Genomic DNA, 71,873 nt, shown 5'->3' with positions numbered 1-71,873 from the left:
TAGCAATTGATGTTAAAAAAAGAAAAAAACAATGGAAAACTAAGTATACTATTAATTTTTTTTAAAGAGAGATAAATTTTTAAATATTTATTTATTTATTTTTTAGTTTTCGGTGGACACAACATTTTTATTTTATTTTTATGTGGTGCTGAGAATCGAACCCAGCACACAGCATGCCAGGAGAGCACGTTACTGATTGAGCCATATCCCCAGCCCCCTATTAAATTTTTTAAAAACATTTATGAAATATATGAATGAAAGATAACTGGTAAAAAAATGATAATAGCAGTTGTATTAGAGGGTTACAGGTGATTTTCTTCCATATATAAATTTATTTATTTATTTTTTTAACACTCTGGGGCAGTTTTATTTTTTAATTAAAAATTGGACTGCAAGTGTAGATCAATGGTGGAGCAGCGATCAGCATGCCTGAGGCCCTGGGTTCAACCCTCAGAACATGCACACATCACATACACATGCACAATTTAAAATTCAATTCCTTGACAGGTGCAGTGGTACAAATCCCAGTGACTAGGGAGGCTGGCCTCAGCAACTTAGTGAGACTCCATCGCAAAATAAAAATGAAAAAGGGTTGGGGATGTAGCTTAGTGATAAAGTGCTCCTTTGTTAAATTCCCAGTACCAAAAATAAATATTTTAATTCCTTAAGCCCAGTATCCATATTTCAGGGGCTCAATAGCCAGATGTGGCTAGAGAAAACAATTGCAAATGTACAATATTTCCATTATCTGGTTGTATGGCACAGCCCTGCAAGGGGCTTACAGAGTGGTCAGTCTTTGGGCTCTGGATTCCCACAAGGTCTGGGTTCAAATCCTTTGTGGTTATTTCACAGCTGTAAAATTTGGCCAAGTAATTGACAATTCTTTGAGCCTCAGCTATAGAAGTAAGGAATTATACCATTGCTCCTCCTTAAGAGTTTTGGCAAGCATTCAAAGAGATAGCAGATATGAGGGACTTTGCTTGAAGGCATATTAAATTCTCAAAAGTCAGGAGCTTCAGTGTCTTAATAGGCCCAAATCCTGGATTCTGATTTCTCAGGGCTCCATCCAGAGTCAGCCTCTTCCTTGGGAAGTTGTTAGTCCTTCTCCAGCCCCTGCCTGGAGTATGCCTGGAAGTGCAGCTGTTTCTTCTTTTGTCTTTCTGTCTTCTCAGTCTTTGGGCACAGAGCTGCATCATCAGCGTTAGGAGACGCTAGATCCGATTCTCTGAGTATTTCCTTCCAGAGCATCAATTTTCTCCACTGGGCGGGCGCAAGGACCTCCTCTTCTTGTACTGGCGGGCGATCGGCGGGGGCGGCTGGGGTCTCAGCCCTTCCATTTCAGCTTTTCAGCTTCCCCGGTAGCTCGGGAGCGGCTCCAGCCTTAGAAACGCCGCCGGCCCCGGTTCCGGCTTCCCGGCTCTGCCTCCACGGAGCCCGGAGCTGCAGCGGCTCCTCCCGGGGCCTCTATAAATTTATTTAGGATGGAAAAATGATAATATATTTTGAGACTTCAGCCCGAATCATGGGGTCTGGGGGTCTACATTCATGGAAATAAATTTTTAGGTACATTTCTCTGCTTTTTAAAATAATATTTCAAGTCAGCATGGAATGTTAGTTAAGATAAGCCATAGGCATTGTAATCGTTAGAATTTGACTTCAGATGCTGATTCTGTCACTTTCTATGTGATCTTAGATGAGTTACTTCACCACTCTAAGCCTCTGTCTCTGTATCTGCAAAACAAAACCAAGAATCCTTATGTGATAGGATTATTTTGTTTGGAAAACTCCAAAATATACACCAAGACTGCTATTATGGGCAAACTATGACTTAAAAATAATAATGACTATCATAATGGCCCCTGGACTTTTTTGTGCTGTTACATAGTAACTTTCCAGTGTTTTTCTTGGCTCTCAAACTATCAGCTCTGTAGTTTTATTATTATGGCGCTTAACATTTGAACTCTTGAACAAAGAGTGTCATATGTTTAAAAAAATAAAAGGTATGTTTTGTATGTTCTCTTTTTAGTTACCTGGTCGCAGATGACTTGTTTGTAGTGAGTACCTTGACGGTGGACCACTCACTGATGTTGTAACCGAAACCTGCATGGATGAGGCGCAGATTGCTGCTGTGTGCAGAGAGGTGAGTTTGCTTTCTTTGAGATAAAGCACAGTGATGTGTGGTCAGTAAGAGATGAATTAAAGGAAAGTTTTTCTGCACAGGGAATTTTGGTTGTACACATCCTCTACAAGTTATCCCATATTGTTTCATCTCAGGTGAGCATTTCAGTCCTTCATGTGTAGGATACATTGGGAATGGGGTTTAGGCCCTTTTTTAATTTTTTTTTTTTTTTTTTTTTTGTGGAATTGGGATTGAATCCAGGGATGCTCCACCACTGAGCTACATCCCCAGTCCTATTTATTTATTTATTTATTTATTTATTTATTTAGAGACAATCTCAAAAGTTGCCTAGCTTGGCCTCGAACTTGTGATCCTCCTACTTCCACCTCTGGTGTAGCTGTGGTTACATGCATGCCTGGTTAAGGTCTTTGAAGAACTAAATTCATCTGCAATCTCCTTATAGTCATCATGATAATTTATCATCCAGACAGTGCACTTTTGAGAACAAAGTGGGGTGCTTTTAAAAAATATACCACTCAGCCAGGTGTGGTGGTAGAAGCCTGTAATCCCAGTGACTCAGGAGGCTGAGACAGGAGGATTTGCAAGTTCAAGGTCAACCTCAGCAATTTAGGGAGGCCCTAAGCAACTTAGTGAGACCCTGTCTCAAATGAAAGTGTAAAATGGCTGGAGATGTAGCTCAGTGGTAAAGTCTCTCCAGATTAAATCTCCAGTGTCCCTTTTCTGGCACCCACCCCTACCCGCACCTCTGCCCTCCCAAAATAAATTGGGAACTAGAACTGTCATAGACAAACAAGGCACATTTACCTTTAATATCAGTAAGTCTGCCTCTGGCTTTATTGAGCTCACGGAAGGTGAAGGAACTGGTGGTTTCTTTATGTTTTTTAATAAATTTCTTTTTGCTGAAGCTAGTAAAATTTTCCAAATTGCCTAAGTCTAAGCCAAAAACAAGTTCCATCTGTTTCTCCATAACTTGTTCTGTAGAGGAGACTGGGGATAATTGTTTGCTTATTGTCACTGAAACTGATGCTACTTTGTCCTGAGGTCACAGGATCATTGTCATAAATGACAAAATTGTAAAAGTTTATGATGGACTATAGTGTAAAACATAGTGAATTATAAACTTTGTATAATATTTTCATTAAGGTAACATTCTTTGAAAATTTAATTCTGAGTTGTATTAAGTACTGAAGTACTTAAAGGAAGGAAATCAGAACTCTTTCATAGTTCTGAATATCACATCCCTTTAAAAAGTTTATTTGGTCACTAGAAATCTAATCACATCTTAAGAATTTATCTATTTACACTTAATTGTTTTTCTTAATTTTTCATAGTTGATATTAAAATCTATTTTAGAAGTTCTAACTGTATTCACTTAGGTGTTCTTTTATGTGCCCCAAATTTAACTTGAGACTATAGTTTATTTCTACTTATTTGTATAAGTATTTTTCTGTGGCTTTAAAAAATCTTTCCAAGAATCTGATTAAATGCCTGGTAAATATAACATGATAATACCATTTATATGTTTTTTCTTTGTATAATAGTAAAATATTTGAATGGTATTTTTACTGGTTACAAATAATGTACAGACTTTGTTGTTCTACTCTGATGGGAATGAGAATAAAAATACAACTAACTTTTCCCAAGTGTATAATTTATCTTATCAGTTTGTATTCAAAAATCATGGAGCAAAGAAATTTTTTAAATCTCATTTTATTCTTGTTTTTAAGGAAGGGGGGGAATTTATCCTTACTTTTTAAAAATATTTTTAATTGTAGATGGACACAATAACGTTATTTTATTTATTTGTTTTTAATTGTGGTGGTTATTTTGTTTCTTTGTTTCGGCTCTGGGGATCAGACCTAGGACCTCAAACATGCTGAGCTCTACACTGAATTCTACCCCTAGCCATATATTTTCATGGTTGGTGTCAGGCTGTGGAGATAGCTTGACCTAAAATCTACCAGAGAAGAAATGAAGAGGACAGAACATTATATTGACGACCCCCCTCAATGCAACCAGACCACCCTCCATCTTGCCTGCTTCTCTCAGTGGCTCACATTGTTGAGACTTCTGAGTGCCTCAGGTTTCAAGTGCAAATAACCACAAGTTTATCCTCTACTGTGGAAATAATTTCTAAAGAATTTATGCTTGTTTACCAAGTGCTGTGTACTATTAGGCATTTAAACCTGAAAAGGCCTAGAAGGCAATATGGACTCATTCTTCATTTTATAAGAGACCATTGAAGACTAAGTTTTAAAAATCCATGGTAGAGACGGGGTGATGTAGCTCAGTTTGCCTAGCATACACAGTGTGCCAGGTTTGATTCACAGCACTGAAAAAGAAAAAAAAAAAAGAAGAAAGAAAAGGAAAATAATCGGTGGTGGATGCGTTGGGCACAAGGCAGGTGTCTGCAGTCTTAGCTGCACAGGAAGCTGAGGTAGGAGGATTGTTTGAGGCCAGCTTGGGCAACATAGAAAGGCCTTGTCTTAAAAAAAAAAAATCATTGGGAAAAAAAAGAGCTTAGTAAGACATTATTTAACAATGCCTCTAGATGAGATCAGAGTGTGGGAGGGGATCTTCTTACTAATTAAGGTATTATGTCTTCAGAACTTTGCATATGAGGGATGTTTTTCTTTATAAATGTTAAGTATTGCAGGGTCTTTGGCTGAAGACTACAGACAGCTCTCAGGCCACAACTTCTGCTGTAATGACTCTGTGTGAGCTAGTGAATGGAACTTTCCAGGACTGTTTCATTGATACGTGTTTTCTTGTGTTCAGTGCTTACAGGCATTGGAGTTTTTACATGCCAATTATGTGATTCACCTCGACATAAAAAGCGACAACGTACTTTTGGGGATGGAAGGATCCATCAAACTTAGTGAGTAACAAACGAAGGAAAAGCATTCATTGTTTATTTTTTATTATGCTTTCTTCCTTTTTAAATAAAAAACCCTTGTCTGTTAATATTTTTGAAAATTAAAATATGGAAGGGGCTAGAATCTAGTGGTAAAGACTGTGAGCTTGGAACTGAACTAGCAGAGGTGCTACGATTTGCTCAGTTGTGTGTCTTTTCTCATTTATTCACTGAGGAAGATAATAGAACCAATCTCAGGATTTTTTTGGAGGTTAAACATGTAAAGGGCTAAGAAGCAGTACCTGGGACTGTGCTAGTGTGGATGCTGCCTTAGAGATCAATGTGCATTTGTTTCCGCCGTCTGTTAGTTTTTCTCATGGTACTCTTCAGCATTCTCTGAGTTTCACTCAGGATAGCCTTTTCAGGAGAGGGCTGTATGACCCTGACTCAGGGATGACAAGGAAAACATCCAACTTTCCCAATGTTCTTCAGAAGGAGACACAGCAGAGTCATGCAAAACAAAGTGAACCTCTTTCCCCTGTGTCCATGCGTTTCTGGGTTTCTGCCATGCCCTCTGGAGGACTCAAGCAGAGCTTTTAAAGTACATCCTGTAAAAGTTACTCAATCAGGTCATCAAAATAAAAGATTCTACCTTTAAATTATCTTAGTGGGCAAGCTGGGAATAGATAATCACATACATTGTTGGTGGAGACATATGAAAATGGAATTAGATTTTTTTGGATCATGTTTTGTGGTGACTCTGCCACTTACTAGATGAATGATCTTAGGTGAATTAACTAAAAACATATATGCCTTGGTTCCCCTATTTGTAAATTAGAATAATTTAAATAGTAAGCATAGCTGGGGCTGGGTTTAGTGGAGCACGCTTGTACTACAGCGGTTTGGGAGGCTGGAGTAGGAGGATCACAAGTTCAAAGCCACCCTCAGCAGTTTAGCCAGGACTTCAAGCAACTTAGTGAGACTTTGTTTCAAAATAAAACATTTAAAAAACCTGGGGATGTGGCTCAGTGGTTAAGCACTAATACAAAATAAATAAATAAATTAAATTAAATTAAAAAAAAGGAAATTACCCAGAACAATTTTTTAAAAACTTACCCTATCTCAAAGGGTTATCATGAGGATTACATATTTTTACAAGATACTTGAATAGTACTTGAGTTTTATACACATTCTTTTTTGCCGCAGTCCGGCTGCAGCAGAATAACGGGGGGGGGGGGGGGGGGGGGGGGTGTGTGTGTGTGACAAATAACTTCTGTAGATTGATACAGCAGGAGAGGGAGCCTTTTATTGTAGGACAACAGAGCTATTTATACATTTTGCACAGCTTATCTTAATTAGCATAAACTAGATACATCAGCCAACCAATAAGGAATCTCCACACTTAATGGCTCGCTTTTGTTACTTTTCAAACCACTCCCTCTGGCATTTTTCCAGGCACCATCCAGACTTGTTTACGAACTCTAACATTTCTCTGGCAAAATACCAGGTGTTATTTTTGACTTGTTTACACACCTTAACACTTTTTCATTATAAATATTATTTTATGTAACAGTTGCTCTTTTCAGTATTCACTCCTATAGAATTACTAAATGTATGCACCATAATTAGTAAAAGGATATTCTATGCAACATGGTAAAGAAAAACTAAAACTATCTTTAATGTCAAACAGTAAAGGAATAATAATCTGGTATGTTAATACACCGTAATATATTATAGTTTTTAAAACAGGCAGATAAATGTATTAATACGGAAGGATCTCTTCTATAAACAGTTTACAAAATATCCTAGTTAGGTAAAACAAACCAAGCAGTTCATAGCTTAATATTGACTCTTATGCAAATATCAAACAGTCTAAAGCTTACAGACCTGATACCCATAGTTACATAAGTACTTGAATGGCTTTAACAATAGAAGGGAAGAAAAGATCATAAATTCTCATCTTGACCTTTCCACAAAATTAACATCAAGTACTAAAGTTTTCTGTTTCTTAGTTATAGTGGAGTTAGTTGGAGTAGATGAGGGCTAGTAAGTACTTTGTCAGTATAATTACACTCAAATGTGTTCGTTTTCTCAAGTCCCTGCTGACTTGTATGCTTAGTATAGCTTCTCTTTATTTCATTTAAAGTAGTTTCAGTGTCCTGATGTTTGCCTGATTCATTTCATTTGGGTTTGATGTCCACCTTCAGTGATTTTCTCCCCTTTTTGGATCTCTTTCAATTTTACTAAAACTTTTAGGATAAAATATGTATTACTGAGAATAAATGCCCACCTAATAATCTGCACTCTGTTGTAGGAAGAAGAAGCAAAAAGTGGCAGTATATAACATCACCAAAGTATTCTAATCCCAGTCTGGATAACCTTATTATTAAATTCTTTTAATAAAAATAAATAAGCCCAAATAGTCCAAATGCAATTATGTCATCTGAGGTGAACTCTTTAACAAAACCATATCTGGAAGCTATTAACTCTAGATGTTTTGTTTTTGTTTGTTTCTTAGCCGACTTTGGGTTTTGTGCTCATCTCACCTCTGAGCAGAATACATGCACTGGCATGCGTGGAACACCCTACTGGATGGCACCAGAAATGGTTATGGGGAAAGCTTATGGCCCTAAAATCGACATCTGGTCGCTAGGGATCATGGCCATTGAGATGCTGGAAGGAGAGCCTCCCTACATGAAAGAAGATCCCACACAGGTAAGACCAGTGTAACACCAGCTTCACTGCAAGAACAATACTTTCCCTTAAAGTGCAGTTGGAACTTCCCTTGTGTTGTTCATTGGCCAAGAATTTAGGATCAAAATTTGATAAAATCTAACCTCTGCCCTTACTTTGTATCTACAAGTCACACTGCTTCTGAGTTACAGAGCTGACCGTGTTAGCTAAAGAGTGTAGTTGTTTGTTAGTCGCTGTATGGTTTCCTGTTTGGGGTGTAAGTAAGCATGGACTCACCCTTCTACATAGTTGAAGTCTCCTAGGTATGTGCCTCTCTCTACACAGTGAAGGTACTTTTCTTACCCATTAAGTTATCCACTTTGAACTTCAGTCTCTGATCCCCAAGGTCCAGAAAAGAGAAAAGCAAGATGACTCCTCTGAGAAAGCTGTATCACTGACAGTGTTCAAGCCATTTCCAAACAGAGTAGACTTTGAACAAGTAAATATTCTTGCAACTGAGGTGAATTTCAACCATCCTCCCATCTCCTTTACAATGACCATGTGTGGCCCAACTCCATTAGTAATTAAGGAAATACAAATCAGAACCACAGGGTACCTCTTTACACCTAATGTCAGACAATAATCAGTGCTGGTAAGAATGTGGGAAAATTGGAATTGTTGGCCAGGCAACAGCTGTAATCCCAGGGATTTGGGAGGCTGAGTTAGGAGGATTGCAAGATTGAGGCCAGCCTGGGCAACTTCACCAAACTCTGTGTCAAAACAGAAAAACACCATGGATGTAACTTAGAGATAGAACACTTCTGAGTTCAATTCCTAGTACTATGGAAATAAAAATGAAAAAATGATTGGAACTCTCATATATTGCTGGTGGGAATGGAAAAGGTTGCACTGCTTTAGAAACAACTTCACAGTTCCTCAGAAAGTTAATATTGGGTTACCATATGACCTAGCAATTCTACTACTAGGTATATATCCAACAGAATTAAAAGCATATGTCCAAGGCTGGGATTGTGGATCTTGGTAGCGTGCTTGTCTTGCATGCATGGGGCATTGTGTTCGATCCTCAGCACCACATAAAAAAAAGAAAATTAAATAAAAGAAATTTTAAAAAAGCATCTGTCCATGGAGTGGGAGATGTAGCTCAATGGTAGAGTGCCCAGCAGGCCCTGGGTCAGTCCACAGCACTGCCAAAAGAAAAAAAAAAAGGCAATAAAAGCACATGTCTACACAAAACGTGCACAAAGTGTTCACAGCAGTGTTATTTAGAATAGGAAAAAGTGGAAACAACCCAATTATGTGTCATGTAATGAGCAGTAGAATATTATTTGGCCATAAAAGGGAAGGAAGTTCTGACACATGTACACATTGACCCTTGAAAGTATTATACTTAGGAAAACAGGCCAGAAAACAGAGGGAATTGGATTTGCATATTCTTTCCTGAATGTGTTTTGCCCCATTGCCAAAGAATCCAGTTGAAGTAAGCAGTTAAAATAGTTTTAATAGGAGATTTATTTAGAACACTTTTCAGAGCAATTTTCAAAACCCTTTCATTTCATATATTTATTTAGCCAATATTGAATTAAGTCCCTGCCTTGTGCTAGACACTGGTTTAAGTTGCTGCCTAGAGAACTCACAAAAATTCCTGCCCTATAGAACCTACATTCTAGTGGAAGGAGAGAAACAAGAAGGGAAAGTCTTTAAGTCCAGCACTTAAAGAGTCCATGACTAGCAGGAGAGAGAGCGTCAGGGGTTTGTTTTTAAAACGGTCCTTATGGAGGGCTTCACTGAGGTGACATTTGGACAGAGGATGTGAGAGTGGTGCTTATTTACCTAGGGAAGAGCATGGCAAGCAGAAGAGACAGCAAGTCCAAAAGCCCTGAGGCAGGAATGTTCCTGGAGCAGTGAAAGGTCCTGAAGGGCTTTAGCAGAGTCACAGTGCACTGAGCAAGCAGTAGGCGGTGAGGGTCAGTGAGGGGAGGCCCTGGGTATTGCTTTGTGGGGCTTCTGGCTTCCACAGAATGGGAAAACCAGTGGAAAGTTCTGAGCAGAGGCGTGAAATGGTGATACTTAAATTTTAAGAGGCTCACTCTGGTCAATTTGTTCAGAAGAGATTCTCAAGGAAGGCCAAGGCAGAAGCAGGAAGACCAATTAGGAAGCTGTTGCAATAATTCAGATGAAAAATGACAGTAATGTTGACAAGAATGGCATCAGTGGAGGTAATGAAAAAAAAACAGTTAGATTCTGGGTGTATTTTGAAAGGAGCATCTATGTAAAAGAGGAGTTGAGGAGAGTTCCAAGAGTTATGGCCTAAGAATGAGAATGATGAACTTGAAGCTTCCCTTAGTTGAGATGGGAAGGACTGACTGCAAGAAGGGTAGAGGGGTTAGGATGAAATTGGGAGTTCAGTTGACAACATTTTAACTTGTTTAAGACATGTAAAAGTGAAGACTAGACCTAGAAAGATGTTCAAGTGGATATGTTGATGAGGCTGTTGGGTATGCAAGTCCTGGATCCAGATTAGAGAGATAAAATTGAGGCTCCTTAGCTACAGATGTTTCCTACAGCTGCCAGGCAAGATGAGGTCACAGGGTCAAGTGGGTATAGATGGATAAATATTTACCTGGCTTCCTGACAGAGTCTACAACTAAGAGTTGATGAGGCAGAGCAGCAAGGAGACCAAGAAGGAATGGCAGGAAAGACAGGGAAATCTAGATAAAGATACGCCCTGAAATCTATAGGCAAGAAGTGAGGGAGAGATCAGCTTGGCAGAAACCACAGTTACACTGAGACTTGATCAGTTGAGATGTAATATTGGTGAAAACTTGATGAATGGGTAACAGGGACCAACTTAACCCTTTTTGCTGGAAGCGACACCAAGAAACTAGATTATATGAAACAGTGATTTTCAAGACACTACCAGATTTTGAATGAAGGACAGTGATGTCAAAAAGTGAGTATTAACTGAAGTGAACCCTACCACTGCCCCAGTTTCCAGGCCATGTACAGAGAGGAACAACCCAGATTGGGACATTGCTGGAAAAGCTGTGAAAGAGGAAAGATGGAGATGCTCGAGATCTTTGGAGGGCCCTCTTAAGCATTCAACAGAGATTGGTGTGAAGAGCCATTGTAAAGACTGAGGCGTTACAAATCTGATAAGATTGGCAAGAACTGGGCTGAGGTGTAGTTCAGTGGCAGAGTGCTTGCCTGGCCTGCACAAGGTCCTCGGTTCAATCTCCATCAGTAGGAATAAATCCTGGGGCTGAGCATGATGGTGCACAACCACAGTCCCAGCTAGTTGGAAGGTTGAGGATCACTCGAGCTCAAGTCTGGGCAACATGGTGAGACCCCCAGATCAGAAGAACAAGATTGGAAGGAACAGCACCTGCCACATGTGTAGACTTGGGAGTAGTGCCTGTTTCTACCAGCCACGGTGGAAAACCTTATCACTCACAAGATATTGTGTAGAAGACTGAAAAGAGTCTTGTCTCAATGATGGGAAATAACTACCCTTAAACACTGTTTCAGTCCCACCTAACAAATCTTACAAATAAGACCCAAATAGCTTAAAACTGTATCCCAGAACAAAGCTCAAGAATATTTTTAGGGCCACAACCACAACCATAGTTCTACTCATGCCTCAGAAGGGGCTTGTCTTCAGCATCCTCTACTGTGGATCTGAGTAGTGAAACCAGCTAAATCCCAAATGGCGCCAACTATCAGTAGATCCAGAAGGTGATCAAAGATGGGCTGGTCATCCATGAGCTTGCTACTGTCCATTTCCTGGGCTCAGTCTGGAAAAACACCTTGGCCTGCAGGTAGAGCAGTCACATGAGCATAGGTTAGAATAGGTAACCCAGAGGAGAAGGGTGAGTGTTGTGCAACAGGTTCTCCCAAGATACCACGAATCTAGAGATGTCTACTTGTACCAGAGCCTGTACCTGGAGATGAAGGAACATGGCCTCAAACAAAGCAGATTCTCATGGAACGTGTCCATAAGCTGAAGGCAGATAAGGCCTGTGAGAATCCTGACTGACCCAGCTGAGGCCCATGGGTCTGCAACCAGGGAAGGCAACCACCTTTGTGAAGAGCATCTCCAGGCCAAGAAAGGAGGAGGAGATCATCAAGACTGTCCAAAGATGAAGTGGCCCAGAAATGAAGCTCTACCTCCTGTGTGGCCTTCTTACTTACATAGACCAGTCATTCAAATAAAAGAAGCCTTGATCTGTGTGGGGAAAAAAAGCCAGAGAATATTTATAGGAATCCAGAAGTGGCCAGGAGCCAACAGGCCCCCAGACCTCCAGTCAAAGCTTTAACAGAAAGACAAAGGGGTAGAATAATTAATGTAGTTCATAATGAGGAGAAAATATTCAGGTGAAATCAACCCATACCTGACACAGATAAAAGAATTAGCACACAAGGTCATGAAAATAATTTTTATAATTATGTTTCAGGCTTTAAAAAGTTAGGCATATGGAAGGCCTATTTTTAAAAGACCCAAATTAAGCTTAGTTATGTGTTGTGGTTTGGGTGTGAAGTGTCCCTGAAAAGCTCCTGTGTTAATGCAGGGATATTTGTAAGTGAAATGATAGGATTGTGACCATCATAACCTAATCACTCTCCCCTCGTTTGAATGGGCGAAGTGGTCGCTGTAGGAGGGTGGCTGCAGCAGATGGGACACTGGAGGCTGCCCTCAAAGGGTTTTGGGCCCTGAACCCCTTTTCCCCTCCTCTGCTTCGATGCTTCCCGGTCACTTTGAGCACAGCTCTCCTCCCCCATGCCCTTCCGCCAGGATGGTCTGCTTCACCCTGAGCCCCAGGCAGTGGAGTCAGCGCACCATGGACTAAACCTCTGAAACTGTGAGCCAAGATACCTGCTCCTCCAAGGTTTTCTTGTCAGGTATTTTGGTGACACAAAGCTAACACTCTATGGAAACTATAATATTTGAGACTGGATTAATGAGAGATTACTGGCGGGGGGAAGAGGCTGTCAGGGCCGGCGCTGAGGCTCCAGCGGTAGCGGGAGCCCGAGAAGGAGCCGAAACAGAGTCCATGGCTCGGGGTCATCGCCCTGCATCTCCGGCGCCGGGAGCTCCGGGCCTCCGATCGTGTTTGTGGCAACTGGAGACAGAGCTGAGGGAGCAGGAGGTGTCTGAGGTCTCATCTTTGAACTACTGCCCCGGAGCTTCTGCCAGACTTTATTGCAATATGCAAGCAACAAGAATGCATCAGAACATAGTGTGTATCTTCTGGAGGTGTATCGACTTGCCATCCAAAGTTTTGCCAGTGCACGTCCATTTTTGACTACTGAATGTGAAGATGTCCTCTTAGTGCTCGGCAGGTTAGTACTTTTTTTTTGTTTTTGTTTTTGGTAGGAGTTGTTTTGAATTACTGCTTTCAGTGTCTGAAAGTGAACTGCCTTGTGAAGTCTGGGTACCATTCCTTCAGTCTCTACAGGAGTCACATAATACATTGTTGGAATTTGGAAATAATAACCTACAAATATTGGTTCATGTTACCCAAGAAGGGGTGTGGAAAAACCTAATTCTTCTTAAAATTCTGTCTCAACAGCCAGTAGAAACAGAAGAAGGACTACCTCTCAGGTCTTTTGGTCAGTGGAACACACTTTGAGAAATGCCTGGTTTAGAGGAAAGAGCACCACTGGCTTTGGAATCCTTGTCAATAAATTGATTGCACAAGAAGGACCTTCCTTTCTAGAAATGAGAAACATTTGTTGAAATCTAACTGCATTCCCCAGGCTACTGCTTTATCAAAACTATGTGCAGAATCTAAAGAGATTTCACATGTGTCATCTTTTCAGCAAGCTTATATCACATGTTTATGTTCCATGCTCCCTAATGAAGATGCTATTAAGGAGATTGCAAAGGTCAACTGCAAGGAAGTACTAGACATCATATGTAATCTGGAATCTGAGGGTCAAGACAACACAGCATTTGTTCTTTGTACGACTTATCTTACCCAGCAGCTCCAAACTGCAAGTGTGTCTTGTTCATGGGAGCTGACTCTCTTCTGGAGTAAACTGCAAAGAAGAATTAACCCTTCTTAATTAAAAGAAGATACTTTTTTGGAGTGCTATCACCAATTTGGTGTCATAGCTAAAACACAGCAGCATTTGTTTTGCTTGATTAGAGTTATACAGACTGAAGCACAAGATGCTGGTCTTGGGGTGTCAATTTTATTATATGTCAGAGCTCTTCAACTCAAGTCAAGTGAGGATGAGGAGATGAAGGCATCAGTTTGTAAAACAATTTCCTGTCTTTTACCAGAGGATTTAGAAGTTAGACGAGCCTGTCAGCTTACAGAATTCTTACTTGAACCCAGTTTGGATGGATTTAATATGTTGGAAGAACTATATTTGCAACCAGATCAAAAATTTGATGAAGAAAATGCATCTCCGGCGTTCCAAATTCTCTTCGATGTGAGTTGTTATTAGCTTTAAAAGCCCTCTGGCCTTTTGATCCTGAATTTTAGGACTGGAAAACTTTAAAACGACACTGCCACCAACTCCTAGGACAAGAAGCCTCAGATTCTGGTGATGATTTAAGTGGCTATGAAATGTCAATTAATGACACAGATGTTTTAGAGTCATTTCTCAGTGACTATGATGAAGGTAAAGAAGATAAACAATTTAGAAGAAGAGATTTGACAGATCAGCATAAGGAGAAAAGAGACAAAAAACCCATTGGCTCTTCTGAAAGATACCAGACATGGCTTCAGTATAAGTTTTTCTGTTTGTTATATAAGCGGGAATGTATAGAGGCCAGGATTCTTCATCATTCTAAAATGCATATAGAAGATGGAATTTACACCTGTCCAGTTTGTATTAGAAAGTTCAAGAGAAAAGAAATATTTATTCCTCATGTAATGGAACATGTTAAAATGCCACCAAGCAGAAGGGAATGCTCTAGAAAGAAATTACTTTTAAAAGGCTCTCAAAAGAGTATTTGTCCCAAGAGCCCCTCTGCAACCCTGGAGCAAAATCAGTCATTGAATGAACAAGCCAAAGGAGAATCTCATGAATATGTCACATTCAGCAAATTAGAAGATTGCCACCTGCAAGACAGAGACTTGTACCCATGTCCCAGGACAGACTGTTCCCGTGTGTTTAAACAATTTAAATACTTAAGTGTGCATCTTAAAGCTGAACACCAAAATAATGATGAAAATGCCAAGCACTACTTGGATATGAAAAATAGAAGAGAGAAGTGTACTTATTGTCGACGGCATTTCATGTCTGCTTTTCACCTGCGAGAACATGAACAAGTGCATTGTGGTCCCTAACCTTATATGTGTGTGTCTATAGACTGTTATACTAGGTTTGGATCCGTGAATGAACTACTTAATCATAAACAAAAACATGATGATCTTCGTTATAAATGTGAATTAAATGGCTATAATATTGTTTTCAGTGACTTAGGACAGCTTTACCATCATGAAGCACAACATTTTAGGGATGCATCTTACACTTGCAACGTTCTTGGCTGCAAAAAGTTCTATTATTCCAAAATTGAATACCAGAATCACCTCTCAATGCATAATGTTGAACGTTCAAATGGAGGCATAAAGAAATCAGTGAAACTTGAGGAGTCTGTAGCAGGTGAAAAACAAGATTGTGTTGCTCAGCACCATCTACTCGACCAAACTGATAGATCACATTTACCTGAAGATCTTCTTTTCTGTGCAGGAACAGCTAGTTCTCAGATAGATACAGAAACTGCAGAAAATCTGAAAGAAAACAGTGACAGTAATTCTAGTGATCATTTAAGTCACAGTTCTTCAGCTTCATTAAATGAAGAGTTAATTGACACACTGGATCACTCTGAAACCATGCAGGACATATTATTATCTCATGAGAAGGTATTTGTGCCTTCAATTTGAAAGAAAAATGTTCCAGTATGACAGTTTGTTTTGATGGGACTAAGTTTACCTGTGGTTTTGATGGCTGCAGTTCCACATACAAAAATGCAAGAGGGATGCAGAAGGACCTGCGGAAGGTACGTCCATACCATTTCAAACCCAAAAAGATAAAGACAGATCTCTTTCCCTGTTGGGTAATGAACATAATCAGACAAAGTTTGATGTAGATCCTAAACCTAGTTCAGATACAAACAGTGACTCCCCAGATGAAGGTTTAGATCACAACATTCATATTAAATGTAAGCGAGAGCCTCAAGGTTATTCCTCAGAAGCTTCCATTTGTACTTCTAAAAGGCCATGTACAGAAGATACTATGTTGGAACTTCTGTTACGTTTGAAACATTTAAGCTTGAAAAACTCAATAGCACATGGATCTTTCTCAGGGTCATTGCAGGGTTACCCATCCAGTGGTGCTAAGTCTCTTCAATCGGTTTCATCTACTATCTCAGACTTTAATTTTCAGAATCAAGATGAAAATGTGCCAAGTCAGTACCTTGCACAGTTGGCGGCTAAGCCTTTTTTCTGTGAGCTTCAAGGATGCAAATATGAATTTGTGACCAGAGAAGCTTTGTTAATGCATTATCTTAGAAAGCATAATTATTCAAAAGAAAAAGTCCTTCAGTTAACAATGTTTCAACATCCGTATTCCCCATTCTAATGACATATTTGCCAAAGGTCATTTTCAAGAAAAACACACCTTAGGATTCATTATAAAAATAAACATCAAATTGGCAGTGACAGAGCAACTCACAAACTTTTAGACAATGAAAAATACGATCATGAAGGCCCATGCTCAGTAGATAGGTTGAAAGGTGATTGTTCTACAGAACTTGGAGGTGATCCCAGCAGCAACTCTGAGAAGCCATGTTATCATTCTAAAAAGGATGAATGCAGTTCAGAAACAGATTTGGAGTCATCTTGTGAAGAAACAGAAAGTAAAACATCTGATATCTAATCACCAATAGGCAGCCATAGAGAAGAAGGAGAAGGAAGAGAGGGGAGAGGTAGCAGGCGAACTGTTGCTAAAGGAAACCTGTGCTATATTTTGAATAAATACCATAAACCATTCCATTGTATCCATAAAACTTGCAATTCTTCATTCACTAATCTAAAAGGCTTAATTCGCCATTACAGAACTGTACATCAGTACAACAAAGAACAATTATGTTTAGAAAAAAACAAAGCAAGAACCAAAAGGGAACTTGTAAAATGTAAAAAAGATATTTGCTTGCAAATATAAGGAATGTAACAAACGTTGCCTATGTTCCAAAGCTCTTGCTAAGCACTGTAGTGACTCTCATAACCTAGACCATATTGAAGAGCCTAAAGTACTTTCTGAAACTGAACCTGTAGCAAGGTTTTCCTGTAACCAGCCTCAATGCCCTGCTGTGTTTTATACATTCAGCAAATTGAAACACCACTTGATGGAACAGCATAATATTGAAGGAGAAATACATTCAGATTATGAAATTCATTGTGATCTTAATGGCTGTGGCCAGATTTTCACCCATTGCAGTAATTACTCACAACATGTATATTACAGACATAAGGACTATTATGATGATCTATTCAGAAGCCAAGAAGTAGCAAATGAAAAGCTACTAAGAAGTGAAAAGGTATGTCAAACAGCTCACACACAGGGGCACGAATATCAGACTACCAGGAGGTCATTTAATGCTAAATCTAAAAAATGTGGTTTAATCAAAGAAAAGAAAGCTCCAATTAGTTTTAAAACAAGAGCTGAAGCCCTCCATATGTGTGTAGAACAGTCTGAGCACACACAGTACCCCTGCATGGTTCAGGGATGTTTATCTGTGGTAAAATTGGAGAGCAGCATAGTGAGGCATTACAAACGTACTCATCAGATGAGCAGTGCCTATTTAGAGCAACAGATGGAAAACCTTGTTGTTTGTGTTAAGTACGGTACCAAAATAAAGGAGGAGCCTCCTTCTGAAGCAGAGCTCTGTATAAAGAAAGAAGAAAATATAAGCTGTGAATCAGAGCACATGAAGCACAGCCATTCCCTGGGTGACAGTAAGGCACCCCTCCAGAACACTGATTCTTCTCAACCATCTGAAAGGGATAGTGGTCAGAAAGGGTGTGCAGAAAGCAACCCAGCATTTGATACAGACACTCTGCTCTACAGAGGAACTTTGAAATGTAACCATAGTTCAGAAACCACTTCTCTGGAACAATGTAATATAGTTCAGTCTCCTCCCTGTAAAATAGAAAATTCCATATCTAATCCCAGTGGGACTGAAAGTGGGACTTATTTCCCAAGTTTCCAGCTGCCTTTAGCAAGGATCAAAGATGAAGAAACTGGGCAGCACAGTTCAGGGCAAGAAAACACTGTAAAAAATTCAACCCATGTCCCAAAAGAGAGTTTTAGGAAACATTCACAGCCCAGGTCATTTGATTTGAAGGCTTACAAACCTATGGGATTTGAATCTTCATTTCTGAAATTTATTCAGGAAAGTGAAGAGAAAGAGGATGATTTTGATGATTGGGAGTCTTCAGAGCACTTAACATTAAATAATTCTTCACCACCCAGTAATGTCTTAACGGGATGTTACGACAAATAATATAGTTAATAACAACGACCCTGAAGTTGACATACCTCATTCTTCCAGTGACTCTACAGTTCATGAGAACTTGACTGCAATCCCACCATTAATAGTAGCTGAAACAACAAAAGTTCCTTCTTTGGAAAACCTGAGGGTTATATTGGACAAAGCATTAACAGACTGTGGAGAGCTTGCCTTAAAACAGCTTCATTATCTTCGGCCAGTGGTAATCCTTGAAAGATCGAAGTTTTCCACACCAATTTTCGACTTGTTTCCAACAAAATAAGACAGATGAGCTTTGTGTAGGAAGTTCCTAAATGACAATTTTGTTTCAGAAACAGACTGGCTCCATCACTGCAACATGGGGACAATTGCCAACATGAACAAAGGCTGAGAACCAGCCACAGCGTTGTTTAGGGTAGAATAGGCTGTGTATTTACATGAATGTATAATATCTATGTCAGCAGTATTGACTGAGTCCATTAGCTCTCCAGTTGGTTTATTGATTGGGTTTTTTGTTTGTTTGTTTATTAAAAAAAAATGGAACTGTACTCTTGTTTGCTGCTAATTAATACATTAAAATATACTGGGGCTTCCTTTTTCAAATTAAGTGTGCATGATTGTATATGAGACAAATACTTAAGGTACCAGGGTAGGAGGGCTAGGGAAAGGGATATGGAGTTCTTACTTGACTTGAACGTGCACCCAAGGGTGCTTTGTGTAATATATTGTACACTACAGCATCTTATATTTTTTGAGTTGAGTTTCACTAAATTACAATTTTTTCACCCATAAAAAAAAATGATAGATTACTGTAGTGGAAACTACCACAGTGAAACATAATGATAGAAATGAAAATAGTTTTTAAATGCAATAGCATCAGTGAGCTGTGAGAAATTTTCAAGGGTTTTCATGATGTGTAATGAAGTTCTAATAGAAAAAACCAACCCAGAAATCTATCTCCCAAAAGCTAAATAACAGCTTCCTCAAATACAGTAAAGTCAAAAGTACCTCTACCTACCTGAATAAATAAATGTCTGTCTGTTATAAAAGTATCTTTAAAAGATAAAACCAGTTAAATAAAAATAACAGTGGAGGCAGGAGATATGCATACATAAAATGACAATAAGAGCATCCAGGCCAAGAACAACAACCCTAAAATTCTTGTCCTGTGTGACATGGTGTGTCATGGGATGGTCGAGTGTGATCATTGAAAGATGCAAACATTCAATAATAAGATGGAGTCTTACCTAATCACTAAGGAAAGAAAGAATAAAAAAGTGAAAAATGAGAGATGGAGCAACAGGAATGCTCCTGTTTTGCTAGTGGGAGGCTCCACTCCAGAAGAGGGTTTTTTCAGTTTCCCAAAAAATGAAACATGACCTTAACATATAACCCAGCAATGTGTTTCCAGGTATTTATCCCATGCATTGAAACCTGTCCTCACAAAAACCTGTGCAAAATGTTTATAGCATCTTTATTCATATTTTGCCAAATCTGGAACAAGATGTGTTTCAAAAAGTGAATGTGAGGACTGTGTGGAGCTCAGTGGTAGAGCACCTGCCTAGCCTGCTGAGGCCCTGGTTCCATCCCCAGCACCACAAAATAAACAAAAGAAATCCAATGTATGTGCTACATCCATACAATAGAATAGTATTCATGGATAAAAACTGAGGTATCATAACACCAAAAGGCATGGAAGAATTTTATCTATTTATTTATGATAGGGAAATAACATGGATAATTGACTACATGCCTATGGCGTGGGCATATTATTCTCTGAAAGATCTTTAAGAGCATAGTACTTAGTGGTGCCCTTCCATCTAAAGGGGCTAGATGCTCTCCAATTGCAAGTGTAGCGTGTGGGCTAGAAGTGTTCATCCATGCTAGGGCAGTGTCTAACATGAATGTTTAGGACATCTCAAGTATGAGGAGTTTTAAAAAATCATTGATTGCAGGGATTCAGGGGTGTGAAGAGGATGAGTAGTAGATTTTTAGGGCAGTGAATTTATTCAGTATGATGTTATAATGGTAGATACACAGGACAATATTCATTTTTCAAATCCCATAGAATTATATAACCCAATACAAAGAGTGAACTGTAATGTCAAGTGTCAGCTTTGGATTAATAGAAGTACATTCGTATTTGTTCATTTGTGGTAGCATGCTTGCCTGGCATGCATGAGTCCCCATGGTTCAAGCCCCAGCACCGCTAAAAAACAACAAAAGTGTATTAATATATAGATATGTATCCACAATAGGTATCATTGTAGTAAGTATACTGCACTGTAATGCAAGATATCAATAAGAAAATGAGGGGCCAACATGGGAACATTTCAGGATCCACATTTTAAGACCCAGTATGCATTTGGAAAAAGCATTTGCAAGGCTATCTAGTTGTCTTTTCAGTTTTGAAGAAGGTCAGCAAGATCCCTTAAGTGTTCTTTTTGTGTCACAGGTGACTCAGTGAGGGTCCCTATTGTCTGCTCACTTTTAAACCTAAAATTTATACTAAAAAATCCATTAATTAGAAATAATTTCACTTCTAGAAATTTAAAGGTAATAATCAAAAATTAAAGAATACAAAGATTTTCTAAAGGGGATTGGTTAAATTATGAAAACACCCATATTAAGGCACGATTGAAGTTAGCCATTAGAATCATTTTATGGTCAATTCTTAGGAATGATGTAGCTGGCATATAGCTTTTGAAGGAAAAGAGTTTCAGTAGATCCAGATTGTTTTGAAATGTGACTTTTAAAAAGCTTGTGAAGGTTTAATAGGTAGAAGGATTGTCATCATTTTTCTTTATTCTTTTATGCACCCCAGGTTGATTTTGTTTTCTTTAAGCAAATGTATTGTATTTATACTTCAACCTAGAAAAGATGAAGCTTCCAGACCTGGGGGCACATGCCTGTAATCTCAGCTTCTGGAGAGGCTCAGGCAGGGGGATTTCAAGTTGGAGCCTGCCTGGGCAACCTAGAGATACCCTGTCTCCAAATAAATGAAAAGTGTATAGCTCAGTGGTAGAGCACTTATTTGCCTAGCATATTCCTGGGTTCAATTCCTGCACCACCCCCTACAAAGAAAGGGGGGGCAAAGAAAGGAGCGAGGGAGGAAAGGAGGGAAGTCGAAGAAGGAGTAGGAGGAGGAGGGGAAACAATAAAGGAAGGGAAGAGGGAGGATACAAAATTCAAGCAGAAAGAGATAATGATAACCTCATTTTACTCACTGTAGTATTTATAGTGATTGTCTTTGCAGAATTCAGAGTAGTTAGAGATGTTGTTCAGTGGTAGAGTGCTTTGCCAGCATGCACAAGGCCTTGGGTTTGGCTCTAACACCACACATACACACACACATACACACACACAATAGTTCCATAAACTTGATAAGTTACATTATCACTTGTTGAGTTACCTTAAAAATGTCATAAATGCTATACCCAATGGTTGCACACCTGTGATCCCAGAGGCTAAAGAGGGAGGAACACAAGTTTAAGGCCAGCCTCAAGAATTTGGTGAGACCCTATCTCAAAAATTAAAAAGAAGGGTTAGGGATGTAGCTCACTGGTAAAGCCACCCTGGGTTCAATCCTCAATATTCCACACACCCCCATAAAAAGTGTGTCACAGACGTTGTTCTATTTTTAGGCCTTACACCTCATTGCCACCAATGGAGCACCAGGACTTTCGAACCCAGAAAAAATTTCCCCGTCATTCCTGGACTTCTTGAGTAAATATCTTGAAGTGGATGTGGAGGAGAGGTTCAGCCGGGGAATTACTAGAGGTAAATTTGGAAATGATGCAATTTGGGGGAAATATTGACTCTTTTTGAATAACCAACAGAAAGTTTTCATTTCACTGTTCATTGATCACTACCAATAAGCAGCTGCTACATTTTAGGGTTTCATCTGCCAGGAGTAAAAGTTTAATTTCATGATAGTTTGTTGTGGTATATTATCAAATATCAGGTCCATTCGATGCTGGTGTGAGTGTATTAATGGGCTATTTAACTGTCAATTTTTAGAATTTAGAACAATTAAAAACAACTGTTTTCAAAACAGCTTATGAAAGTTATGGTTGTGACTATGAGAGGTTTGGGCAGGTTTTAAAATTTGGGTTGTTTAAGTCAATTGTATTCATAAGTAGTCTTCAGGCCTTAGTTGAAAGAACATGTTTTGCTTCTAAATTATGCACTTTTTGTTTCCTTTCTTTGGAAGCACTCATTCCTGAATATGGTGAAACCACTCACAAGTTTAACACCACACACCTTGGTGGCCAAGGGGGTTCTCCAGAAAAACTACTGAAATGCCATCCTATTCTTTTTTTTGTGTTTGGAAACAGATGTTTATTAACATACCATTTTTAAAAAATTAAATGCCTTAAACAAAAAACAATACCATAAAGTGAAAAACCTGGTAGCATGCAAATACTTCAGGTTGGAGAGGCATGTTTGCTCTTGATGAATGTACATATAATAAATTCCTATGACATTTGACTCCAAAATTAGTGTATGAATCAGTTGGACATGATTATATGACTAATATTTTAAAGTAAAGCATAATCTTAAAGGCAATTTAAACACTGGCATTAATCTATAGGAGTCCATTCAAGGTCAGTGACTGGAGAGCCAAATAAAAAGAACGCAGTGCCTATGTACATCTGTAAGATGTAGGCTCAACTTCTGCTTTTGACGAACCTGATTTGGAAAAGGATGTATAACATCCATTACATACCTGTTCCAAACACAGTCTGTTTCTAAAATTACACATCTCTTTGCAAATAAATATCAACTGTTAATAGCTAAAAGATGCCACTGGGATGGGCTGCGAAGTCTGCTGTTCTCATGGCCACCCCGAGACATATTTTAAGGCATCATTTTTAATCTTGGGGCTTTAAGAACATCTTCTTTGCTTTAACTGGTTCTATGTCTCCAATTTCATCTTCTTCATAATTGGCATGGTCTCTTTTCTTGGCAAACTTTTTTCCAGTTGTCCCCCCCAAGGTCTCATATCTTCTAGCCATTTCCTCACCTGACACATCAAGCTCTACTATCTCATCTTCATCTTCATCTTCGGCTTTATTCGTAGCATTCCTCTGAAGCATCAATTTCTCAACTTCAGGATTAAATCCTCTGAATGACATTCCTCCACACAGATCTTCACACTAAAGAAGCTCTGCTCCTCTGTTATGACACTCTCTTTCTCTTTAAGCTCTGGCAAATCCAAGTTCCCGTGCTCTTCACTGATGATCTTCTTTTCTTCTTCCTCTAGTTGTTTCTTGGTTTCCAAGTCCAGTCCCCTTTGCATGAACTTCATGCGCATCAGGTTCTTTCATGAAGTTGGTCTTGCGCTCAGCCGCCATGCTGGCTGCAGCTGCTGGCATCCTATTCTTTAATTTTCTGAAAAGAAAAATTTTAAAACTCTATTATAATAAAGTGTTTATTGTTGTAAAAGGCTTGTACCATAAAATTTGCCCTTTTAGCCATGTTAAGTGGACAACTCAGAGGCATTAATTAAACTCACAATATTGTACAACCTTCTGTTTCCAGAACAGTTTTGTCACTTCAAACAGAAGCTCTGCCACCATGTAAGTAAGAATTCCCATTCCTCCTCCTCCACCCCTGGCTGCCACCATTCTTTTTTTCTTTTTCTTTTATTTGTTCTAATTAGTTATACATGGCAGTTGAAGGCACTTTGACACATCATACACAAATGGAATATAGCTTCTCATGTTTCTGGTTGTACGTGATGTAGAGTCACATCAGTCATGTGGTCACACATGCACCTGGGGTAATAATGTCTACTCTTCTTCTTACCCCATACCTGGCTCCCCTCCTTTACCTCTCCTCTGCCTAATACAGAGTAACTTTATTCTTCCATAGCCACGCTCCTTATTGTGAATCAGTGTCAAAATATCAGAGAAAACATTTAAACTATGGTTTTTGGAATTGGCCTATTTTGCTTACTGTGATATTCTCCACTTCCACTCATTTACTGGCAGATACCATCACTTCGTTCTTCTTTAAAACTGAGTAATATTCCATTGTGCATATTGACCACATTTTCTTTATCTGTTCGTCTGTTGAAGTACACGTAGGTTGGTTCCATAGTAAAACTCTTGTGAGTTGAGCTACTTTAGAGCATTGATGTGGCTGCATCACTGTAGTATGCTGATTTTAAGTCCATTGAAAATAGACTGAGAAGTGGGGTAACTGGGTCAAATGATGGTTTCATTCCAAGTTTTCTTAGGAACCTCCATACTGCTTTCCATGCTGGTTACATCAATTTGCAGTTCTACCAGCAATCTATGAGTGTGTCTTTTCCCCCACATCCTCACCAACTTTTATTTTTGCTTGTCTTCTTGATAATTGCCATTCTGACTGAAGTGAGATGGAATCTGAGAGTAGTTTTGATTTGTATTTCTTGAATTGCTAGAGATGTTGAACATTTTTTTCACATATTTGTTCATGAACTTACATCTTCTGAGAATTGTCTGCTCAGTTCCTTAGTCCATTTATTGATTGGGTTACTTGGTTTTGGGGTGTTAAGATTTTTGAGATCTTTATATATCCTGGAAGTTAGTGCTCTATCTGATGTGCGTGTAATAAAGATGTTCTGCCACTCTGTGAGCTCTCTCTTCACATTACTGATCATTCCCTTTGCTGAGAAGAAGATTCTGAGTTTGAATCCATCCCATTTGTTGGTAAGAGTATTGTTTTATGGCCCAGAATGTGATCTGTTTCAATGAAAGTATAAAGTGCCCTTAAAGGGAACAGGAGTTCTGTAGTTGTTGGGTGTTGTATTCTATAAAGTCAGTTAGGCTGAGGTAGTTGATACTGTTCCTCCAACCTTCTATTTGCCCATTTAATGTATTTACTAAGAGACAGGTATCAAAATCTCCCACAATGGTTGGTAACTGTTTCTCCCTTTCATTCTGTTGATTTTTGCTTTATATATTTTGAAGCTCTGTTACTAAGTGCAGTAGTATTAATTATTGTCATATCTTTCTTCAGGATTTCTATTTATGGTAATACTTTTACAGTTTATTTTATCTGATATTAATACAGCAGTTCCAACTTTTCATTCTCCATTTTTGCATTATTATTTTCCTGACTTTTTAACTTTCAATCTATCTATATCTTTAGATTTTAAGCACATCTCTTGTAGAAATGATTGTCTTGATTTTTTTGACCCATTCTGATAATCTCTGCCTTTTAACTGGGTGTTTAATTCATTCTGTCCAATGTATTACTGATATATTTGGACTTAGACCTCATATTTTGCTCTTTGTTTCCTGTTTCTACCATCTGACCTTTGCTCTTCTGTTCTTCCTTTTCTGTAATCTTAAATTTTAACCATCAACTTAAGAGTTTATGTTTTTATTTAAAATGTAAAAAACTTCTAAGACCATCATTTTTTTTGGCACTAAGGGGGTACTCAGGGACACTTAATCACTGAGCCACATCCCCAGCCCCCTCCCTTTTTTTAATTTTTAGAGACAGGGTCTCAGTACATTTTTTAGGGCCTTGCTAAGTTGCTGAAGCTGGCTTTGATACTCCTGCCTCAGCCTGAGTCTCTGGGATTGCAGATACATGCCACCACACTTGCCTAGTCCATACTAATTTTAACCTCCTATTATATGCTAAAGTTCTGACAAGAATTCCATTTCCATACCTGATAAATCCCACCATACGATGCTGTCATTTTTCTTTAAACTGTAGGATATTTTTAAATGAATTAAGAGAAAAAGTGATGGTTTGAAACTATGCTCCTGCATATTTTACATAGTTACCATTTCTGGCACTCATATCTTTCTGAGGATCTGATCATCTACTGGTACCACTTTCCTTTAATCCAGAGACCTTCATTTAGTGTTTCTTGGAGTACGGGTCTGCTAGTGATGGGTTCTCCCAGCATTCCTTTATCAGAAATTGTCTCCATTTTCTCTTAATACTTTATATATGTATTTCAATATATAAAGTATATACACATATAAAGTATATACATATATACACACATTATATGTATTCATGTTTATGTAGTCGTTTGGTTTTTCTGGCTTGATATAGAATTCTGGTTTGACAATTTTTCCTTTCAGCTCTTGTTTAAAAAAATAAACTTTTTTATAGAACAGTTTTTTTATTTAAAGAAAAATTGCATAGATATAAAGACATAGTTCTCCTATACTCTACACCCAGCTGGCCTTATTATTACACCTTTTGTTAGTATGGCACACTTATTCAAATTGATGAACCAGTATATTCTGGAAGAGATGATGGAGAAATAGTACACCACTGAGGTCATTTCTTTTTTCAAATTTTTCATAGAATTCACCACCAAACCCAACGAAACCCGATGTTTTCTCTTTTAGAAGGTTATTAGCTTTTAATTTATTTTCCTTAATAGAAACAAACCTATGCACATTGTCTATTTCTCTCTGTGTGAGTATGAGTAGTTTAGTTTGTCAAGGAACCCATCATTTTAGCTGAATTATCAAATTTGAGGGCATAGAGTGGTTTGTAGTAACTTTTCTATTGTTTTTAATTTTATTGATTTTTCTTTTTTTTTTCTTTTTGCTTGCTTTAGGCTTAAATTGCTCTTTTGCTTTGGCTTCTAAAAGCTAGATTACTGTTTAGCTCCTTCTTCTCTCATCTGTGTTCAGTGCTATAAATTCCCCTAAGTGCACTAAATGCTTACACAGTTCATTGGATAAATTGTGTAATTTTGATAAATTGTAATTTCTTTTGTTCATTTCAAAACATTCAAAAATTACCCTTGAGACTATTTTTACTCATATGTTATTTACAAATGTATTATTGAATTCCCAAATATTTGGGGATTTTTCAGTTCTCTTTCTATTGGAGATTTTCAGCTTAATTTCATTGTGATATAAGAATATATTTTATTTGATTTCTAATACCTTAAATTTATTGATGACTATTTTATGACACACAGGACATGGTGTGCCTTTCTGAATTTTATGTAAACTTGAATAGAATGTGTACTCTATTCTTTTGGGATAGAGTATTTTAGAATTCCAATAAGATCAGGTTGATTGACAGCGCCATTCTGGTCAACTATATCCTTATTGAATTTCTGCCTGCTTCATCTATCAAGCCCTGACAGAAGTGTTTGGAAGTTTCCAATTATATAGTAGTGAATTTTGTCAGTTTCTCCTTGAGTTATATCAGTTTTGGTGTCACATATTTAGATTTCTGTAAAATCCTTACATATTTAGAATTGCTATGTCTTCTTGGAGTTTGTCCCTCTATATTGCTGATAATTTTCTATCTTCTGAAATGAACTTTATGTAAAATTAATATAACTATTGCAGATTCCCATTGATTAGTTGGCATAGTGCATCTCTAATTGTATCTGGGTGTTCATAATCAAAAGTGGCTTTTTTACAGACAATATATGGTGGAGTCTTGTTTCTTTATTCAGTTTGACACTTTTTCTTTTAATTGGCATATTTAGACTAGTCACATTGAAAGTGATTATTGGTAGAGTTGGAGTAGTATTTGTTGTATTTATAACTGCTTTCTCTATTTTGCCTTTGTTCTTTATGCATTTTCCCATTTCTCTGGTTATATGAGCATTTTATATGATTTCGTTTTATTGCCTCTCTTAGAATATCAACTATCCTCCTTTATCAGATGTTTAGTGGTTGCCCTAGAGTTTGCAATGTACATCATAAGAATATAAGAACATCCTCAAATAATACTCTACCCTTTCATGTGTAGGGCAGGTACCCTATGATAGTCTCATTAATTTCACTTTTTTCTTTGCTATAATCACCCAATATATGTTACTGTTACCACTCCAAACACATGGTTATCTTTTATATCAGGAATAAGACAAAGAAAAGATGGCATTTCACTTTCATTTCTTCTCCAGTGCTCTCCTTTTCATATATATATATATATATCCAGGTTTCTGACCTACATCATTTTTCTTCTCCTTGAAGAACTTGTTTGAACATTTGCTCAGAGCAGGTTGCTGGTGACAAATTCCCTTTGTTTTTGTTTATTCAAGAAACTCTATTTCTGCTTCACTTTTGAAGAATCATTTCACTGTTTTAGTCAGCTTTTGCATCACTTGTGACTAAAATACCCAACAAGGAACAATTTAGAGGAGGAAAAATTTATTTTTGCTCACATTTTCAGAGGTTCAGTCCATGATCATCTGACTTCATAGTGCTGGGCTCAAGCTGAGTCAGAACATGAGGGCAGAAGGTGGCAGAGGAAAGCAGCTCAGAACATGACAGCCAGGAAAGAGAGAGAGAGAGAGAGAGAGAGAGAGAGAGAGAGAGAGAGAGAGAGCGCTCTTCATTTCACCAGGTACAAAATATAAACCCCAAAGGCATGCCCCTAGTTGACCCACCTATGTTCACATATCACTGGGTTAATTCATATCAGTGGATTCATCTACTGATTGGTCTACAACTCTCACAATCCAACTGTTCCACCTTTGACATTCCTGCAAATTGTCTCCCACATGAGCTTTTGGAGGACACACCATATCAAACCAAGATACACTGGATAGAGGATTATAGGCTGGTAGATTTTTCTTTCAACATTTCAAAATTTTACTCAACTCTCTCTCTAGCACATTTTAGGAGAAGTCCACTAAGATTCTTATCTTTGCTCCTCTAGGAATAAGATTATATATTTCTTTGAACACCATCTCTTTGGCTTTGATTTTCAGCAATTTGAAAGATTCTAGGTGTAGATTTTGGGTATTTGCCTTGTTTGATGTTCTCCGAACTCCCTGTATCTATTACTTTAGAAAAGTTTTCCATCACTATTACTCGAAGTCTTTCCTCAACTCTGTTCTATTTTGCTTCTCCTCCTCCTATTCCAATTGCGTATGTTTATCTTTTGTAATTGCCCTGTTGTTCCTAAAATTTCTGTTTCAGTTTTTCTTTTCTCTTTGCAATTTTGCCCGAGAAGTTTCTTCTGACCTGTCTGCACTAATATTCTCCTCAGTCATGTGCAGGGTACTGGTGAGCCCATCAAATGTGTTAAGCATTTATCTTAGTGGTTTTGATTTCCAGTCTTTCTTTTTTTTCTTATTTATCATTTCCATCATCAGCTTACATCATCTATCTTTAATATTCTTGTTCAGCTATAACCTCTATAACCCTTAGCATCTCTATCACACTTGTTTCAAGTTCCCTATCTGAATTCCCACAGCCTCATCATCTGAGGTCTCATTCTAATGCTTGCTTTATGTCCTTAGACTTTGTTTCTTCTTCTCTTTTAGTATGTATGCCTTATAATTATGTTTGATTGAAAGCTAGACATAGTGTACTGAATAATAGGAACTGAGGTAAATAGGCCATTTATTTGGTGACATTTGGTGCTCATCTGACTAGAAGTTTGGTCAGATTAGCACAAAATCTTTAGTGTTTTCTGTTGCCAAAGAGGCCAGAAACTTTCAGATTCCTATAATGTCTTTATGTTCATTTCTTGCCCAGAAGGAATTTGTGTCTTCAACTCTTTCAGCTGTAATTCTCTAGAGTTGTGTGGAGGCTTTTTGGTTTAGTGGCACAGTAGAGAGGAAGGAAGGATTCTGTGGTCTGTGATTAGATCATGGTGTTGAGTGAGCCTGCATTGCTGGGGTGTGACTTTCACTGCTGTTTCCTGCTTTTCCACCACCCCTAGCACCTTGCATGAGACAAGAGCCTGGAGTAGGAGAAACGCCTTCCCCCTCGAGGGACAAGGCTCTGGTAAATCCTTGTCCTTGCAGAGTAGGTTTCTGTTCTGGAGAATGGTTGCTCTTTTCACAATGGTTACCTTTCTCCAACCCCTGCCTGAGCCATGAGGGTATCTTCATTGGCTCTTCAGCAAGAGAAGCTAGTAAGGTTCCTGGAGGATGCCTGAGGGCCGGGGCTCTCCAGGGCTCTGTCCCAGGAGTTTCTCACTCCCACACTGATTTACCAGCAATTTATCAGCATTACCAATAGGTGTTCCTACCAGTTGATGGCTCCTGTTGCTTCTGCTTCAGGGGAACAGAGCTGTCCCAAGACCCTGGATTCACCTCTTTCTCCAGGATTCATGGTGGCAGTGTGCCCTGCCTACTCAGTTCCCTGGTGGGGATGTAAAAGTTGCTGGTTTTCCATTTGTTCCTGTTATAAGGCTGGAAGTCACAACTTCCAAGCTCTTCACATGTTGGAGCTGAAACCAGAAGTCTCTTTCAGCACTTTAAAGATCCCTCTCACTATCTTCTGACCTCTATGGCTTCTGGCAGGAATCCAACCATTATTATTTACATGTGATGTATCATTTTTCTCTGGCTGCTTTTAAAAATTTTTGGTATTCAGTTTTTAGCTATCTGGTTTGTATCCACTCAGGTCTGTTTTGTTTGTATAAATTGTTGGTAAATTAGTGTGAGAGTGAGCAATTTCTGGAGGATACAGCCTCCAGGACTCTTTAATAATGTCAGTGCTCTATAAAAACTAAAAGTCAGAGAACCAGTATAGATTATAAGAATCTAAAGAAACATGACAAGAACAGGTAGCATGTGATCCTTGATCATATGCTGTATATTTTAAAAATCCTGCTAAAATGGATTTAGGAAATTTTGAATATCAGTATTATACAACTGATTATAGTTTCATATCAATACCAAATTTCCTCAAAGGGATATTACTATGGTGGTACTAGAGAATTTCCTACTTGTAGCAAAATATTAAAATTGATGAATTTAGCTTAATAATATATGGATGTCATACTAATCTTCATATTTGCCTGACATATTGCTGAGAGCCATAGCTACGTAAGAATGACGCATGGCAATTTCCTTGTCAGCCTACCCCATGTTGCTTAGAGGGAGGACTCTCCATTGTGGAAATGGGCTTGCCTTAGACCCAGGTCATTTGCAGTGACATTGCATGAATGTTTGAGTAAGGTGACCCTGCTCAAGGACCAGCTCGGATCCAAGTTTAGGGCAGATCAGGGTTTAGGGCAGATGAGGGTTTAGGACGATCCAGGTTTAGGGCAGTTCCAGGTTTAAGGTGTATCTTGCTGGGAATAGGGCGTATCCTGCTGCCTCCAGGCGCCCACTCCTTGAGTTCCCATTGAGTTCTCCGCGGGATTCAGAGAGTATTTTGGGATGCAGAGCCCAGTGGAGGTGTGAATTTTCCCAGAACGTGTATGCAGAGTGCCAGTGAGAATTCGGGAATAAAGAATTGCTGTTTGGATCTACAAGGCTACAAGTGGCTTGTGATTTTGTGCCCAGCCAAACTGCGGCAACATATCACACACACATAGAAAATTATACAGATTATGGTGCACATCATTTTACTATTCTTGAAATTTTCCTATAGAAGAGAATATTTTAAAATAACATTTTAGTGGAAAAAGAAAAGCAGTGTTGACAGGCAAAGTTCTACATAGTCTGAGTTAGTTGCACATACCTAAGCACACAGGCTCTAAAACTAACTTTTACTTCTACCAGATGGCTCTTCTACTTGGGGCAGTGCTCTGAGGTCAAGGTAAATTGCTTTGCCTCTTACTAGCCCTTGCCTCAAGCCTCAAAAATCTCTGGGAAGTAAAACAGTGAAACATCATAGGTCCACTATGTCTTGTGGAAGCTTTCTACCATAGACAGAATTCTCCATAGCCAAGGAGAGGAGTTACACCTATGATTGTTTACCACATGGAGATTTTCTTAGCCAGGTGTGTGTCCCTCCTGCACCCCACTGCCCTACCTGAGGAAAAGGGCTGGCAAATTTGCAGAAGTCAGGGAGCTCAAAAGCAATCCTGATTTCTTCCTTTTGAAAATTCACATGTTGGAAGTTCTCTGGTGGGCTGAGATGACCAAGTGTGGGGTCAGCTGGCAGGAAAGCACTCCAAATCGCTCCTTCCACCTCCCTACAAGCTCCCCTGGAGAGGCCAGGAGAAGCAGCATATGCAGTCAGAAAACAAAAGGACCCCAGTCTTCCCCAAGTGTGGGCTCCCTGCACTGGTTGGTGTGAAAGACTGAGGGGAAGCAGGGGGTCTCCTCAGGCAGGACCCTGTGGGTTTCTTCCTTCCCCTCTTTTGCCAGCACCAAGCTCCTAAAGGCAAAGAGAGCTGGAGAGAATTCTTGGGCAAACCCAGTGGGAAGTCTTGAAAGAAACAAGACTTCCTATGAACTTGCCTGTGGGGTGGCATAGGGATTGGTTAGAAGACTACAAATAGTCATATTTGTCTTCCAAGCTGGTGAAGCAAGTTTTAGTGTAGCAGGGCTCAAAGTCAAATGTTATCAGTCCATTCCCCATCTGCCAAACATACACCCATGCACTCGGAGCAAGCACATATGTTCAAATGCTCAGTTGCCTGTCTCCTCCCTCTCCCATCTCTCCATGCTTTGCCTTCCTCCCAGGTGGACAGGCTGTGGAAGTACTGACTGTGCCCAGTGAAAGACAGGAAGACGAGTCTCAAAGAACCTGGAGCTTGCTCTAATAACTTGGCTTCTCCTTCAAAGAGCCTTCTAAACTCCCTCCACTCCTTTCCTCCCACTCAATGAAGAACAGTAGAGTTCAGATTTTGCATAAAATTCTTGTTCTATTAAAAAAAATCTGTCCACTCTTATTCGTAAAGCAATCCAAGAGAAGGATTATGCATTTGATTGAATTGGTTGTTTTTTTTTATCAGGTCTCTGAGACAGGACAAACATTTTAAGTGAAATCACTCATTCAAATTTTGTTTGTATAGGCCAGTTTCACCTAAAAAAGTCAGTATGCTACTAATAATATTTTCTTCCAACTTCAAAGTGGTGAAGTATTTAGAGGCCAGTACCCAGAGTTGTGAATTCTGCCCTCAATTTCATGATTACATTGTTTCATTTGAGCTTCTTTATTGCAATGTAAATATATGTATTTCAAAATAGAAGATAATTCATCCAACAGTCTATCACAGACAACAGCAAACTTGTATAATTTTACTCTTGACAACATCTCTATGGCACTGACTAGAAAGGGTTTATGTTTACCCTGGGAAGAATATCAATTAAAAGTCAAATGTTCTCAAAACTCTTTACACTTATGTTGGAGCTAAATAGCACAAGAGCTACCAGAATTCTTCCTGCTACTAATATCATGGTTTCATTGTAAGACCAGGCACAGTATGTAGAAATAAATTTCACTAGCAAAGGTAGGTCCCTCTCTAACAATATATATATTTCAACCTAGAAGATAATCCTAGAAGAAGATAATGCCCGCATTCCAGCTATGGGGCTGCCCTGAGCAGCAGAGTGATAGAAGGGGATCTTGTCACTGCCCAAAACTTTTCCCATGAGGGCAGCATATGTGGCCTGGATGTATCAAAGGACCTTTCAAATGCCCTAGTGCCCACATTGCTCCTCCCACTGCCCACCCAAGACCATCTACTGTCCCTATTGTAACATCTTTGTGGACATGAGTTCTCCACCTCCCTGTCCACTCTCCAACCCATCCCTGGACACCTGGTCAGGACCAGGAAACTCACAGCATAATTGAGCCACAGGTGGGTATGAGACAATCTTCCCAGTCTGCTAAAAGTGGCTCCCAGCCACTCTTGCTCACTTCCATCTGTTATGCCTCCAGTTCTGCACCTGTCCTGGGAGGCTGGCCTTGCTTGCACAGGTGCTGACATGCAAAGGGCATCCCCTCTGTGCTGAGCCTGGTGGAGTGAGGGGGAGGAAAGGCAGTGACTGTGCCCTCCCCTGGCTTGTTGATACTAGATTCCCAGCCCTTTTTGCTGACTGCTGCCCGGTTCTGGGGATCTTTGCCCGTCTTGGTCTGGGTGTCCCAGTTGGAGAGTTTTCTGGTTCTGAGTGCGTTTCTCTGATGTGCCCCCCCTGCTCGGGTTCACAAGTGCAGGCGGCTGGTTGGGCAAGGGTGTTTTTTTCATCCTCACCCAGTATCTGAGAAAACAGAGGCCCAGAGTTTTTATGTCCTGCTCCAAGTGACACCAGACAGGTCTTGTCTCTAAAAACCTCGCTCAGAACAGATGACCTGATGTGCTATGGGGCTATGTGCCCTAACCATGGAAACGCCAGGTTGTCCTTGAGATGAGAACCTGTGTGTAGAGCCAAGAGCAGGCAGCCTAGAGGGCTGAGTTGGGGAAGACCTGAGCATTTGGGGGTGATGGAAGTCAGGTCAGATAGACCCTCAACGTCTGTCTCCTCTCCCCTAGGAGTTGGACCACCACTGTGGGCAGGTGAGCAACAGCTTGGGGTATCTGAACATCTGGCTGTTCCTGCTGCTACTTATGTCCCTTTGCCTGTACCTGGGTGCCTTGCTGCTGATGTGCGTCGTCTTCCTTGTGGCCACCGCAGTGATGTCATTATCCTTGGACAAAGCCATGGCTAGCCACACAGTCCCAAGGGCCCACACTGGGAACGGCATTCCTACAGAGTATTTATACATTCACCAATTGAAGGATTGTTCATTGTATCTAGTTTTTCCACAGTGTTTTAGTTTTGTTTTGTTTGTACCAGGGATTGAACCCAGAGGTGCTTAACCACTGAGCTGCACCTCTGATCCATCTTCCCCCTTTATTATTCTTAAAGGTTTTTTTTTTTTTTCCTTTTGAGTCAGGGTCTCATTGAATTGCTTAGAACCTTGCTAATTTGCTGAAGCTGGCTTTGAACTTGCAATCCTCCAGTCTTAGCTCCCAAGTGGCTAGAACTTAGGCACGGGCCACTGTGCCTAGCTAGTTTTTCACAGCTATAAAGAAAGCTGCTACAAACATTGGTGTACAGGCATGAGAACCTAAGTTCTCATTTCTGTTGGGTCAATTCTTAGGGGTGGCATTGCTGAGTCATAAGGTAACTGTAGATGGAACTCTGTAGAAAATTGCCAAATTTGTCTTTCAAAATCACTACGCCATTCCTAATCTCTACCAGCAAAGTATGAAAATTCCAGTTGCTCCACATCCTCACCAACATTTCACGCTGTCATTTGTTGTTGTTTTGTTTTCTCTTTTTATTGAAGCCTTTCTAATAAATGAGTAGTGGCATCTCATTTAAGCTCCAGGTCATGTTTTCCTAATGAGCAATGATGTTGAGCTTATTTTTATGTCTTCTTGCCCATTGGTAGGTCTTTGGCAAAGTGTTGTCTCCAATCTACTTCTCTTTTAAAAAATTTTGTTTTCTTTTTTTAGTAAGTTATAAGAGTTGTGTACACTGGGTTGAGATCTATGTTTTCCAAATATTTTCTTGCAATCTGTGGCTTTTCATTCACTTTTCTTCATAGCATCTTCCGAAGAACAGAAGTTTTTAGTGGTGTTGTTTTTCCAGTTCTGGAGATCGAATTGAGGTGTTCTGCCACTGAGTGTTGTTATTTATTCTACTTGGAAAATGATGTCCTCTGTGAGGAACAGTTTTATTTCCTTCTTTCCAACATGTGTGTTTTTATTTCTTTTTTTTCTTAGTGTTGACTAGGAATGATAGGAGTGGGCATCTCTGCCGTGAGATTCCTTTAGTATGGCATTCGCTTGACTAAAGGCTCTTTCAGGAAGACTGGTGGGCAGCATCAGTGGGGGAGGTGAAGCTGCAGACCCTGAGTCAACTGAAAAGACAGAAGAGCCTGTCTGCTCATCACCTCCCATCCTTTTAGTCAGCACCCCACCACTGCCATATGTGGTTCCCTCCCCCCTGTGACTCCTGTGCTTGGCCCTTATTCCTCAGCCCTGTGGTCTGCCTGTCTTCTCCTCTCTCCAGCTTCTAGTATCCTCATTGAGTTTTCCTGGCAGCCTGTTCCCTTCCTCCATCCTGTGGTTCTTCCAGCCCCAGGTCAGACCATAGTCCATAGGCCCTTCCTCCTCTGATCAGAATGAGGCCCTCCATGTCCAGGATCACTATTCTCAAGGGACCTAAATGTGGTCTGCCCTCTGGGGTTCCCCAGTCAGGGCTCCTTTCCATTCTTGGCAGCACGATCTCAGGCAGTGATCCCATGCTCCACCTTCACTCTCTTTCTACTCTGCCCCCTGACTGCAACTCCTCCTGGAGTCCCTTGCTTGGTGGTTGGTGGCAAGGACTCTGGAGCCAGACCTCATAAGTCCAAATCACAGCTCTAGAACTAAGCAGCAGGGAGACCTTGGGTAGCTACTTAGCCCCTGGTCAGTCAACTTCCCTATCTGTAAAACAGGGATTGTGGGATAATTCATGTAAACCACATAGAACAGTGGCTGTACCAGAAAGTGCCCTGTGTGTTGAATATAGACCACAATAAACGTTGATGAGGATGTGGGGGGAAAGGTACACTCATACACTGCTGGTGGGACTGCAAATTGGTGTAACCAATCTGGAAAGCAGTATGGAGATTCCTTAGAAAACTTTGAATGGAACCACCATTTGACCCAACTATCCCTCTCCTAGGTCTATACCCAAATGACTTAAAATCAGCATATTACAGAGACACAGCCACATCCATGTTTATAGAAGCTCAATTCACAATAACTAAACTGTGGAAACAGCCTGGATGCTCGTGAATAGACGAATGGATGGAGAAACTGTGGTATATATACCTAATGGAATATTACTACTCAGCATTAAAGAAAATAAAATTACGTGCAGGTAAATGAATGGAGTTAGAGAATATCATGCTATGTGAAGTAAGCCAATCCTCAAAAACCAAAGGCTGAATGTTCTCTCTGATAAGAAAAAATGAAGGAACTTTGATGAGGCAAAGGGGAGGCAGAGGTGAGGAGGGTGCATGGGGATAGGAAAGATGGTGGAATGAGATGGACATCATTACTCTAAGTACATGTATGAATGCACATATGGTGTGATGCTACATCGGGTACAGACATAGAAATGTAAAGTTGTGCTACAGTTGTGTACAATGAATTAAAATGTATTGTGCTTTCATATATACCTAATTAAAAACAAAAGAAAACAAAAAAAGAAAACCTAAGGCTAGCATGGTCTGCTCCAAAGCTCAATAGACCCCGTAGTTATGATTCTAGTACCACTCGTGACCTTTTTCCATGACCCAATGCATGTCATCCTTTCTTCTTCTGCTAAAACAGAAATCGACATAAAATTTGAAGGTAGACTGTGACTCCAACATCATTGCATTCTCAGTAGAAACACAATTGACCAAGAGAAATCTGAAAAAAATGTTCAACATTACTAATCCTTAGAGAAATGCAAATTAGAATCATAATGAGATACTCTCCCACACCTATTAGAATGGCTATTATCAAAAAGACCAAAGAACCAGTGGCACATGCCTTCATCCCAGTAACTCAGGAGGCTGAGGTGGGAGGATTATAAATTCAAGGTAAACCTCAGCAACTTAGTGAGACCAGATCTCAGAATAAAACTTAAAAAGGTCTGCAGTTGTGTATCGGGGTAATGTACTTCTGGGTTCAACTCGAGTATAAATAAAAGAAAAAGAAAGACAAAAGATATTAAGTACTGGTCTGGATGTGGAGAAACTAGAATTCTTGTACAATGTTTGGTGGAATTAAAATTAGTCTAGTCATTAGGGAAATCAATATGGGAAGTTTCTTTAAAAATTGAAAATAGAGCTCAGTTGGTAGAGTGCTTGCCATGCATGGACAAGACCCTGGGTTCAATCCCCAGCACCAAAAAAAAAAAAAAAAAAAAAAATTTCCCTACAGTCCAGACATCCAACTACTTGGTATATATCCAAAGGAAATGGCATCAGTGTATTAATAGATATCTGCACCCCATGTTCATTGCAGTAATATTCTCAGAACCTAGAAATGGGAAAAGCTGTGTCTATCAGTGGGTGAGTTGATACGGAAAATGTGGTTTAGAAATATAAGGGAACACCATTTAGTCTTAAAATAAAATTAGGAAGTCCTGTCATTTGTGGCATTGAATGAGGCCAAACAACATTTTACTGGGGGAAATAAGCCAGGCATAGGACAACTATCACATGATCTCACCTACATGTGGAATCTATAAAAGTTGAACTCATAGAAACACAGAGCAGAATGGTGACTGCCAGGGGCCCAGGAGTGGCTGGGCTGTGGATGGGGGAGATGCTGGTCCTAGGAGGCCAAATAGCACATAGATGACGGGGATGAGTTTAAGGGATCTATTGTACAATAAGATGACTACAGTTAATAATAACATACAACAGAATGAGTACAGTTGATAATGTTATATACACTGGAAAATGACTCAGAGAGTAGATTTTAAGGGTTCTCAACACAAAAAAGAACATGAAATAATGTATATGTATACATGTTTCAAAATATGTTTTATGCCATAAATATGTACAAATTATTATCATTATGTTATCATCATCATCATCATCAGGGATTTTACTGAGGGTTGCTTAACCATTGAGTCACATCTCCAGCCCATGTTATGTTTTATGTTGAGACAGAAGTATGTCATAAAGCCCACCCTGGAAGTGAGGGAAACTGGGAAGATATTTAGTTGGTAGATTGCTACCTCCTCCCCAAACTGGAGCTCTGTTACAACAAAAAGGAAGAAGTGGCGCTAGGATAAGTGAGGAGCACTGCCTACTTCCATTAGCACTGGGCCTGAAAGGGGGATAACTAACCATCATCAAACTTCTCCCCATAAGCCATATGACATGGTCTCTGTATTAGCTGCTTTCTGTTGCTCTAAAAAAATACACAAGAATTGGTACTTTACAAAGAGATGAGGTTTATTTAGCACAGAATCCAACATTTGGCAGCCCCTGAGACTGACCTTTGGTGAGAGTGATCACACCATGGTGAATGGCATCATGGTGGGAAGACATGCAAGGGGTAGAGACTGAATGGCAAGAAACTGGGGAGGATGAGTCTTGTTCTCTTTATGACACTCCCTCTCACAGGAACTAACAGGGACCCATGAGAAGTTCATTACTCCCTTCCAAGGGCCTCATCCCCAGTGGCCAAATTACCTCCCACTAGGCCCCACTTCTTGCAGGTTCTAGCCCCTCAACAGTGCCACACCCAGGACCTAGCCTCCAGCCTATGTACCTTTGGGGGATAAACTACGTCCATCCTCACAAGCTCCAACAAAGCCATATTGTAAGAGCAGGATGTCCCCGTCCAGAAGTGTGTATGTGAGGCCAGGGGAAGGTTGATATCAGTGGGGACAGGAAGCAGCCAGAGCCCCCATTCCGGAACTCTCTGATGTCACACTTGTAGTCATGGTACTCTGAGTGCCAAGCCAGGAGAAGGAGCGGTTGGCTCTCATTTGTTTGAGAGCAGGCATCGCAGCAGCATGACTGTACCAAACGATTTATTGTCCCCACCCCAACCCCCAGCCAGATCCTGGCTATTCTCAAGCCTCTGGGCTTGTTTCACAGTGGCAGCCCTGGTGTCTCTAAGTGCTGTCTTCTTTACGTTTCCGTGAGTCTCCAGGCCAGCTGTCGGGTCTCACCAAGAGACAGAAGGGAAATAGACAGTGAGAGTGTAGAGGCAGGGAGATGGAGGGAGGCCGGGAGGGGAAGTAGGATATTTAGTGAGAAGCACAGAGATGTGGGGAGCCTGAGGATTTGGGGGGACTATGGGAGGCTGGTAATGCTGGTGACATTTGGTGGAGGGAATGGGGTCTGTCTCTAGCATGGATATTCAGATCTGTCCTTAAGGTGTATGGGTCTGACCTCTGGTGAGCCGGGCCTCATGGGGGCTCCGGGTTGCCCCCGACTAGAACTGAGTCTGGCTCTGATTTCAGAGGCCGAGCACTGGCGCAAGATGGAGAGTGGGCCTACCCAGTGGTTTCCGGACTTCTCTTCCTCCTGAGTTTATACAGCCTCATTGGCATGAACTTTTCGGACCCAGGAATCTTGCATAGAGGTAAGGCCTCAGACTCCTGGGAGAGGGAGGTGGCACCCCAAGGCTGGTGCCTACAGGGGTCATTTGTAAAGGGCTGACCCCACCTGTGGCCTCAGGATCCCTTCTTACCCTGTCATTATTACTTGGGCCCTGGCACTTCATTTCCCAAACCACCGAAGTGTGAAAAACAGAATCCTGGAGGTTTTCCAGTTGCTTTAGAAGGGAGAACGGGGCAAGAGAGGCAGCAGGTTCTTCCAACCACGCAATTCCCCCTTCCTCCTTCCCATTTCACACCTGACTCCAAGCACTGATCTCTATTTCGCACGGGGAGCTCCATGTAGAGCTCGTGTGCTAGACAGCCCTTCTCTCTGACTGCAGCCCATCTGAGTGGTCAGCTTGCTCAACAGGGACTGGGGTTCCCCTGCCCTCCTCCTCCCCACCTTCTTGATGCCCTGTGATGCTATGGGGCTGCCCCGAGCATCACAGTGATGCAAGGGCCTCCTCCCTGCCAGGCGCCTTCGAGCAGTACCCTGAGACTATATACAATGCACGAGTCAATGGCAGGTTGTACCACATGCCGTGGTGTCCCACGTGCTGTTTTCACCGCCCGCCCCGAACCTTCCACTGCAAAAGGTGTAACATCTGTGTGGAGGTGAGTGCTCCTCCTGCCTGTCCACTCACCAACCTATCTCCGTGCACCTGGCCAGGACCATGAACCTCATATCATGAGTGGGCCAGGTGGGGGTATCAGACCATGTTCCCAGAGTGCTTCAAGTGGCTGTCAGCCACTGTTGGTCACTTGTATATGTCATCACCTCTGTGTCTGCACCTGTCCAGGGAGGCTGGCCTTGCTTACACAGGTGTGACATACAACGGGCATCCCCTCTGTGCGGGGCCTGGTGGAGTCGGGGGAGGAAAGGCAGTGACTGTGCCCTCCCCTGGCTTGCTGATACTAGATCCCCAGCCCTTCAGGCTGACTGCTGCCCTGTCCTGGGGATCTTTGCCTGTCTTGGTCTGGGTGTCCCAGTTGGAGGGTTTCCTGGGTTCTGAGTGCATTTCTCTGATGTGCCCCCTACTCTGGTTCACAAGTGCAGACAGCCGGTAGTGGAAGGGTATTTTTTTCATCCTTTTCCAGTACTTGAGGAAACGGAGGCCCAGAGTTTTCATGTCCTGGTCCACGTGACACCAGGCAGGTCTTGTCTCTAAAGACCTCACTCAGGACAGGTGACCTGATGAGCCATGGGGTCCTAACTGTGCTCTCAGCATGGAAATGCCAGGTTCTTGCTGAGATGGGAACCCTTATGTAAGGTCAAGAGCAGGCGGCCTAGAGAGCTGCGTAGGGGAGGCCTCAGGATTAGGGGGTGATGGAGGCCAATCCAGAAGGACCCTCAGACCTGTCTCCTCTCCCCTAGGAGTTCGACCACCATTGCAGGTGGGTGAATAACTGCGTGGGGCACCGAAACATCCGGCTCTACCTGCTACTCCTCATGTCCTTGTGCCTGTATCTGGGTACCGTGCTGGCCACCTGCGTGGTTTTCATCATACACAGGAGGAACATGGCGTTTTTGGACAAAATCATGACGTATCCACACAGTCCCAAGGGCCCACACTGGGAAGAGCTGGTGTGGTGGGGAGGGAGGGGCAAACAGCCCAGTAGGGTCAGGGTGGCAGGGGAGGGGCTGATGTGGGCGGGGCTAGAGGGAGAAGTCACTTGGCAAGACCTGTGAGGGACAGTTGGAAGGCCAGTGGAGTCAGGGACATGGGCGGGGTAGGATGCCTGTGGAGTTAAGAATCTAGGGGCCCACAGAGTAGGGTAATGAAAGTTGAAAAGGGACAGGTGGGAGGACAGAGTGGTGGAGGGAGGTTTCCCTTGGTTCTACTGGACTAACTGTCCAGTCCAGGGAGGGAGAGCCATGAGCGGTGCTATCTGGGGCAGGAGGGTAGGAGGGAGCAGTGGGGTCCAAAGCGGGGCCAGGGAGGAGCTCTTCCGTGGCTTCCCTTCTTAGCCTGTGCACAGCATCCTAGTGGCTGTACCCGCTGGGGCCCTCCTGGTCCCACTCATCCTGCAATTGTTCATCAAGGCAGTGGCAGTGGGCACCGCCAGGCGACCCTATGAGGAGAAGGTAAGTGGTGAGTGCGTGTGCCCTTGGCTGTGTGGAGGCATCTTGCACCTCTTCAATTAGACACTTTGTGCGCTTTCTCCACTGCCCTTGGCCTTGAGGATGCCTCATGAGTCCTTCCAGACCCACCTCTGAAGATGCAGCTCAGATATTTCTATACCCTGGAGCTTGGGTCCATTCTGCCTCCTCGGTGCATTGCATTGAAAGCCTACTGTGTGCTGGGTGTGCTAGGTGGCGGTTATTTGAGGGATGGGTGTAGGGGTGAGTAAGTACATCATGCACTAGTGTTGATAAGCAACCTGCCATCAGAATAACACCCGGAGACACCAGGAACACTCTGAGCAAGGGGTCAGTCCTGAGTGGTGTAGCCGACTGGAAGAGACTGGGAGTTTGGCGAAGCCCATGCTGTAGAGGAGATGCCACTCTCTGTGTCCTAGGTGTGCTTTTGGAGAGGCAGACAGGAGGGCATTGACTGTGCAAGGTACAATTTTGTAGAAAGGCACAGAAATCTGAAAGTAGGGTGTTAACAGAATGATGAAGAAATGGATCCTAGTTCAAACACAAGATGACATGGGCAATGAGGTTGACCCCATGGGGGTCAAGATTAGAAAGGCCCAGAAAGCCAAGCATGGAATTTTGTTTGGAAGAACTGGAAACCTGGGAGCCATGAAAAATTCTGTGAACATGTCATTCATTGAGGGGTAATTAGTAAATTCACCCTTTTTCATCTATAGTTAGGGATTTTGACAAATGACGTTGTGTACTCTCCATCAAGATCAAGGTTAACCAGTTTCACTACCCCAGAAAATCCTTTCATCTCCTGTTGTCATTTTCTCTCCCTGAGTCCTTGTGGTTTTTCTCTTTCCGGAATCGTGCATAAATGGTGTTGTGGGCTTTCTAGTCTGGCTTCCTTCACTGAGCAGGATGCATTTGAGATTCGTCTATGTAGTTGCTCACATCAGTAGTTTATTGTCTTTTGTTTCTGTGTAGTATTGTATTTCCCTACAGACTATTTGTACATTCACCAATTGAAGGATTTTTACTTTGCATCTAGGTTTTGGCAGAATTTTTGTTTTCTGTTTGTACCAAAGATTGAACCCAGAGGTGATTAACCACTGAGCGACAATCCCAGCCTCAGCAACTCCAACCCCCAGCACCCTTATGTTTTCTTTTTGAAAAATTTTTAAAATTTTGAGAAAGGGTCTTACTAAGTTGCTTAAGGCTTTCCTAAGTTACTGAGGCTTTGAACTTGTCACCCACTTGCCTTAGCCTCCCAAGCCATTAAAGTCATGGGGAACTGTGCCCAGCCAGTTTCAGACAGTTATAAATAAAGCTGCTACAACAACCATTGATGCATAGACATGTGGACATAAGTTTTCATTTCTGTTGGGTAAATTGTTAAGGGTGGCATTGCTGAGTCATAAGATAAACATATGGGACGTTTTAGATAACAACTCTACTGTTTCTATTTTGTACCAGCAATGAATGAGAATTCCAGTTGCTCCACATCCTCACTAGCATTTGACACTGTCATTGGTCACTATTCTTTTTTGTTTTCAAATTGTAGCCTGTCTAATAAATGAGTAGTGGTATATCACTAGGGCTCCACTCTGTATTTTCCTAATGACTAATGATGTTGAGCATATTTTCGTGTCTTATAAGCCATGGGTATATTGATGGTGAAGTGTTTGCTCCAAACTTTTCCCCATTTTTTAAAAAAAAACTGTGTTATTTTTTATTGAGTTTTAGGTGTTCTCTATACTGGATTCAGATCTATGTGTTGCAAATCTTTTCTTGCAATTCATGGCTTGATATTTCATTTTCTTCATCGCATCTTCCAAAGAGCAGGAGTCCTTAGTGTTGATGTTTTTCCAGCACTGAGGATTGAACCAGGGGTGCTCGACCACTGAGCTTCTTCCCCAGCATTCGTTGTTGTTCACTCTGAATGGAACTTCATGTCCTGTGGAGCAGTTTCATTGCTTTCTTCCCCATCTATCTTTATTGCTTTTTCTTTGAGCATCCACTAGGAATCATAGGAGTGGGCATCTTTGCCCTGGGATTCCTTTAGTGTGGCAATCACTTGACTAAAGGCTCTTTCAGGAAGATTGGTGGGCAGCATCAGTGGGGGAGGGGAAGCTGCAGACCCAGATAGCAGAACAGACAGAGGAGCCTGTCTGCTCATCACCTCTCATCCTTTTAGTCAGCACCCCACCACTGCCATATGTGGTTCCCTCCCACCTGTGACTCCTGTGCTTGGTCCTTATTCCTCAGCCCTGTGGTCTGCCTGTCTTCTCCTCTCTCCAGCTTCTAGTATCATCATTGAGTTTTCCTGGCATCCTGTTCCCTTCCTCCATCCTGTGGTTCTTCCATCCCTAGGTCAGGCCATAGTCCATTGCTCTTCCTCCTCTGCTCAGGGTGAGGCCTTCCAAGTCCAGGATCCCCAAGTCTCAAGGGACCTAAATGTGGTCTGCATTCTAAGATTTACCAGACAGGGCTCCTTTCTATTAATGGCAGCACTAATTTCAGGCACTGATCCCATGTTCCAACTTTCACTCCCACCATTCTCCATTCCCTGTCTGCAACTCCTTCTAGACTCACTTGCTTGGTGGTTGGTGGCAAAGACTCTGGTGAAGACCACATAAGTTCAAATCGCAGCTCTAGAACTGAGCAGCAGGGAGACCTGGGGTATGCTACATAGCCCCTGGTCACTCATTTTCGCTATCTGTAAAACAGGGAATTGTGGGTTAATTCATGTAAACCTCATAGAACAGTGGCTGGTACCAGAGAGTGCCATGTGTGCTGCTGTTACATCACTACCATTCCTTCCCATGGTCATCTACACATGTTTGTGCTCAGCTTAAATGTCACACAAGTCCCAGCCTTAACATCCCAGGCCTCCACTCCACCTGTTGTACCTTCTGGGCCTTATTTCCTGAAAGAGTTGACCTTGCTCACTAGCTCCCCCTTCACTTCCTGGCCCAAGTCAGCCCAGCCCTTGCTGTCAGGATGATGCTCTCATTAATGGCCAAATTCAGCAGACATCTTCAGACTACTCTTTCTGGTCTAGACACAGCCTCTGAAACCAGAAGTCGCTGTCTCAGCACTTAACTCTCTGGGCTTCTCCTCTGCATGTCCCTGGGTGGTGTGAGCTGGGTTGCCTACGTGGTTCCCATGATACTCTCTCTCTGCTCTTCCCTTTCCACTCCCCTTGGTGCACAGGGCCTCAGGTTGCAACAGCTGCCCTCACCCACTGAAAGTAGGTTGGCCATGCTGTTTGCAGGGTGCTTTCCATCCCCAGTGCAGTGACGGGGCTTTGTTTCTTTGCTACTCAGTATTGAACCCAGGGGCACTTTACCACTGAGCTACATTCCCAGTCCCTGCTACTTATTATTATGAATCAGGGTCTCACTAAGTTGCTGAGGCTGGTCTCAAACCTGCCTTAGTTTCCCAAGTCACTGGGATTACACGTGTGTGCCACCGTGCCTGGTTGGACAGAAGCATTTTTGATGCCCTGAAATATTTCTGATGGGGGTGCATCTCAGTGGTAGAGTGTGTGCTTAGCATGTGCAAGGCCCTGAATTCTTCAATCCCCAGCACACAGAGAAAAGACATCTGAATCAATGAGTGAACCATCAAACAGAAGAATCAACATTTGGGGATAGAAGGAAAGAGGAAAGGAACAGAGAGAAGCCTGGTGCCCTGACCCCCCAGGATAAGGGGAAGAAGTAGAGGCAGCAGGAAGTTGGGCAGAAGATGGGGCAAGAAGAAGATGCCGCTGGATTTTGGTCCTGTGGAGTGTGAGGGTGTTTGAGACACAGAATGGGAGCAGGAGCCCCAAGAGTGGAGCCAGTGAGAGAGGCTGGTCTGGGTGCCTCAGAGCTGTTGGATTCCAGTTGGTGTGTGATAGGGTTGCATGTGGGGGGAGGATGGTATTCACATTTACTGCTCTGTTCTTAGAAATTTACTATCATTCCTTAAACATTTTCTATACTTTATGTACGATATTTTCTACACATGATATATATCTAATCAAATATTCTTTCTCAAAGTTTAAAGATTCTGTAATTTTTTAATGCTCCACTATTAATTAATTTCTTCTGGTACTAGGGATTGAACCCACAGGTGCTTTACCACCAAAGCTGCATCCCTAATCCTTGCTCTATTTTGTTTTGAGATAGGGTGTCACTAAATTGTTGAGGGCCTTGCTAAGTTGTTGAGACTGGCCTTGAACTTGTGATCCTCCAGCCTCAAAATCCCAATTCCCTGGGGTTACAGGTGTGTGCCACTGTACCTGGTGGTATATACTCATTTCTTAAGTACTGTGAACACCTTAAAGGAGGCAGAACCTCATAGAGGACATTGATTTGAGTTGCTTTCTGGACATATTCCAGAGCTGTTCTGGTGTGGAATCGTCTTTCCTTCAGGGGAGGAGAGTGTTGAAGATGAAAGTCTTCATGTGTAGGCCATTGGAGACTTGGGGTGGATAGAGGTGCTGCTGGGCCACTTTCCATTATAAAAGAGTATTTGCTACTTAAAGTTCATGAAGTTGGGGTGAAACTCAACCTGTTCTGGAAAGAGGAGTGGTCGAGACTGATGGATGGACTCAGGGGAAAGAGAAAGTAGATTAAGGGAGAGGAGAAGCCAGTCAGAGTCCTGGGAAGGACATGACCTTTGAGTTTGACCTTTCCTGCTTTGTGTACAGAAGGTCTTCAGCTCAGATTTTCTTGGAAAATCTGATTTTTGACTAGGGAAATATGTCTGGGCATCCCCTGCTGGCCACTGGTCTCCCAGATAGTGAAACTCAATGAAGGTAGATTTTTAGAAAAATCGAGAGGTAAGAGAGTCAAGTGGGAGTGGGGTGGTGACACGATCTTTGGATCAGTTGAGCAGAACAGCACGGGACAGACCTTAAAAGGTACCTGGAAGGATGAGGTGAGAGGACAGGTGAGGCCAATGGAGACAGAGCAAGGATCCTACAAAGGGAAGCACTAGGGGATGAGGAGCCCTGAGAAGGCAGGAGAGGTGGGTGCTGGGTCAGCACTGTCTGGGGACAGCTGCTCACAAGTGGGTTGAGGGAGGTCACGCTTCCTGGGAGCCTGGGAAGGCAGGAGGCCCTGGGTCACTCTTGGGCACCCCTGTACCTAGAGCCTGGCCACAGGCCCAGGTTGAGCCCTGGATTGACTGACCAACTTAGCCAGGGTCCCTGGGAGATGGCCGTGTCCAGTCCTGCTGATTCTGAGCTCCTCTTCCCTTCCTCATCTCCCTCCAGTATGACAAGGCATTCAATGTGGGCTGCCCGAGAAATTGTTACATCGCACTCTGTGCACCCTTGGGACCTAAGTAAGTTGGTAAACCAAGGGCTCAAGTGGTGGACCCTGGGGCTGGTGGGCGGGGGGGGTTGATGCTGGGTCTAGTTCCCTGGTCCCTGTCCCCAGCTCCCAGCCTTAACACTCCTGTTCCTTTCCTTTGGGGTTTTCTCCAGGGCACTCTGGGAGTTTCTGGGAATTTCACTCTTCCTTGGTGTTGTAGGTTCTTGCCCCAAGAAATGTGCTCGAGGGGAATGGCAGCCTAGATAAGGCTCCTGGATGAGAGCCCTGGGCTCTGTGCTTTCCCAGCTGAGGGTGAGAGTGGTCAGGGAGACCAGGCCAAGGTGGGTAGTGACTCCTTGCATTTGGCCTGTTGCTTCCCAGGTACATGTCCGAGGCGGTCTGCATTCAGGTGGACCAGGGGACCAACTGGGGGCCAAAAGAACTCCTTAAAGACCTCCTTTGGCCCAGGTGCACCACTCAGGCCCCCCCAAGGAGTGGCAAGGCTGCACCTGTACAGAAGGTAAGGAGTATCGGGTGTGCTTTGAACCTTGGGGGTCTGTGGTTGCACATGTGTTGGGAGAAGCCCCGGATGTATGGCTGGCCCTAAAGCTGAAGCACTTGGAGCATAAGGAGTGGGATTATGGACCTGGAGGGTGCAGGGTCCAGGTCACAGGGCTTCAGAGCACATCCAGGTGTCCCTGGATAGAGAAAGAGAAAAGACTAAAACACACTTTCTGGTTGGCTTTGTGTCAGTCCTTACTTTTTTGGTCTTCAGTTTCCTCATCTATTAATGAAGACTGAGACTAGTCCAGTAGTTTATGTGTTAAAGAAAATTCTGTTTCTTTTATATGTGTGTGTGTATGTGTATTGTTTGTGTGTATGTGTGTATGTATGTACATGTATAAATATCAGTTGTAGATGGACACATATATTTATTATATTTGTTTATTTTTATGTGGTGCCATGGATTGAACCTAGTTCCTCATGCATGCTAGGCAAGCACTCTACCCCAGAGCCACAACCCCAGCACTCCAGATTCTTTATTTATGGAAATTTTTGACATAAAATGTGAAACATTTGTGTGGAGCATTAGGTGTACAGTGGGGTGGGTAACCCACAGTGCCCCCCATGGTCCCTTGCTGTGGTGTGGTGCCAGCTCTCTCCCTTGTCCTGCCTCTAGGCATCCAGGGACTTGACTGTGAGCTGTGGGGTGGAGGATAGGGAGATCCCTCACGTACTGACTCTGATTTTAGCTTCTCATCAGCCCAGTGGTGCATTGGGAGGCTTCCAAGGGAGGCTTGGCCTCCTATTCTCCCTTCACACCCAGCAATGCCAGGACAAGCAGCAGAAGTTCATCCCCTGACCCCCATGTGGGGGGTCTCTTGTTCCTGAGTCCTCACTCCCCTGTTGAGAGTGCCAAGACCCCCATGTCTGTTATATACACATATTTTGTGCTGCTTCCTATGGCAGCTGTGCCTATGTGTCCTAGGTTCAGGAAAGTGTGGGTGGAGGCTCTGAGGGGCTGGGACAGAGCCCTCCTGGAAGGGAAGATCCTTGCTCTCTGGAGACTCAAGCTCATGAACCAACACTGCCTGACTCTTTGCCCTTGGGCAAGACATTCAGCATGTCTCTCATCCTTAAAATGTGGCAACAGTAATAATCACAGTCACTGACCTGGCTGGCTTCCTGGCAAGGGCTTCAGATGGACAATACCCACCAGCGTGGGTAATACCAAGTGTGCCGGAAAGGATTCCATATAATAGGAAGGGAACTTGTTTATTATGAGTCCTAATAGGATAGTAGATTACTCAGAAATTACAAAGTTTCAGTTAAACATGAGTAAGTTTTGGAGATATAATGGTCAATAAGGTTGTTCCAGTTAATTTACTGCACACTTGAAAACTGATAATATAGTTGGGTACAGCGGTGCCCATCTATAAGCCCAGCTACTCAAGAAACTGAGGCAGGAGGATCACAAGTCAAGGATCAGTAACTTAAAGAGAATTATTTTCTGTATCAAAGAAAAGTTTTGAGGATGTAGGTCAATGGTAACACACCCCTGAATTGAATCCTAAGATGTGGAAAAGGAAAGAAAAATTGACCATCAGTTTTGTGGGTTTTCTGTTTGTTTGAGGTGGAGTTCCCAGTATGTTGGCCAGGCCAGTCTTGAACTTCTGAGGTCAAGCAAACCTCCTATGTCAGTGTGCTGAGTCCTGGAAGGCAGGTGTGCACCACTGGACTGGCTAGAAAAGGGATTGTAAACTGGGTTTGGCGGCACATGACTAATTCCAGCAACTCAGGAACTGAGGCACCTTTAGGCCATCCTCTGCAATTAGCAAGACTGTATCTCAAAATAAGAAGAGCTAGGGAAAAAGCCAAGTGGTAGGATGTCCTTAGGCTAAACCCCCCAGTGCTGGGGGAAAATGTGTGTATACACACATACACACACACATACACACACACAATACACTCTCTCTCACACACACACACACACACACACACACATACACATAGATATAAAGATATATACACACACATATATATATTTCATTATATAGGAGGATTAGGAGATTTTAGATTTCTGCTTTGGGGCTAGTATGAATAAGCATGAAAACTCATGTCCTTGAGCATGCTAGGCAAGAGCTCTACCATTGAGCCACACCAGAGACCTTACATTTAAATTTGGGTTATTTTCTCACTGTTAGTTATTAGAGTACCCCACTTTTATCTCTTTTTTCCCCATTTTTTTGGGCGTGAGGGGGCTTCCTGTGATGCTCAGACTGGTCTCAAATTCGTGGGCTGCAGTGACTCTCCTGCTCCTGATTTCTGAGCAGGGGGATTACAGGTGCATGCCACCACACTTGGCTGTACAATCTCATATTTATAAGACATTTTACATGAGATAGGAATCCCAGAATAAAAAAGAGCAATTTAAGATGACTGGGCATAGTGATGTCTGCCTATCATCCCAGTAGCTCAGGAGGCTGAGGCAAAAGGATCATAAGTTTGAGACCAGCCTGGGCAGTTTTAGCAAGACCCTACCTCAAAGTAAAAAGGGCTGGGAATGTAGCTCAGTGGTATAATGCTCCTGGCTTCAATACCTAGTACTTCCAAAAACAATTTAAAGAATAAAAACATTAGGGCTAGGGATGTGGCTCACTGTTACAGTGCTTTCCCAGCAGGCTTGAAGCCCTGGGTTAGAGCCTTAGCACTATATAAAAATAAATAAAATAAAGGTATTGTGTCCATCTACAACTAATATATTTTTTTAAATAAACATGAAAGCTGGGCTTTGTGGCACATGCCTGTATTTCCAGCTACTCTGCAGACTGATACATAAAGATCACTTGAGTCCATGAGTTTGAGATAAGCCTGGGGAAATTGGTGAGACTGTAAATCCCGAATAATAATAGTATTAATGATCATAATAATAATGATAATAACTTGTGTAGCCAAGCACGTTGGTTCACCCTGTAATCCCAGAGGCTCCACGTAGTGGTAGGATGATCACAGGTTTGATACATGTGTTGGGGTCTTAACAAGACTCTTGTCCCAAATTTGCAAAAGGGTAGAGGACTGGGGATGAAGCTCTGTGTTAAAGCACCCTTGGATTCAGTCCCCAGTCCAGCAGATGGGGGAGGAAAAAGCCAATTTTCTCCATAACATTAAGACCTTGGAAGTAAAGGTAACTTGTGGTAATGTTTAGCAGGTGCTTACCAGCTTGATGCCCTGGGTTTAATCCCAAATACCAAACAGCAAAAAAAAAAAAAAAAAAAAAAAAAAGTAAATAAATAAATAAATAAATAAAATAAAAACAAATAAAGTAAAAACCCTTTATGTGTATATCCCAAATCACAAATGAATATCTTACTTTTTCAAATACATACATTTTGACTCAGAAATGTAATATTTAGCATGTGTGTCCTTGGGGAACCAGAGAACAGCACATATTATGGGTTTTGTCCCATTATTTAGCTAGCAAAATGTTTTAAAAAATCAACTCAAATATCATTAGTAGTAAATTGATTAAAAATATGGCATGACCATGTAATGTACTACAAGATTATTTGAAATGAATTTAGCGGAAAAAACTGTAATGTTTTCCTGGGTTCAGTGGAGCATGATTGTAATCCCAGCAGCTTTTGAGACTGATTTAGGAGGTTTGCAAGTCCAAAGCCAGACTCAGCAACTAATCGAGGAACTAAGCAATTTAGTGAGACCCTGTCTCAAAAAATAAAAAAGGCTGAGGGTATGGCTGAGTGGTTGAGTGCCCCTGAATTTAATCCCTGGTACTCCTCCTCCTCCCCACCAAAAAAGATCTTAAACAGTAATCACTGTATAAAGTGGGTTCTTGGTTTCAAAACACTACATTTGTATTCCCTGAATTGCTGAGGTTGGAATGAGCCTGCCATCCTGTGTTCTCTGTCTAAGCCTAGAGAAGAACCAGACATAAGAAAGGATCCTTCTTTCTGTCTGCTGTCCCTGACTTTTGCTCTTGGCTTAAGCCTTTTCAATTAGGAGCTACTCTGGTAGGTGAAGAACAAGGGGAAATACAGGTTTGACACTTCTGTCCCTCTCCCCAAACAAACCCAGCACTCCATTCCCATTCCTCTGTTTGGATCTTTACTGTTGATTTACAAAATAAATATGGAAAAGTAGAGTATTAGAAAACAAGACCATTTAGATTTTAGTCAAATCTAAAATTATGTGTATGGGTTTGTTTTATGTATGTTGATGTTTATCTCTGAAAATGGATAGTATTAGAGCAATTCAAACCACAACTCATGTCTGAATTTCTCTTTGTTAGGGCATGGCAGAGCAGGGGGCTCAGTTGCCACAAACCTTCAGGGTCCTCAAAGGAAAGCCAACGGAGCATCCTCTAGCTGTGCGGGGTGTCAACAAGTATTATAACGCCAGCACCTTGAAGAAGAAAAATCTCAGATTTCCTCCTACTGGTGAGACCTCAGACAGTGCTAAAAGACTGAATCCCATGGAAACTTGTGAAGCACTGATAGATAAAAAGATCATTTCTGGAAAAATAAAAGGCTACACGTTTTTGTTCCTATTTCTCCTACATAGATACTCTTTTTGTCAACTGTCTGGATGGCTCTTGAACATCATCTGGAGATTGAGGATTTCATTGATCTCATAATTTTGTTAGAACTGGAATTGGATCTGTTACATAGTTTTCCACATTTCTTATACATTATAATTCAACATGTTAGTGGGATTCACACTTGTTCCATGTTGTTACATTTACTTGGGTTTTTTTTTTTCTCCTCACGGGTTTAAATGTTTTTGAGTTGAGAAGGAAAAATTGTTGATTTCTAGACATGTTTATGCTAGAGATATGTTTATTGTCAGTGGCCTAGAAGGAATTTTCGCTTTATAAATGCATAGACCTTGAAATAAAAAGTATTTTCTATTCAAAAATTATAAAAATAAACATCTTACCTCAAAAAATTTATTCTTCAGAATTAGAATCTAAGTGGGTAAGAAGTAAAATATACTGGATTTTTAACAACAGTTTGTGTAAGGCAGCATTGGAATGAAGTCCACGAGGTGCAGTTGGTTGACTGATCCCTGGTATGTCTTTGGAGATTTAGTTAGACTCCCCTTCTCCTCGCTGGTTCTGCTGCTTTCTCTTCTTTGCACTGAACTTTAAAAGATGCAACATCATTTCTCTCATTTCTCTCTGTGCAGATTTTGCCCATTACAACCCCAAGATATATAATTTTTATTTAATATGCTTTCCATCTCTAAAGTCATTATATAGTTTTAAAAGTAATCTAAGTATGCAAAAATCATATGTGGTTGGATTAATTGTATTTAATATGTTTACATCATCACAGAGAGAAAGGCTATGTTCAAAATAGAAATAGACTTCTTTGCAACTAATACTGATCTTGACTTTTTCTATAAATAACTTATCTGGTATCCTTAGGAGAAGCTCGTACTTTTACCTAGAACTTCTGAGTCAACTAGCAAGTTGCATTTTACAAAGAAACAAACCATGTCAAAATTCTTTTCCCACTTGCCATGTTTGGTGGCTTTATATCCCCTTGCTCTTTGATACTCAAGAGTATTTGTCATATCACCTTTAGTGCTTAAGAAAGTATCTTAAACAAGGAATGTATTATTTTAATACAGCTTGGGTGGGTATGGGTTTCATTACACTTTGGTGGGGGCTGGGTACCGGGGGTTGCACCCAGGGTCACTCAACCCCTGAACCACATCCCCAGCTCTATTTTGTGTGTTATGTAGAGGCAGGGTCGCATTGAGTTTCTAAGCACCTAGCTAAATTGCTGAGGCTGGCTTTGAACTCAAGATCCTCCTGTCTTTGCCACTTAGGCCGATTGGATTACAGGCATGGAAATACCAGGCCAGGGCTCCATTACATTTTAATAACTTCATTGAAGTATAATTTACATACCATGAAATCCAATCATTTGAAAGATCAATTCAGGTTTTACCAAATGTATTTTTTTAAGGTTTGCTTAAGATTATAGAGTTAGTAGCTGAGTCTTATTAAATTATTATTTTTGTTACTATTACTGTCATATTTCTAGAGAAGTAATTCTACTTAAAATGAAATCGGTTTTAACACATTTCAGATGCTCCTCATTTATATTATTTATTATATTATAGAAAAGTTTTCTGTGATACATTGTTAACATTCCTTTCCCTTTCACTTTCAGAGAAGGATTGCTTCCCTTCTGGAACACCAGCAGTAAGTTGATGATGTATTTCTTATAGTTCTTGCTCTAATTAATGTTACCAAAAGAAATCTGTTTTTCATTTTTTTAATTTCTAAAATAAGAGGTAGGGCTGGGGTAGTGGCTCAGTGTTAGTGTGCTTGCCTGGCATGCATGAGGCACTGGGTTCCATTCTCAGCACCACATACAAATAAATAAAATAAGGGTTCATCAACAACTTTTAAAAAATGTTTAAAAAAATAAAATAAGAGGTAAAGAAATGTTTAATGTTTCTAAATAGCACTCCAGAATATTTATCATAATGTTTATTTACTTTTCCATATTTCAGAAAATCATCTTTAATTTTAATTGAATATATTGGAACCAGTGAGGATTAATCATTTAAAAATTAGCTATGGAAAAAATAACTTCTTAAAGTTTGTTTTAAAAAAAGAGACCTGGTCACCTTTTAATCTTTGACTTTTCCTGGCTTGTCTTCCTTTGCTCCTGAACACAGCTGAACACCAATGGACCGGAAACATCAGCAATAGTAATGGAGGAAGAGGATGGTGATGGAGAGGTGCAGCCTTTCACTGCCCCACAACGTGGCCACACAAGACCAGTGAGTGACTAATGACCTGGTGTGCACATCTGTGCATGTGTGTTTGAAAAACAGCTGTTTGCATTTGACTTTCAGAGATAATTTCAAAAAGGCTTCAACTTTAACATGTTTTACTATGAGAAGATTAATTTAAGATTAGAGTTTTTACCTAAAGAGTACTCATCAAAAACCACTTTTTTGAATAATAAAAATCAATGGTTTCTTTAAAAGAATACTTAACTCACTGGGTTTTTTCTTTCCATGCTTTGCCCCCCTTTCCAGAGAGATCAACTATTGCTGTGTTTTTTCTCTGTTTCATAATGTGGGTAACTCTTCTACCTAAAACTTAAATGTTTCTTCTTCCCCATCTTATGTACTTTATTTCTCCTTTTGACATTTCCCTCAAAGCATTGATGGCATTCTAAAGACAGTTGAGAGTGAAATTCCTCACCTGCTGAGGGAGAATTTCAGCAGTAATGAGCTCAGGTGGAGCCAGGGAGAGAAGTACTAAGGGGAATGGACTGTGATGTGGTGGCTCTGAGGACCGCCATTGGATTCCCATCTCATGACAGATGGCTACGTTTTCTATATTCCTTACAACTGGCTCTTTGAAATGAAAGGGAGAGTATGCAATATATTTGTGTAAAATGTTATGAGACTGGATTAATGATAGATTATTGTAGTGGAAACTACCACAGTGAAACATAAAGATAGAAATGAAAACAACTTTTAAATTCAATAGCATCAGTGAGCTGTGAGACAGTTTCAAGGGTTTTCATGATGTGTAATGAAGTTCTGATAGAAAAAACCAACCCAAAAAATCTATCTCCCAAAAGCTATTAACCGCTTCCTCAAATAAAGTAAAGTCAAAAGCACCTCTACCAACCTGAATAAATAAATGTCTTGTCTCTTATAAAAGTATCTTTAAAAGATAAAACCATTTAACTAAAAATAATAACAGTAAAGGCAGGAGATATGTATATAAAATGACAATAAGAGCTTCCAGGCCAAGAACAAGAACCCTAAGATTATTGTCCTGTGTGACATGGGGTGTCACATGATGGTGGAGGGTGATCATTCAAAGATGCAAACATTCAATAATAAGAGGGAGTCTTACCTAATCACTAAGCAGCTTAAGGCCCTGGGTTTAATCCCAAACACCAAACACACACACACAAAAAAAATTTGTTTAAAAATCCCTTCATGTATCTATCCCAAATCACAAATGAATATGTTACTTTCACCTACATACCTTTTGACCCAGAAATGCAATTTTTAGCATGTGTGTCCTAGGGAAACCATAGAGCAGCATAGATTATGGATTGTGTCCCATTATTTTGATAGCAAAATGTAGCAAAAAGTCAACTCAAATATCATTAGTAGTAAATTAATTAAAAATATGGCATGACCATTTAATGTACTACTAGATTATTTCAAATGTATTTAAGGGAAAAAAAAGTGTAATGTATTGCTGGGTTCAGTGGAGCATGACTGTAACCACAGAAGCTAGTGAGGCTGACTTAGGAGGTTTGCAAGTTCAAAGGCAGACTCAGCAATAAGCGAGGAACTAAGCAATTTAGTGAGACCCCTGTCTCAAAAATTAAAAAGGGTGAGGGTATGGCTGAGTGGTTGAGTGCCCCCTGAATTCAATCCCTTGTACTCCTCCTCCTCCCCGCCTAAAAAGATCTGAAACAGTAAACACTGTATAAAGTGGGTTCTTGGTTTCAAATCCCTATTTTTGTATTCCTTGAAGTGCTGAAGTTGGAATGGGCCAGCCGCCCTGTGTTCTGTATCTGTGTAAAGTTCGAGCAGAACCAGACATAAGGAAGCATTCTTCTTCCTGTTTGCTGTCCCCTGACTTATGCTCTTGGCTTAAGCCTTTTCCATTAGGAGCTACTCTGGTGGGTGATGAACAAGAGGAAATACAGGTTTGACACTTCTGTCCCTCTCCCCAAACAAACCCAGCACTCCATTCCCATTTTGTTGTTTGGATCTTTACTGTTGATTTGCAAAATAAATATGGAAAAGTAGAGTTTTAGAAAACGAGACCATTTAGAATTTAGTCAAATCTAAAATTATGTGTATGGGTTTGTTTTTTGTATGTTGATATTTATGTCTGAAAATGGATAGTATTAGAGCAATTCAAACCACAACTCATGTCTGAATTTCTCTTTGTTAGGGCATGGCAGAGCAGGGGGCTCAGTTGCCACAAACCTTCAGGGTCCTCAAAGGAAGGCCAACGGAGCATCCTCTAGCTGTGCGGGGTGTCAACAAGTGTTATAACGCCAGCACCTTGAAGAAGAAAAATCTCAGCTTTCCTCCTACTGGTGAGACCTCAGACAGTGGTAAAAGACTGAATCCCATGGAAACTTGTGAAGCACTGATAGATAAAAAGATCATTTCTGGAAAAATAAAAGGATAAACTGTATTGTTCCTACTTTCTCCTACATAGATACTGCTTTTTGTCAACTGTCCGGATGGCTCTTGAACATCATCTGGAGATTGAGGATTTCATTGATCTCATAATTTTGTTAGGAATGGAATTGGATCTGTTACATTTTCCCCCATATTTCTTATACATTATAATTCAACATGCTAGTGGGATTCACACTTGTTCCATGTTGTTACATTTACTTGGGTATTTTTTTTCCTCCTCACGGGTTTAAATGATTTTTAGTTGAGAAGGAAAAATTGTGGATTTCTAGACATGTTTATGCTAGAGATATGTTTATTGTCAGTGGCCTAGAAGGAATTTTTGCTTTATAAATGCATAGACCTTGAAATAAAAAGTATTTTCTATTCAAAAATTACATGCAAATACATAAAAATAAATACCTTACCTCAAAGGATTTATTCCTCAGAATTAGAATCTCAGTGAGTAAGAGTTGAAGTATACTAAATTTTTAAAAACAGTTTGCGTAAAGTAGCATCGGTGGAATGGAGTCCATGTGGTGCAGTTGGTTGAGCGATCCCTGGAATGTCTTTGGAGATTTAGTTAGACTCTCCTTCCCCAAGCTGGTTCTCCTGCTTTCTCTTCATTGCACTGTACATTAAAAGATGCAACATCGTTTCTCCCATTTCTCTCTGGGTAGATTTTGCCCATTACAACCCCAAGATATATAATTTTTATTTAATATGTTTTCCGTCTCTAAGTCATATATATAGTTTTTAAAAATAATCTAAGTATGCAAAAATCATATGTGGTTGGATTAATTGTATTTAATATGTTTACATCATCACAGAGAGAAAGGCTATGTTCAAAAAAGAAGTAGAGTTCTTTGCAAGTAATACTGATCTTGACTTTTTCTATAAATAACTTACCTGGTATCCTTAGGAAAAGCTCGTACTTTCACCTAGAACGTCTAAGTCAACTAGTAAGTTGCATTTTACAAAGAAACAAACCATGTCAAAAAGAATTCTTTTCCCAGTTGCCATGTTTGGTGGCTTTATATCACCTTGCTCCTTGGTACTCAAGAATATTTGTCAAATCACCTTTACTGCTTAAGAAAGTATCTTAAAGAAGAAATGTTTTATTTTAATACAGCTTGGGTGGGTATGGTTTTCATTACACTTTGGTGGGGGCAGGGTACCAGGGACTGAACCCAGGGTCACTCAACCCCTGAACCACATCCCCAGCTCTATTTTGTATGTTATGTAGAGGCAGGGTCGCATTGAGTTTCTAAGCACCTAGCTAAATTGCTTAGGCTGGCTTTGAACACAATATTCTCCTGTCTCTGCCTCTTGAGCCCTTTGGATTATAGGCATGGAATTACCAGGCTAGTTCTCCTTTATATTTTAATAACTTGATTGAAGTATAATTTACATACCATGAAATCCAGTCATTTGAATGATCAATTCAGGTTTTTCAAAATGTATTTTAAGGTTTCATTAAGATTAAAGAGTTAGTAGCTGAGTCTCATATAAATTTTATTTTTAAGTTACTATTACTATCATATATCTAGAGAAGTAATTCTACTTAAAATGAAATCAGTTTTAACACATTTCACTTGCTCCTCTTTTATATTATTTTTCTTTTTGTCATAGAAAAGTTTTCTGTGGTAAATTGTTAACATTCCTTTCCCTTTCATTTTCAGAGAAGGATTGCTTCCCTTCTGGAAGACCAGCAGTAAGTTGATGATGTATTTCTTATAGTTCTTGTTCTAATTAAGGTTACGAAAACAAATTTTTTTTTTAATTTCTAAAATAAGAGGTAGGGCTGGGGTTGTGGCTCAGTGTTAGTGTGCTTGCTTGGCATGCATGAGACACTGGGTTCCATTCTCAGCACCACATACAAATAAATAAAATAAGGGTTCATCAACAACTTTTAAAAAATGTTTAAAAAATAAAATAAGAGGTAAAGAAATATTTAATGTTTCTAAATAGCACTCCAGAATATTTATCATATGTTTATTTACTTTTCCATATTTCAGAAAATCATCTTTATTTTTCAATTGAATATATTGTAACCAGTGAGGTTTAATCATTTAAAAATTAGCTATGGAAAAAATAACTTTTTAAAGTTTGTTGAATATAAGGAGACCTGGTCACATTTTAATCTTTGACTTTTCCTGGCTTGTCTTCCTTTTGCTCCTGAACACAGCTGAACACCAAGTGGCCGGAAAAATTAGCAATTGTAATGGAGGAAGAGGATGGTGATGGAGAGGAACAACCTTCCACTGCCCCACAACTTGGCCATACAAGACCAGTGAGTGACTAATGGCGTGGTGTGCACATCTGTGCATGTGTGTTCGAAAAACAGCTGTTTGCATTTGACACTCAGAGATAATTTCAAAAAGCTTCAAGTTTAAAATATTTTACTATGAGAAGATTAATTTAAGATTAAATTAAAGTTTTTACGTAAAGAGTACTCATCAAAAACCACTTTTTTGAATAATAAAAATCCATGGCTTCTTTAAAAGTTAGAATACTTAACTCACTGGGTTTTTTCTTTCCATGTTTTATCCCCTTTTCCAGAGAGATCATCTATTGCTGTGTTTTTTCTCTGTTTCATAATGTGGGTAACTCTTCTTCCTGGAACTTAGATGTTTCTTCTTCCCCAGATTATGTACTTTATTTCTCCTTTTGACATTTCTCTCAAAGCCTTGATGACATTCTAAAGACAGTTGACGAGCTGGGGATGTGGCTCAAGTGGTAGCGTGCTCGCCTGGCATGCGTGCGACCTGGGTTCGGTCCTCAGCACCACATACCAACAAAGATGTTGTGTCCGCCGAGAATTAAAAAATAAATATTAAAAATTCTCTCTCTCTATTCTCTCCCACTCTCTCTTAAAAAAAAAAAAAAAAAGACAGATGAGAGTGAAATTCCCCACCAGCTGAGGGAGAATTTCAGCAGTAATGAGCTCAGATGGAGCCAGGGAGGAAGTACTAAGGGGGCTGGCCTGTGATGTGGTGGCTCTGAGGACCAACATTGATTCCCATCTAATGACAGAAGGCTGTGTTTTCTATATTCCTTACAACTGGCTCTTTGAAGTGAAAGGGAGGGTATGCATTATATTTGTATAAAACGTTATGAGGCTGGATTAATGATAGATTATTGTAGTGGAAACTACCACAGTGAAATATAAAGATCCCCGGTTCTTCCCACTGAAAATTCGGTGCTGGGCCGACCTGATCAGATTGCCCATCAGAATGTCGGAGCCCCTTCAGAGTGTGGTGGACCACATGGCCACCCGTCTCAGGGTGTCCCCAAGCAGGATTCTTTTGCTCTTTGGAGAGACAGAACTGTCCCCTACGGCCACCCCCTGGACTCTGAAGCTTGGAGTGGCTGACATCATTGACTGTGTGATGCTAGCAAGTTCTTCAGAGGCCACAGAGACATCCCAGCAGCTCCGTCTCAGGGTGCATGGCAAAGAGAAACACCAGATGCTGGAGATCTTGTTGTCTCAGGATTCTCCTCTCAAGACCCTCGTGTCACACTATGAGGAGGCCATGGGACTCTCTGGACACAAGCTGTTTTTCTTCTTTGATGGGACAAAGCTTTCAGGCAAGGAGCTGCCAGCTGATCTGGGCATGGAATCCGGGGACCTCATTGAGGTCTGGGGCTGAAACCCTGTTTGGAGGGCCCTCCAGGACTTGGGGACAAAGCATTTTTGCCCTCTCAGGGTTAGCAGAAGCTGAGTTAGAACCTATCTTTAAGCTGAGGCAAAATCAAGGAATGAACTTTGACTCTATCTCCTATTGACCCTGGTCTCCAGCCTAGATGCTTGGTTAGTTGTGTAGTGGTCGTGGCTGCCCTGGGGGGCCTGTGGCTGCATGACAGGTCCTGCTGAATTGTGCAGCCCCCAGGACGTGGAGAAGATGTCTCCCCCCTCATCTCTCACCTTCATCTCCTGTCTCTTCCTCCAAATGTCTGTTCTATGAACTGTTGCTCTTATTCAAAGAGTGACTTGAAGTAAATGAGGGTTGGGTTATGGGCTTCCAGGCCTGGGACACAGGGCCTTAGATCTCATCAAGGACCAACAGCGGCCTTATCCTCATTTGGGGGCTGGGAATGCAGTTTGCTGGGGGCACGTTCTCCAGAGTGGTGTCTGGGCTGCAGCTTAAGCCCTGGAACACTCTCCAAGAACGAAGGTACTAGGGTCTCAGCCACGGCATCTCCTCTCCCCAGGACCCTTTAGAGCCCCCTTTCTGGCACACACTTCCTGGTGCACACATTTGAGGCAGAACTGAGCACAGCCATTTGGTTTTGGACTTTGGGATCACAGTCCCGTGCAAGGATTCTGGTTTTGTGGCGTTTCTGCCTTTCTTCCCACCATCCTGTCCCATCGGCACCCTGTTTGTTTATTCTATATCTTTGAATATCACTGTGTCCTTATAGGATACGGTGTTCAGGAGTGAATATGCTTTTACTGTTGTGTGAGATTGTGGTGGGCATCGACGCATTTCACTCACACGTTGCCTTACTTAGCGGACACCGGGGTGCCACCACCTCCTGGCACCACATTCCAGGCCACGGTCAACATCCTTTTCGGTGTCCCTTCTGCGCTTGTGTGAAATTTCCCTGGCATACACACCCAGGATGGGATTACGGGTCACACAGGCTAATCTCTCTGGCCTTCCACTGGAGGCTTCCTTCCTCCTCATCCTCCCCAGCACTTGATACTGCCCAATTGTCTGGTTTTCGCCAGCCTGGTGGGCCCAAGGGGCACAGCGTTTAATGTATTCCCATTGGATCACCAGTAATTTGGGGGATCTTGTCGCTTGCCCCTCGGCCCCGCTGGCTGCTCTAGGAATGAATGGCTCCTTTTCCCACAGGACTTCCTTTTTGTGTGTTGTGTGTGTTTACTCTGAGGAGTTCCTTATAGATTTCTGGATAATTGCAAATAACTCAGAATGGCACTTTGTGAATCCAGGGATCCTTCACCGAATAGACATTCTTAATTTTAAGGTAGACACATTGTTTTGTTTTGAAGTTTGTTGCTTTTTGATTTATTTGAAGTTTAAGTTAAGATATTTTTGTTTTCTTATGTTAGCTCACTTCTTTTCCTTTCACGTTGAGTCCGCAGAGTTCGCCTTGGTCCAGCTAGGACACCCTAGGCAGTGCCCTGGTTGGCCACTGTTCTGAGCGGTCCAGCACTGGTTGTCACTTGTTAATGCCAGGCTCTGCTGGTTGGAAAAGATTAAACATCACCTTTAAACTATTTGATATGTACCTTTGTGTGTGAGACCAAGTTTTATTTTTTATCATAGAATGAGCCATTTTTCTCAGTTTTGTCTACTAAAAAAAAGCCATTAATCTTTCACTGATATGTGGTATGATAACCAGTGAGGTTTAATCGTTTAAAAATTAGCTATGGAAAAAATAACTTCTTAAAGTTTGTTTAATCAAAGGACACTTGGTCACATTTTAATCTTGCTTGTCTTCCTTTGCTTCTGAACACAGCTGAACACCAAGGGGCCGGAAACATCAGCAATTGTAATGGAGGAAGGTGATGGTGATGGAGACGTGCGGCCTTTCACTGCCCCATGACGTGGCCATACAAGACCAGTGAGTGACTAATGACCTGGTGTGCACATCTGTGCATGTGTGTTTGAAAAACAGCTGTTTGCATTTGACTTTCAGAGATAATTTCCAAAAGCCTTCAAGTTTAAAATGTTTTACTATGAGAAGATTAATTTAAGATTAAATTAAAGTTTTTACCTAAAGAGTCCTCATCAAAAACCACTTTTTTGAAAAATAAAAATCAATGGCTTCTTTAAAAGTTAGAATACTTAACTCACTGTTTTTTTCTTTCCATGCTTTGTCCCCTTTTCCAGAGAGATCATCCATTACTGTTTTTTCTCTGTTTCATAATGTGGGTAACTCTGCTACCTAAAATTTAGATCTTTCCTCTTCCCCAGATTATGTACTTTATTTCTCATTTTGACATTTCTCTCACAGCCTTGATGGCATTCTAAAGACAGTTGAGAGTGAAATTCCTCCCCAGCTGAGGAGAATTTCAACAGTAATGGGCTCAGATGGAGCCAGGGAGAGAAGTACTAAGGGGGCTGGACTGTGATGTGGTGGCTCTGAGGACCGCCATTGGATTCTTATCTCATGACAGAAGGCTGTGTTTTCTATATTCCTTACACCTGGCTCTTTGAAGTGAAAGGGAGGGTAGGCATTATATTTGTGTAAAATGTTTTGAGACTGGATTAATGATAGATTATTGTAGTGGAAACTATCATAGTGAAATATAAAGATAGAAATGAAAACAACTTTAAATGCAATAGCATCAGTGAGTTGTGAGACAGTTTGAAGGGTTTTCATGATGTGTAATGAGGTTCTGATATAAAAAATGAACCCAGAAATCTATCTTCCAAAAGCTAAATAACAGCTTCCTCAAATATAGTATAGTCAAATATAATTCTAGATGCCTGAATAAATAAATGTCTGTCCCTTATAAAAGTATCTTTCAAAGATAAAACCATTTAACTAAAAATAATAACAGTGGAGGCAGGAGATATGCATACATAAAATGACAATGAGAGCACCCAGGCCAAGAACAACCACCCTAAGAATCTTGTCCTGTGTGACATGGTGTGTCATGGGATGGTCGAGTGTGATCATTGAAAGTTGCAAACATTCAATAAGAAGATGGAGTTTTACCTAATCACTAAGGAAAGAAAGAATAAAAAAGTGAAAAATGAGAGATGGAGCAACAGGAATGCTCCTGCATTGCTAGTGAGAGGCTCCACTCCAGATTAGGGCTTTTTCAGTTTCCCACAAAATAAAACATGACCTTACCACCTATGCCAGCAATGTGTTTCCAGGTATTTGCCCCCATGCATTGAGATGTGTCCACACAAAAACCTGTGCAAAATTTTTATAGCATCTTTATTCATATTTGCTAAATCTATAACAAGATGAGTTTCAAAAAGTGAATATGAGGACTGTGTGGAGCTCAGTGGTAGAGCACATGCCTAGCCTGCTGAGACCCTGGGTTCCATTCCCAGCACCACAATATAAACAAAAGAAATCCAATGTATGTGCTACATCCATACAATAGAAATAGGATTCATGGATAAAAACTGAGATATCATAACACCAAAAGGCATGAAAGAATTTTGTGTTATCTATTTATTTATGACAGGAAAATAACTTGTATAATTGACTACATGGCTATGGCGTGGGCATATTATTCTCTGAAAGATCTTTTAGAGCATAGTGCTTAGTGGTGCCCTTCCATCTAAAGGGGCTAGATGCTCTCCAATTGCAAGTGTAGAGTGTGGGCTAGAAGTGTTCATCCATGCTAGGGCAGTGTCTAGCATGAATGTTTAGGACATCTCAAGTTTGAGGAGTTTTATAAAATCATTGATTGCAGGGAATGAGAGGTGTGAAGAGGATGAGTAGTAGGTTTTTAGGACAGTGAATTTATTCAGTATGATATTATAATGGTAGATACACAGGACAATATTCATTTTTCAAATCCCATAGAATTATATAATCCAATACAAAGAGTGAACTCTAATGTCTAAAGTGTCAGCTTTGGATTTTTTTTTATTGATTGTTCAAAACATTACAGAGCTCATGATATATCATCTTTTGTACATTTGACTCAATTGGGTTTTGAACTCCCATTTTTACCCCAAATACAGATTGCAGAATCACATCTGTTACATACTCACATTTTTACATAATGGCATATTAGTGACTGTTGTATTCTGCTACCTTTCCTATCCCCTACTATCCCCCCTCTCCTCCCCTCCCCTCCCATCTTCCCTCTCTTCCTCCTCTGCTGCTGTTCAATTCTCTCCCTTTTTTCCCTCCCCCTTGTCCCTCATAACCTCTTATAATTTTGTGTATCATTGAAGGTCTCCTACCATTTCCATATGCTTTCCATTCTCTCTCCCTTTCTCTCCACCCATTCGTCTTTGTTTACTGTTAGTCTTTTCCTCATGCTCTTTCTTCCTGTTCTATTCTTAGTTGCTCTCTTTATATCAAAGAAGACATTTGGCATTTGTTTTTTAGGGCTTGGCTAGCTTCACTTAGCATAATCTGCTCTAATGTCATCCATTTCCTTGCAAATTCTATGATTTTGTCATTTCTTCGTGCTGCATAAAACTCCATTGTGTCTAGATGCCACATTTTTTTTATCCATTCATCTATTGAAGGGCATCTAGGTTGGTTCCACAGTCTAGCTATTGTGAATTGTGCCGCTATAATCATTGATGTGGCCGTATCCCTATAGTGCGCTCTTTTAAGGTCCTCAGGGAATAGTCCAAGAAGGGCGATAGCTGGGTCACACATGGTGGATCCATTCCCAGCTTTCCCAGGAATCTCCATACTGCTTTCCAAATTGGCCTCACCATTTTGCAATCCCACCAGCAGTGTACAAGTGTACCCTTTTCCCCACATCCTCGCCAACACTTATTGTTGTTTGACTTCATAATGGCTGCCAATCTTACTGGAGTGAGATGGTATCTTAGGGTGGTTTTGATTTGCATTTCTCTGATTGCTAGAGATGGTGAGCATTTTTTCATGTAGTTGTTGATTGATTGTATGTCCTCCTCTGAGAAGTGTCTGTTCAGGTCCTTGGCCCATTTGTTGATTGGGTTATTTTTTATCTTATTGTTTAATTTTTTGAGTTCTTTGTACATTCTGGATATTAGGGCTCTATCTGAGGTGTGAGGGGTAAAAATTTGTTTCCAGGATTTAGGCTGTCTATTTACCTCTTTTATTGTTTCTCTTGCTGAGAAAAAACTTTTGAGTTTAAGTAAGTCCCATTTGTTTATTCTTGTTATTAACTCTTGGGCTATGGGCGTCCTATTAAGGAATTTGGGGCCCGACCCCACAATATGTAGATCATAGCCAACTTTTACTATCAGACGCAGTGTCTCTGGTTTGATATCTAGCTCCTTGATCCATTTTGAGTTAAGTTTTGTGGCTGGCGAGAGAAAGGGATTCAATTTCATTTTGTTGCATATGGATTTCCAATTTTCCCAGCACCATTTGTTGAAGATGCTATCTTTCCTCCATTGCATGTTTTTAGCCCCTTTATCAAATATAAGATCGTTGTAACTTTGTGGATTAGTCTCTGTGTCCTCTATTCTGTACCATTGGTCCACCTGCCTGTTTTGGTACCTGTACCATGCTGTTTTTGTTACTATTGCTTTGTAGTACAGTTTGAACTCTGGTATCGCTATACCTCCAGACTCACACTTCCTGCTTAGAATTGCTTTTGCTATTCTGGGTCTTTTGTTTTTCCATATGAATTTCAAGATTGCTTTATCTATTTCTACAAAAAATGTCGTTGGGATTTTGATTTGCGTCGCATTAAACAGTAGAGAACTTTGGGTAATATCGCCATTTTGATGATGTTAGTCCTGCCTATCTATGAACAGGGTACATTTTTCCATCTTCTGAGATCTTCTTCTATCTCTCTCTTTAAGGTTCTGTAGTTTTCATTGTATAAATCTTCCACCTCTTTTGTTAGGTTGATTCCCAAGTATCTTATTTTCTTTGAGGATATTGTGAATGGAGTGGTTTTCCTTATTTCCATTTTAGAGGTTTTGTTGCTGATATACAGGAATGCCTTTGATTTATGCGTGTTGATTTTATAACCTGCCACTTTGCTGAATTCATTTATTAACTCTAGCAGCTTCTTTGTAGACCCTTTTGGGTCTGTTAAGTATATTATCATGTCATCTGCAAATAGTGATAATTTAATTTCTTCTTTTTCTATTTTTATGCCTTTAATTTCTTTTGTCTGTCTAATTGCTCTGGCTAGTACTTCAAGAACTAAATTGAATAGAAGTGGTGATAGAGGGCATCCCTGTCTTGTTCCAGATTTTAGAGGGAATGCCTTCAATTTTTCTCCGTTTAGGATGATGCTAGCCTGAGGTTTAGCATATATAGCTTTTACAATGTTGAGGTAAGTTCCTGTTATCCCTAGTTTTTCTAGTGTTTTGAACATAAAGGGATGCTGTCCTTTGTCGAATGCTTTTTCTGCATCTATGGAGATGATCATATGGTTCTTGTCTTTAAGTCTATTGATGTGGTGAATAGCATTTATTGATTTCCGTATATTGAACCAGCCTTGCATCCCAGGGATGAATCCTACTTGATCATGGTGCACAAGTTTTCTGATATGTTTTTGTATTCGATTCGCCAGGATTTTATTGAGAATTTTTGCATTTAAGTTCATTAGAGATATTGGTCTGTAGTTTTCTTTCTTTGAAGTGTCTTTGTCTGGTTTTGGGATCAGAGTGATGTTGGCCTCATAGAATGAATTTGAAAGAGCTCCTTCTTTTTCTATTTCTTGAAATAGCTTGAGAAGTATTGGTATTAATTCTTCTTTGAAGGTTTTGTAGAACTCCGCTGTATACCCATCCAGTCCAGGGCTTTTCTTGGTTGGTAGTCTTTTGATGGCTTCTTCTACTTCTTCCTTTGTTATTGGTCTGTTTAAATTGTGTGTGTCTTCCTGTCTCAATCTAGGCAAATCATTTGCCTTAAGAAATTTATCGATATCTTCACTATCTTCTATTTTATTGGAATATAGGGTTTCAAAATACTTTCTAATTATCTTCTGTATTTCTGTAGTGTCTGTTGTGATATTGCCTTTTTCATCCCGTATGTTAGTAATTTGACTTCTCCCTCTTTTTCTTTTCGTTAGCATGGCTAAGGGCTTGTCTATCTTATTTATTTTTTCAAAGAACCAACTTTTAGTTTTATCAATTTTTTCAATGGTTTTTTTGTTTCAATTTCGTTGATTTCTGCTTTAATTTTAATTATTTCTTGTCTTCTACTACATTTGCTGTTGTTTTGCTCTTCCTTTTCTAGGTTTTTGAGGTGTAGTGTGAGTTCATTTATTTGTTGGTTTTTTCTTTTTTTGAGGAAAGAACTCCAAGAAATGAATTTCCGTCTTAAAACTGCTTTCATTGTGTCCCATAGATTCCGGTATGTTGTGTCTGTGTTATCATTTGACTCTAAGAATTTTTTCATCTCCTCCTTTATGTCTTCTGTAACCCATTGATCATTCAATAACATATTGTTCATTTTCCATGTGATGTAGGTTTTTTCCTTCCTTCTTTTATCATTGATTTTCAATTTCATTCCATTATGATCAGATATGGTGCATGATATTACCTCCACGCCTTTATATTTACTACGAGTTGCCTTATGGCATAATATATGGTCTATCTTTGAGGAGGATCCATGTGGTGCCGAGAAGAACGTGTATCCACTTGATGATGGTTGATATATTCTAAATATGTCGGTTAAGTCTAGGATATTGATTGTGCTGTTGAGTTCTATAGTTTCTTTAATCAGTTTTTGTCTAGAGGATCTGTCTAATGGCGAGAGAGGTGTGTTGAAGTCACCCATAATTATTGTGTTGTGGTCTATTTGACTCTTGAACTTGAGGAGAGTTTGTTTTATGAACGTTGCAGCTCCATTGTTTGGTGCATACAAATTGATAATTGTTATGTCTTGTTGGTGGATGGTTCCTTTTAACAGTATATAGTGTCCTCCTTTATCCTTCTTGATTAATTTAGGTTTGAAGTTGATTTTATTCAATATGAGTATGGCCACTCCTGCTTGCTTCCGAGGGCCATGTGAGTGGTATGATTTTTCCCAACCTTTAACCTTCAGCCTGTGTATGTCTTTTCCTATCATATGAGTCTCCTGAAGGCAGCATATTGTTGGATTTGTTTTTTTGATCCACGTTACTAGCCTATGTCTCTTGATTGGTGAGTTTAGGCCATTAACATTTAAGGTTACAATTGAGATATGATTTGTACTTCCAGTCATGCTTCTTTATTGATTTATTTTAGTTTGGCTAGTTTTACTTTTTGGTTATTTTCCTCCCCCTTTACTGCGATACCTCCTGCTGTTAGTTTTGGGCACTATTTTTCAATTCCTCTTCTTGTAGTATTTTGCTCAAAATGCTTTGCAGTGCTGGTTTTCTGGCTGTGAATTCTTTTAGCTTTTGTTTATCGTGAAAGATTTTAATTTCATTGTCAAATCTGAAGCTCAATATTGCTGGATACAGTATTCGTGGTTGGAATCCATTATTTTTCAGCGTTTGAAATACATTGTTCCAGGATCTTCTCGCTTTCAAATTCTGTGATGAGAAATCAGTCTTTAACCTAATTGGTTTACCCCTGAATGTAATCTGCCTCTTTTCTCTCGTAGCCTTTAATATTCTCTCCTTGTTCTGTATGTTGGCTATCTTCATAATTATATGTCTTGGAGTTGGTCTATTATGGTTTTGAATGTTTGGCCTCCTGTAGGCTTCTAGGATTTGGCAATCCATTCCATCTTTCATCTCTGGGAAGTTTTCTAGAATTATTTCATTTAATATGCTGTCCATTCCTTTGGTTTGAATCTCTGAGCCTTCTTCTATCCCGATGACTCTCAAATTTGGTTTTTTTATGACAACCCATATCTCTTGAATAGATTGCTCGTGGGATTTAAGCATCTTTTCTGTGTTGACTATATTTTTTTCAAGTTGATAAACCTTGTCTTCATTATCTGATGTTCTGACTTCTACTTGATCAAGTCTATTTGTAATATTCTCATTTGAGTATTTAATTTGGTTTATAGTTTTCTGCAATTCTAGGATTATTGTTTGATTTGTTTTTTAAGATCTCTATCTCCTGGTAGAGCTTGTTCTTTGCCATTTGAATTTGTTTGTTTAATTCATTTTCAAAATATACTTTTATTGCTTGGACTTGCTGTCTCATGTCTTCTGTAATATTCCTTTCCATTCAAGTTAGGTATGCCGAGTTCTTTCCCTATCCCTGCTTCTGATGTTTCTATGTCCTCCGGTAGAATTAAGTTGTCTTGCATTGTTTGTAGTCCTTTTTTCCCGTGTTTTCTCATGTTGTCCACGTTACTTTCCAGCTCTATTTGATTGTCGTGTTTCTGCTCTCTTTATAGATTTGTTTTGGTTCTGTATTACTCTGATGTCTCTCCTTTGTGTTGTTAAACTATGCCTGCTAATGTGGATTCGGCTGGGAAGGAATTCCGAAGTCCGAGCTCCACTGCCGACACTACTCTGCTATGACGGGCCCCAGGCTCCTTGCCGGGGTGTCCTAATGGGGGTGTGTGACTGGACTGTCTGTTTGGTTTCAGCTCCCAGTCACGGCAGGCAGGCGGTCTCCAGCCGCCCAGTATCACAGTCCCCGGGCGGGTGATCGGTCGCCAGCGGGCGGGCGTTCTCCAACCGCCCAGTTACGCGGGCAGTGGGTGAACTGTCGCCAGCGGGCCTATGGTTTCCAGCCGCTCAGTCGCGAGGGCCTTGCCTCTAGTCCCTTGGTTTCTCCTGCTAGTCTTGGTTTCTCCTGCTAGACCAGATTTCCCCTGAGTGATGGTTCTCGTCAGTTCAAACTGTACTCTGGGCCTGCCGTTTGTTGGGTGTGGAAGGTGGCTATTGGGAACCCCGGCACTCTATTGTTTTGTTTCTGTTGTGGGGGATAGAACTGTACCGATTCCTTCCCCCTCTGAAATCCTGTACTCAGCCCGGGGGTCAGTGCGGGCTTGGCAGGCGAGATTCCACCTAATCGCAGCCACTTTTCTCCCTGCTTGCTAATTAATCGCTTCTCTGCAGCTCCATGCCTTCTGTAGCCACAGGGCAGGCCGTGGGAATCAGTCAGCCCAGATCTCCGGGGTCACACAGTTGGCTATTGGGATCCCTGGCACTGTATCGTTTTGATTTTTTCTGCTTGCCCCTCCCCCAGCACTGGCTAGACAGGTTTCATTTTGGCAGCTAATGGGAGGGGGAGTTGAAGGTCAGGTGTCTCTCGTTTTCCCCTAGTCTTTATGCAGGCTCACTCTGATACTCCCTCCCCTGGAAAGCCTAGGAGAGATTTTATGCGAATTCCCCGAAGTCTGGGGGATGAGCTGAGTGACACACACCTGTTTTATTGTTGCAATCTGTTGGAGAGTGGTGGTGGATACTTCAGTTCTCTAAGATGGTGGCCGCTGATTGCCTTGGTGGAGTGTACCCTGTGGGGGATAGGACTGTACCGCTTCCTTCCCCGTCTGAAATCCTGTACTCAGCCAGGGGGTCAGTGCGGGCTTGGCTGTCGGGATTCCATGGAGTTGCAGCCACTTATCTCCCTGCTTGCTAATTAATCACTTCTCTGTGAGCCACACTTTCTGTAGCCTCGGGGCAGGCTGCGAGAATCAGTCAGCCTGGATCTCCAGGGTCACACAGTTGGCTATTCTCAGCTTTGGATTAATAGAAATACATCCGTATTTGTTCATTTGAGGTAGAGTGGTTGCTTGGCATGCACGAGCGCCATGGTTCAAGCCCCAGCACCTCCAAAAAAACAACAAAAGTGTATTAATATATAGATTTGTATCCACAATAGGTATCATTGTAAGTATACTGTACTGTAATGCAAGATATCAATAAGAAAATGAGGAGCCAACATGGGAACATTTCATGTCACAAGAAACTCAGCGAGGATCTCTATTGTTTGCTCACTTTTTATACCTAAAATTTATACTAAAGAATCCATTAATTAGAAATAATTTCACTACAAGAAACTTAAACAATAAAAACAACTGTTTTCCAAACAGCTTATAAAAGTTATGGTTGTAACTAAGAGAGGTTTGTGGCAGGTATTAAAATACTTGTTGTTTAAGTCAATTGTATTCATAAGTAGTCTTCAGGCCTTAGTTGAAAGAACATAAAACGTTTTGCTTCTAAATTATGCACTTTTTGTTTCCTCTCTTTGGCAGCACCCAGTCCCGAACATGGCGAAAGGGCTCA

At 40.8% G+C, this 71,873-nt stretch overlaps 1 protein-coding gene and 2 pseudogenes across 6 annotated transcripts; 2 read left to right on the top strand and 1 right to left on the bottom strand.

The window, feature by feature from the left end:
- Positions 1-7,577: 7,577 nt before the first annotated feature.
- LOC120890969 (zinc finger protein Rlf-like) lies at positions 7,578-18,737 on the top strand (annotated as a pseudogene). Its single transcript, XR_013432296.1, has 3 exons — positions 7,578-7,709; positions 12,478-13,273; positions 13,363-18,737. The product of XR_013432296.1 is annotated as a zinc finger protein Rlf-like (transcript).
- Positions 18,738-22,827: 4,090 nt separating this feature from the next.
- On the bottom strand, positions 22,828-23,546 carry LOC144372242 (M-phase phosphoprotein 6 pseudogene; annotated as a pseudogene).
- A 7,221-nt stretch (positions 23,547-30,767) lies between these two features.
- On the top strand, positions 30,768-71,873 carry LOC144372237 (palmitoyltransferase ZDHHC19-like). Of its 5 annotated transcripts, none has more exons than XM_078035615.1 (15): positions 30,780-36,730; positions 39,827-39,948; positions 40,440-40,579; positions 41,340-41,509; positions 41,945-42,050; positions 47,317-47,387; positions 47,738-47,876; positions 52,164-52,311; positions 54,055-54,086; positions 54,569-54,673; positions 56,832-56,979; positions 58,747-58,778; positions 59,253-59,357; positions 62,567-62,659; positions 71,843-71,873. In XM_078035615.1, exons 1-14 carry the CDS (start codon positions 36,636-36,638, stop codon positions 62,639-62,641), a joined length of 1,488 nt encoding a protein of 495 aa, XP_077891741.1. In that variant the 5' UTR covers positions 30,780-36,635; the 3' UTR covers positions 62,642-62,659; positions 71,843-71,873. The 5 variants fall into 5 exon arrangements, with proteins under 5 accessions (XP_077891744.1, XP_077891743.1, XP_077891741.1 ...); XM_078035614.1 differs by having other exon boundaries at positions 33,094-36,730; positions 62,555-62,659; XM_078035616.1 differs by lacking the exons at positions 47,317-47,387; positions 47,738-47,876 and having other exon boundaries at positions 30,782-36,730; positions 62,555-62,659.

The sequence above is a fragment of the Ictidomys tridecemlineatus genome (genome assembly GCF_052094955.1).
Source record: "Ictidomys tridecemlineatus isolate mIctTri1 chromosome 3 unlocalized genomic scaffold, mIctTri1.hap1 SUPER_3_unloc_1, whole genome shotgun sequence".
Classification (NCBI taxonomy): Eukaryota; Metazoa; Chordata; class Mammalia; order Rodentia; family Sciuridae; genus Ictidomys; species Ictidomys tridecemlineatus.
The sequence above is the reverse complement of the archived record's forward strand: the minus strand, read 5'-3'. Positions and strand labels throughout refer to the sequence as shown.

What these genes read in the sequence shown, in the direction of transcription:
- LOC144372237 (XM_078035614.1), top strand. Translation starts at nt 36,636, where the DNA reads ATGCTCGTGAATAGACGAATGGATGGAGAAACTGTGGTATATATACCT. An exon ending in AGGCTGCACCTGTACAGAAG is followed by an intron (nt 47,877 to 52,163) that starts GTAAGGAGTATC and finishes TCTCTTTGTTAG; the next exon opens with GGCATGGCAGAGCAGGGGGC. An exon ending in TCCCTTCTGGAACACCAGCA is followed by an intron (nt 54,087 to 54,568) that starts GTAAGTTGATGA and finishes TCCTGAACACAG; the next exon opens with CTGAACACCAATGGACCGGA.